General features: G+C 38.2%; 1 protein-coding gene across 1 annotated transcript; it reads left to right on the forward strand.

Annotated features, from left to right (window-relative positions):
* Window positions 1-18,692: 18,692 nt before the first annotated feature.
* Window positions 18,693-50,806, forward strand: LOC104271168 (activating signal cointegrator 1 complex subunit 3-like; the record flags this gene model as incomplete). Its single annotated transcript, XM_009865763.1, has 4 exons — window positions 18,693-18,838; window positions 19,598-19,748; window positions 23,456-24,039; window positions 50,686-50,806. Coding segments are annotated over exons 1-4 (946 nt in total), but the record flags the coding sequence as incomplete, so codon positions are not given.
* Between the last annotated feature and the right edge of the window lie 3,099 nt (window positions 50,807-53,905).

Here is a 53,905-nt window from a genome sequence, read left to right on the forward strand (position 1 = left end):
GCCTCAATAAAGGGCGGGTCCTGTTCTCCGCTCGTTCTGTTTCTGGTCTCGGCCTCGGTGTGCTCATTGGAAACGGGCGAAAGCGGGAGGGGGGCAAGGGGGGAGGAGGCGGAGAACTGTCTTACCTGGTGGGAAGCGGCGCAGGTGTTGAAGGGGCCTGAAGAGCTTCAGTACTTAGTGCTCCTCTTTCCAGATGTGTAGAACTAGAAGTGAAGAGGGAGAAGGGAGGCTGTGATCACGCAGAGTGTTTTTCCCTCTCGAGTACTACTTGCTTCCTTCTGGCTGGTAATGGGAAACTGGCGGCTTTGCTTGTAAAATGCGTGACGATCCTTATCATCCAAAAGCTTACACTTGAGGAGCTTCAGGAGAGTATATTGCTTTCGAATTCAAATAATACCTTTACTTGAAAGCTTTTCTGAGTTCTGAATTTATATTTTGTTGTTCTTAATAACGTTTCTGGAGCCGCTTTTCAATCTTCAGGCTTTTTTAATAATTGACTATGAAATAGTACTATTTGACATGGAACCAATAATCTTCACCCTTGCAGAGATCTAATAGTCAAGCTTAGGTTTATTCTTGAGGATAGACTTGAGTCTATGAGTAGAAAAAAAAATTAGAAATTCTAGAGAAGATGCAGCAAGGCTTATGTATGTCCACGTGGTAGATTTAGGAGGAAGAAAACCAAACCGACTGCCAGTTCAGGTGCAAGCTGCATTTCATCTGAAGACCCTATTAACTGTATCAGTGAGGTGCTGAGTAAGTAAACACGTGCTGCTTTTCAGGAGACATGATAATAAAATGATTTCCTTTGGATCTGACTTGCTTCTGGAATTAGGTGCGTAGGTATTTGAAGGAACTCTCTTCCTGTTTATATGGCAACACTGACCAAGTCCAAGCTAGGGCCTTTATGCACTGTATAAATTAGATCTGTTCAGTTTTCTGTAAAAGCTGTCGTGGCCTTTGGAAGAGGCGAGGTCACTAGTTGAATCAGAGAGAAAATAAATTCATTACATCACAATAGTTTGATCTAGCAGTTCTCTGTTTATGGAGCTTTCTTTGAAGCTAAACGTGAAGTGATATTTAGGTAGGCTTTCTGGTTTTAAAATTGAGGAGCACACATTGCTCACTTTCACCTGTTTGTTTTCATGTTCCTTCCTCTCTGCAGCTGACATGTATGTTTTTGAAATATATCAGTGTGTTTCTCCTCCTAATAACTATTTAACCTGAGTTTTTGCATCTTTCTTAGTAGGTAGTGTCTTCTGCATTGCTGGTCTTATTTGTTATCCTCCACTGCATCCCTCTGAGCTGGTATGTGTCCTTCCAGAGACCGGCTGCACAACAAAGACTACTCTAATGGAAGCTTTTAATACTGACTAGTGAAAGGACAACTTGGTGTATTTTAAGGCCTCACTCTTGTCCTTCTAATGTTTCCTGTCTTTCCATGTTCCCAGCACGACAGATGGCATGTTTGTCACTTGCTGCAGTCTGTAGATGTGTTTCTGTGAAATTGCAACTAATGTATTCTTTCTTGACATCCTGTTTTTACAGTTTCTTACTCTGGCATTAATGTGTTTTACTTTCCATGTTCAATATAGTTCTTTCAAGATCATTGTAATTAGGCCCCTAAAATAGTAGCAAATGCTCACACCTCAGTCTTATTTACAGATTCAGTATGTTGTCTTAATTGTATTGACAGAAAGAAAATTGAGAGTTGAAATAATATTTCCTTATGGAGTTAATAGAAAATTTGTCCTTTCTAAAGTACCAGTGTGTATTTCTGCAGATTCTTGTTAAACTACAACTCTTTCTCTGAAAAAAAGGTTATGCTCTATAAATAGGTAACTGAGTTCAATCTGGTCCATGTTCTTCCTGTGGCTTTCATTCCTCTTCTCTTACCTAGGCATAGGAGCTGCTGTTGAGGTGGGAGACTGGGTGAGGGAAGGAAAGGCACATAGTGTATTTTGTAAAGTTTAGTGGGAAACTATTAGTTGTGTGATTAATTAGCTCATCTCTGTGTTTTGAGTACTGAACAGTTTTCTTCCCCTCCCTACAAAATCTGCTCAAAGTCTTTACTCCAGTTAACACCTTAATGTTTTCCTGGTAAATTGTTTTTAGTAACAGTTGTTGAAGTTAGTGTTGAGCACCTTCCAGCCTACTGTCCTGGTTTTGTCAGGAATAGAGTTAGTTTTCTTCCTGATAGCTGATGTAGTGCCATGTTTTGGATTTAGAGTGAGAATAATGATGGTAACCCACTGATCTTTTAGTTGTTGCTAAGTAGGTTTTATGCAAAGTCAAAAGACTTTTCATTTTCTTGTGCCCAGCTAGCGAGAAGGCTGGAGGGGTACAAGAAGTTGGGAGGACTCACCCAAACTGACGAAAGGAATATTCCAAAACCATACAATATCATGGCCAGTATATAAATTGGAGGGGAAAGCTGGCTGGGGGCCACTGCTCAGGACCTGACTAAGTGTCCATTAACGAGTGGTGAGCAGTTGCATTGTGCATCACTTGTTTTATATATTCAAATTATTCTTTTATTGTGATGATTTTTATTATTTTTACTGTTATATTGCCATTTTTAATATTTTCTTCCTCTTCTGTCCTATAAACTGCCTTTATCTCTACTGACAAATTTGGGGTTTTTTTTGTTGTTGTGGTTTTTTTATTCCTCAGTTCTCTCCCTCATCCTACTGGGTTTGAGGGGGGAGTGAGCAAGTGGCTGTGTAGAGCTTCTTTGCTGGCTGGGGTTAAAGTTCACTGCCTATACATTTTTTTAAAAACTGAATTATACTGTAATATTTTGATGAAGAAGAAAAACTAAAATCTGTTCTCTAGTTTGGACAAACTTACGTCATTAAAAGCTGTTTAGCAAATAACCTACAGTGTGTAGTTGGAAGTTTGTTAGAAATACGATAATCAGTGTCTGAACTAAGAAGAGGAGGAAACAAGGGTTAGACCCTCAAACAGATTTGGAGCCATTAGGCTCCTAAACACCAAGTTGAAATCCTCAGAATCTGTTGTCACCTCACCCTGTAGCTCTGTTTTCAAACTGAATGTTTATCCAGTGTCTCTCTCCTGTAGTGGCCATTAGCAGGTATTTAAGTGTTGTACTGAAAAAGTAATGACAATAATTGGAAAACAAATACAATGACACCTTTGCTTTCATATTATCTTTCAGTAGCCAGTGATTCAAATAACTCATGATCTGTGTCTAAGCTATTGAGTTCAGTAACTACCAAGGTATCTGACTTCCATTAATTTCATTCTTTTTTGAGCATACTTGTATTTATAGTCTCTTTGACATCTTGTGTCAATGAATTCCGAGATTTAATTATGTTCTACATAAGAAAGGCATTCCTTTTGGTATTATTTTCACCCTAATATTATTCAGTTTTATCGTGTACCTCCTTATGCATACATTACAAGCAATGGTCAGTCATTCTCTATTTACCCATTCTTTATAAATGCCCCCTCTTGTTACAGAAATGAGCTATTTCATGTTTATTGCATGCACAATCTATATGGGCCTCTACAGTCAGGGCATTTTTTGTGCTCGTCTCTCTCTGAGGAGTTTGGTCACATCTGTTTACACAAAGCAATGCGAGTATGTTCTTGTGCTGCGTTTAGGAGTTAACTGTCATCATAGCCACAGTGCTTTAGATTTGCGGCTGAAATAGGGATGGTGACACACCAGTATTTTGGCTGTTGCTGAGTGGCACCTGCACAGCATCACAGCTTTCTTTTTCCCACCCTGCCTGCCCAGCAAGTGAGCAAGAGGTTGGATGGGAACACAGCTGGGACAGCTGACCCCAGCTGGCCAAAGTGATATCCCACATGTGTGTTGTCATGCTCAGAAATAAAACTGAGGTAGAGGAAGAAAGAGTTTTGTGTTGTCTTTTTTTTTTTTTTGGCATCCAGATTACCTGTTGTTTGGAGATTAGTGGAGCATGAATGAGCAGTTTTGTGGCTGTTTGACTGCTGATCTGTCAGCCCAACCCGAAACTTTGCACAGACCCGAAAACACGATGGAAAAAGTAGCAGTGCACTTTGGTTCTATTTTAACAGTGCTCGCTGAATTAACCAGCAGTATGAAAGATCCCAGTGTTCCTTGAGGTCATTCTAGTCACTTGGTGTAGAGTGTTCCTCTTGAAGTTGTGCAAAACTCTGTATGGTTTATTGAAAATCCATTAGGCTAGGGAGAAACCAAGAAGGATTTGGGCAATGGTGGCCTTGCTGGACTGCTTGAGTATTTAGCAGTTTATCCCTGCTGAAGGGGTAGTTGGTGTTTTCTGTTTTATTCAGTACGTCAGTGTGTGGACTAGAGTTCGGTAGCTGGCTTTTTAGCTGAGCACACCCCTCTCAGATGCAAATCAAAACATATTCTTTTTCTGGCATGTTAAATCTTATTGGTGCTAGAGAAGAATATGTATTGCAGGCTTACAAGGCTAGTGGGATTTGGGCAATTTGTGTTTGTGTATGGAAAACCTGTGATTGCCAGGGGAGATTGTGGAGTATCCATCTCTGGAACCCGCCGGAATGCAATCCTGTGTGCTGTGCTCTAGGCAGCCCTGCTTTAGTGGGAGGGTTGTGCTAGATGATCTCTAGAGATCTCTTCCAACTCTGATGATTCTGTGACCTTTAAAAGGAAGGTGAAGAATGTTTTGTCTTAACTAATTTTTTAGGGAGGGAAAAGTTGGTAGCTCTGCCCTTTTATTGTATGCTGAGTTTAGGGTTGTAGCTTGTAGATCGAGGTTATACACCAACCTTGTCTTTCCCGTCATCTGTTCTGTGGCATGGATTTACTCTCATTTGTTACTCTTGCTTGCCCAAAGGCATGTTGGATGTTTGGCCTGAAAAATCAACTGAATCTGATACTACAAGCCTGAATCTTAATCATAACCTGGTCGTACAGTAAGAATACATGATCTTGGAATGATGGGTTGGTGATTGAAGCATTTACTGGGTGATTTGTGGAGTAAGTTTAAGTTTTGGGGTTGTAGGTGAGATTCTGAGGAAGTGAGAGTAAGTAGATGAATTTGCACAGAGTGACTTATTTGCACATGTTCAAATATTTCTTAGAAGTGAGAAACATCTAAATCAACCCTGAACTGCTTAGTGAGTCTGTATTTGGAAAGTGGGTTTTGATTAATTTGTTCAAGAAACATGAAAGCTGCTACTCTGAGGCAGAATGATTTGTCTTCTCCTTGAAAGAATAGGGAGGAGTAAAGAGTATCTCTGAAAGTCCTCTCTTCCACTTCTTCTAAATTTGTTATTTGTGGTGAGTTGACTCCAGACACCAGGCAAATGCCCATCCAGCCTGTCCCTTCCTCCCTTGTGCTGCGAGATCAGGAGAAGATAGGAGATGTGTAACAGTTGCTTGGAAAGGCAAACACCGTAAGCACAGGTGTCCCCACTGCCCTTGCTTCTCCTTTCCCTAAGTTTTTATTGCGGCACATGACATCATATGATGTAGAGCTCTGTTGCTGCTGAAGCCTACATATAAATAAAAGGCTTGGTTATATAATTTTCTTGTTAGTGTGACATTTTTGTTTATGGGGAGTCTTTAAAAGTTGCTTCTATAAATCTGAACAGTTTGTGTTTCTGCTGTCCTAAATACTCACGGTACTTGTTCAAAGGCTTTTAATTGTTAAACAGGAGAATCTTGACTAATGTATTTCTTATCCTGCGGCACACTTTTTCTAAAACACGTTTTAGGAAGTTTTGCATGCATTCTAACAGCATATGACCACATTTCTAGAGATATAGCCGTTTAAAAAAATTGCACAACTGCGAAAAATCCTGCTTTAACTTGCTCGGATTACTTGAGACATAATGGGGCTATTTTGCTTCTCATTGTTGCAGCCAAAAATAGTAACATTATACCTTAGTTTTCTTCTCCCTGTTTTCTCATGGAATGAGCACACATTTCTGATGTTTACAGCTTTGTGAAAGGATGGTTAGGGGATTCCTTACTGTAGAAAATGATACAGATGTCTTTCTCAAAGTATCCTCTTGCATGTGTTGCCAACACTACAGGTAGTCAGCCCAGAAAGGCTGGGCAACAGCTGTTAGTTTTAATTCTAGCTTGCATGCGTTGTAATGTTATAGGAATGCAGCACTATTTTTTTTTTTAAATTCTAATTCTAAACTGTAATAATAATGATTTATCAATTAGGAAGCTGTTATTTGCTGGTTGTTAAATAGCTGATGTGCTGTATGAAGGACCTGCGTGGCATGTGTGCTCTGAAGAGAGGACCAGGCACTGTCTCTAGTTTTTTAGTCTCTTATGAGACTTATGTGTCTATTGCATAGTCAAGTGTTGTTTGAATGTATTTTTAATTAACTTTTTAATGGTAGAAGGGCCTACCTTAATAGGAAGTATGCATTTTTTCAGGTTATAGGGATATACTTAAAAAGGCACTCCTTGCAGATTTTTTTTAAAACTTGACATTTTTGCCATTTTTTTCCCCTACATCCTACCAACATTAAATAACAGATTAGAATGATTTATATTTAAGCCACATCAAAATCAGACAGTTGTCTGCCCTGGGACAGCTTCTGGCATGTCTGTTACAATTTGGGTTTCTTCATAGATCTCTTTGCGGACGAGGTAGTTGTGTTGCGTCCAAGCAGTAAAGTGAAGATCTGAAGAGGGAGACATCCCCAGAGGTACCTTGGGGTTGTTTGAGCTGTACTTTCAGCGCTTCCTCAACTGGAAAAGCTTGTCTTGATAGGCTGATTTTGGGGAATCTGTATGTGTCTTCCCTGCACTTCAGTGTTCTGGAGTACTGTGTTCAGCTCTGGAGCCCTCAACGCAAGAAGAATGTGGACTTGTTGGAGTGGATCCAGAGGAGGGCCTCGAAAATGATCCGAGGACTGGAGCACCTCTCCTATGAGGACAGGCTGAGAGAGTTGGGGCTGTTCAGGATAGAGAAGAGAAGGCTCCCAGGAGCCTTATAGCCTTCCAGTACCTGAAGGGAGCCTACAGGAAAGCTGGGAGAGACTGTTCACAAGGGTGTGTAGTGACAGAACAAGGAGCAATGGTTTTAAACTAGAACAGGGTAGATTTAGATTAGATATTACTAAGAGGGTAGTGAAGCACTGGAACAGATTACCCAGAGAGGTGGTGGAGGCCCCATCCCTGGAGACATTCAAGGTCAGGCTGGATGGGGCTCTGAGCAACCTGATCTAGTTAAAGATGTCCCTGCTCACTGCAGGGGGGTTGGACTAGGTGACCTGTAAAGGTCCGTTCCAGCCCAATGCATTCTATGATTTTATTGACTGTGTTACGTCAAACAGAGGCTCTGTTTGAATGTGGTGCTGTTTGTTTTTCTGGTAGGAAATACAAACTTTTTTAACTGCCGAGCTAGACTGAACCTTCAGTGTTCCATGCTGTGGATTCAATAAGAGAGGGCTGCTAGACCATGAGGGATACGTTCATGTGGACATACCTGTGGCAAAGTATTTAAGCAGACAGAGTATTTAAGGAGTCTGATCGGTAAGTTGTCTGACTTAAAAAACTAGCTAGAGGCCAGTTTGAAAGAGAAGGAATGTCAGGATTCCTTCCTACCTGTTTTATGCAGAAAGCATAAATATGAAAATTTAATTAATGCAATAAACTCAAATGTTGCTAAAACTAAAACTTAAAGTTGCACAATAAACTTGAATTATTTTAATGAATTGATGCATTTGTGTGAACAATGACAACTGGTTATTCTTATATTTATGTAATATGTAATTTTCTGTATAGTTCTGTATTATGTACTCATCAAAATTCTGACTCTCTCAAAAGTTACTGGAAATAGGGTGACCTTATTTATGCTAATAATTTGGGGAACTTTTTGTTTAGTGATAGCCAAAGTTGACCAGAATCTTTGTTTCTTTTGAAGGGTAGTTGCATATTTTCAGTACATGGCAATTAGTATTTCTGTATGTTAATAGAAGCACTGTAGAATCAACTACTACTAGTAGAAGCACTGTAGAATCTACTACTTCGTTCTTAAGTGATCTAAGCCACTACTTATTTTGTTCTCAAACTAAATCTGTAGTTTATTTTTAAAAACTTGCAGATTTGCTGTTTCAGATTGCCAGCATTACCTGTATTATTATCAGTTTTACCACTGATCTTGCTGAACACAAAAAAATATGTACTATTTTCTCTAAATGAGAAATCCTGCTTCAGTGCTTCCATAGAAAAATTTTTCTTTAAGATTAAATGTGAATCTTGACCAAGGTTGTACTATGCTTATACAGCTGCTGTACATCATCTGCTAGATGCAATGATTTTATTAACTGTAACTAATTGCTAAAGAAATCCTCAAGAATGAGGTAAAACAGTTAGTTCAAGCCTGACATCCTGTCTTTACAGGTGACATGAATGCTGCCAATGACTTTCCTGTGAAGGAAAGAGCTTATTTTACAGCATGCTGAATGAAGCATGAATTTTGTGATCCACCTCTGGTGACACTGATAATATCTGCCATTTTACTTAGAACTTGGTCCGATTCTTGGACACAGTTTTACAATGAATTCATCAGAGTATAAAATAGTAATGTCATATAGTACTAGAGACAGTATTGTTTAACCAGTTAATGAATCCTTGATTCTGATGTTGGCAAAACAACTCATCCAGTCAGTATTACAACTTCAAGAAGATATTTTCCCGTGATTAACCTGGATATTGTCAAGTTAATCTCAGAAATACATTTTTCGTATCTGGAAGAGTTTCACCAATGGACTTGTCCACATACATAGAAGAATTCATTTTCTTCTGAATCAGTTTCTAAAATCACTTGTGTTGCTGTACATATATATGCAACCATGCAGTTGACAAGAGGCATTACAGAATGTTTGCTGCCTCCCTTGTTCGTACAGGGGTGTGTTGGCTGCGTGGCCACGCAGTCCCTAGATCAGGGACACTTAGATTAGATATCTTGTTTATTCTCCCCTATGAATGTAGTAGTCTTAAAAATAATGGACATTGATATATAACAGATGGCTATATGCCTCTTAAAAATTGTTTTCTAGACTTTGCCATGATACTTTTTTATTTTAGCTCTACTCTCTTCCAAAAAACTTTCCCAAAATTATTTCAGGAATCTTACAAGGTGAGTTAATGAGAACTAAGAGAACCATCATACTTGTACAACCTCTCCTTTATGACTTGAGTAATACTGTACAGGTAGGGTCTTAAGAATTTTGTTTTATTGCATTTGAGATCCTTCTTAAATGCTAAAATAGGTTATGTTTTTCTCAAAAGGAATGGTTTGTGCTTCCTTCATGAGCATTTGCGGGGGAGGTGCTCTAGACTTGGAATGATTCAGTTCCAACCTTGAGGCCTATTGAAACTGTGTTTTGAAGGAAATCAGTTAACTAAGAAGGATAAAAATGGTACTGAGCAGTTAATAAGCACCCAGTTATTTAGAACTAGGAGTAAATACAGTATTTGAGGCATTTGTTTGGTTGTCTATCAATCTGGTGATTGAACACAGACCTATTGACAATTTAAAAGCCTCACAGAATTACACCTTGTATCCAGCTACTGTTTCAGGGGATGTGGACATTTCCTAGGACCTGGGTCACACATACGGATCCGTGCAGGCATCTTTGATGTTATAAAGGGTCTCAAAAGCCACTCGACACTGTGCTTAGAGACTGAAGCCCATGCAGGTGCCTACCATAAGGGAAGCTTGAGTCTTCCGGCATGAATATTTTCACCTTGTTCATTTTCTATCCAAAATCACAGCTGGTTTTGGAGATAAAAATGTCAATGTATGTGCCTAAATGTCCTGAAGGAAATGGACTCCAGGTTTTGTGTGATATTTCTCTGTCTCCAAGTGTAGTTTGTACTACATATATACTTATATGTCTGTAGGTAGTGTCTGTTTATGTGTATGTTGTAAACATAGCCACAGTAGATAGGTGAGGTACTCTCACCATGAAATTACATAGGTATGAATCTATAGATCTCTTGGGGGCAATATTAGGAAGGTGAATTTTCCTGTGCAGATTCCTGGTAACATGACTGGGATGCATGTTGGAGATCAAGATGAGAATAGTAGACCTTCTAACATAACATGTCAAAATTACTCTGTAATGGAGCTAAAGACTTTTTTTCTGCTTTCAACTTTCGTTTCCTTTACGTTAATTATTTTTTAAGGTTGATCTAGGCAAAGTAGACAAGCTTTGGAGGTATGTGTCTGTATCTCCACTTACGCTTTAGATATCAAGATGACGTGGGGAAAAGACTCTATAAATCGAGAAGTTATAAAGTAGGTATGTTTTAATAAGCGCGCTGGTGCACGTGGGATATCTCCTCAAAGACATGCACACCCTAAAAACGCAGTTACCCGAGTTAAATGCAGTAAGAGTTACATATGTATTAGATGACTATACATATTCATAAACTATCCCGAAAAGGCGTTCCGCTCCGGTGGTCGTGGGCGGGGGTCTTCTTCATAATCAGCTCTTTGTCTGTTCCCAGATGGTCTTATCAGATATCCCTTCCTGTCAGTGCCATTCCTTCAGGGGCTGGGTATGGGCGATTCTCCCTTATCTTGCATATCTTAGGCCTCTGAATGGCTGCGTTCCCTGCAGCTCCTCCTTTCACAGCTTTGCTGGGTGTGTCGCCTCGCCCTTCTCAAGGCTCAAGCACAAACATTTGTTAATTATCACAACACATAGGTCGGGCTCACGGACAATCGACTGCAATTCAAAAGCACGGTAAGGCAGGCAACACAACAGAAGTCCAGGAAAAGGCTGAATAAGCAACGCACTATAACAACTTAATAACAAGGAACAGTAAAGGACATCTAAACGCAATATTAAAACTGTTTTTCCTTGCATCAAAGATCAGAAACAAGTGGTTCCCCACCACTGCTTCCTAAGCTTCAAGGCCAGGTGTGTGTGCTGAGTTTTTGGGAATAGTTTCCTCCAGTAGGCATGGACCGATGAAGAAGCAGTTTGAAGTGGTCAAATGATCCAGACTATGCCAAGGCGTATTAGTAAGACTGAATATTTTAGTACTGTAAGGGTGGAGATGGAAGGGAAGGAGCATTGGAGAGGAAGAAAATTAGGCATATTCTGGTTTTTGAGCACAATTTGCAATCATACTCACTAGTAATGAACAGAAGCTGTTATGGTATCTTTACTATTTCTGTAGTATCTGCTGAAGGTTTATTAAAGTGAATTTACACTTGTCCCTTCTCTTAAGCAAACCCATCCTAGTCAAGCTTGATTTGAAATATATAAAAAAAAGTTAGTTATTTCCTTCTATGGCAAATTCCAAAACAATTAACTAAATTGTGTATAAGATTTAACTGGCATGAACATTATGGCTCAGGTATCGTAACCGTCATAATTGCATATATAGTTTGCTATTTTGCACTTTCAGGTGTGCATCTATTAAGTATCTCCTTTTGGTCTTATTTTATGCTGCTGGAGAAACTGAAAGGTGAGGTAGAATTGCTTTCATTCTGGTAGGCCCATTTCCCTTGAAGAGTCTTTTGGGCTTTGTTTTCTTCTGTGTACTAAACATAAGAAACATTTCTCAAAAGAAACTCAAAAGCAGAACTTGATCTTAGTTGTACACCAAACTCGTGAATGAAGCATAATTTATCTTGGCTTTTGAAAACTAATTATTCATTTGACTTTACTTGCTTCCTGAGCTTTGGATATCCCAACAGTAAACTTCTGTTATATGTGTTGGTATTTCAGTTAATTAAAGATATTTTTAATTATCCAAAAGTGACTTTCTTATTATAGCTTTATTATTAAAAAGAAGTTAATAAAATTAAGTAATATTGCTGTCCTGCCAAAGTAGACGTCCAGTTCATTACCTTCAGTGGTACTAATGTGGGTCATTACTTTTTCTCCTCATGAGTTGCCACTAGCTACTTCCAAAAAGGGTTTTAGATTTTCCCTGTATGTCATAACTGTCTATGTCCAGGCATAGCTGTGTATTAGTGATGAGAGATGCACCTGCCTACACAGTGAAGCTGATACTATTCTTGATAATTCCAAATCTTCATCTGCCTTGGTTGCATAAAGGTACTTGCATAGGTTTGCATAGACAGGATTTAACAAATCTTTCTAGAATAGCTGTGAGGTGATCATGCTTTTATCTCTTGCACAATTAAGTTACGCTTAAATGCTTCTCATCTAACATATTAGCTAAATCTTTGCAAGAATGTTTTTCAATTATTTTCTAGTTCTTGCTTTTCTTCTTGGATTGGTGAAGGATTTTGACATGTAGATATATCCATTCTTTCCCTTTGTGTATTGTAAGGTTGGTTCACCCTCTCAGATCAGTTTCACCAATGTTTTGAAGTGAAATATTACGAGAGACCGTGATCTGATGTTCTGAAAGGGCTAATTTACCTGTAAACTGTTCTCCTGGGACAACATGAGGAGGTGGATGACCAAAAAACAACTTCTTGGCATGGTTTAGAAGCAGTGCTAGAATAAGAAAGCTTGTTTTGTTAAGCTCTTCTTGTGGCCACCTTCAGACCTTTTGTGGTCTTTGGCATGGTCAACTGTGGAAGTACAATTAATTTAAGGCTGCAAGTCTACCTTGACTTCAGTGAGGCGTTTGATGCTGTTGCCCCCAGCATTCCCCTAGAGAAATTGACTGCTCTTGGCTTGGATGGACATACGCTTTGCTGGGTGCAAAACTGGTTGGATGGCCGAGTCCAGAGAGTTGTGGTCAACAGAGTTAAATCCAGTTGGTGACTGGTCACATGTGGTGTCCCCTAGGGCTCAGTACTGGGGCCACTCCTGTTTAACGTTTTTATCAATGATTTAGACAAGAGGACAGAGTGCACCCTTAGTAAGTTTGCAGACAACACCAAGCTGGCTGTAAGTGTCGATCTGCTTGAGGGTAGGGAGGCTCTGCAGAGGGACCTACACAGACTGGATCACTGGGCCAAGGCCAATTCCATGAGTTTCAATAAGGCCAAATGCCGGATCCTGCAGTTTGGCTACAACAATTCCGGCAGTGCTACAGGCTTGGGGAGGAGTGGCTGGAGAGCTGCCGGGCAGAGAGGGACCTGGGAGTGTTGATGGACAGCTGGCTGAAAATGAGCCAGCAGTGTGCCCAGGTGGCCAAGAAGGCCAACGGCATCCTGGCCTGAATCAGGAATGGTGTTGCCAGCAGCAGTAGGGAGGTGATTGTTCCCCTGTACTCAGTCTTGGTGAGGCCTCACCTTGAGTACTATGTCCAATTTGGGGCCCCTCGCTACAGGAGGGACATTGATGTGCTGGAGAAGATACAGAGGCGGGCTGCCAAGCTGGTATGTCCTATGAGGAACGGCTGACAGATCTGGGGCTGTTTAGCCTGGAGAAGAGGAGGTTGAGGAGAGACCTTATCGCTCTCTACAACTACTTGAAAGGAGGTTGTAGTGAGGCGGAGGTTGGTCTATTCTGCTTAGTGATGAGTGATAGGACGAGGGGAAATGGCCTTAAGTTGTGCCAGGGGAGGTTCAGGTTGTAAATGAGGAAGAATTTCTTTACTGAAAGGGTTGTCAGGCATGGAAGCAGCCTGTCCAGGGAGGTGGTTGAGTCGCCATCCCTGGGGTTTTTAAGAGAAGGATGGATGTTGTGTTGAAGGGCATGGTTTAGTGATTTTCGTAGGGCTAGGAAGAGGTTGGACTCGATTTTGAAGGTCTCTTCCAGCCAAAACTGTTCCATGATTCTATGATTCTGATTAAGACCTGTTGGTGGCAAGAATCTGAGTCTGCTCAGAACCGCAAAAGTGTATCCATTGAGAAGTACAGAGGTGTTGCCAGGGTGTGTAGAGATGCAGTTGGAAAAACAAAAAGCTCAGCTTGAATTGGAATTGGCCAGAGATGTGTCAAAAACCACAAGAAATGTTTCACAGTGAGAACAATCAACCATTGGAATAATCTCCCCAGGAAGTGGGGGATTCTCCAACCATTGTAAAATGCAGATGTTTCTCAGTCTAACAATTGAACTACATCTTATGTTCCAGGAAAAGAAAGATAAGTTGTTCTGAAACAAGGGTTATTTAATTTTTTTAATTTTAATTCTTTTAGAAAGAGCAGTTATCCCTAGTAATGCACTCAAAGCACATCTAAAATGAACACATTTTTGGGCAAAGCCACGTTTTTGGCATTTGCTCAAAACCAGGATTGGGCATAATCACAGGAAACACCTCTCCAGCTGATGCTAGCAAGAACAGTGCCAGGCAGCTGGTGTTTAATCCTGTGTGTGTGGCAAAGATTGTGAGAGAGAGAATCTGGGAAGGGTTAATACCCTATTGAATGCATGACTTGCAATTCCATTATTTGTATTTTTAGGGTTTGGGGTTTGTTTTTTTTTTTGGTTTAGTGACTTACACGATGTAGATCCTGAAACTGTCTGTGAAGGATGGCACAGAGAGGCACTGTTATGCCTCCTCATTATGCTGAGGCATTTGTTTGAATTCTGGTATTCACCAAGATGAATACCATGTATCAGGCAGCCACTATTTCTTCCTGAGTACATATTCCTTAATCTTGACATCTCCCTTTCAAAGATTGACCTGGACTTGACTGGAGATCAGCAATATTCGACCTAGACAAATTGAAAGAATTCCAGTGTGATATCTCAGCCTTTTGCAGAAAATTAGATGTGTGAAAATGTACAGTTTTTAGTACATCGTATAGCCCTGCTTGTAAAGGTGCCAAATATAAAGTTGGAAAATATTAATATTGTGGTATATGGCTTTGGCCTGCTGTTTATGAGTAAAGTCCTAGACATTATTAAAGCACTGTTATCCCTGGCTGTCAACTTTGATGCTGGGTGCTGTATTTGTAGTCTTTGCATGAAACACGCTTGGATAAGAAGTTTAAGTGAACTAACACCCCATTATTGTAAAATAACTTTTTCATCTAATGCTTTTATTTGTTTCTTTAATATGGCAATGAGCAATACACACCAAATAGAATGTGGGGTTTTTTAAATATTGAGACTTACTTGTAAATAAAATATAAAGTTTATCATTGTATTAATGAAGCTGATGAGGTTAATTGTAGCAATTCTAAAATGTGTTCATGTCACTACAATATAATGCTTTGGGATTAATTTATTTTTATTCCTCTTGCATAGTAGTGTAAGGGAGTAAAATATTCTTTGTGTGGATACATTTAAAATGTCTTTATGTGTCCTAATGGTCTTGCTGCTTTTGTGTTTGATTTAGATAATCCTGTGCTAACATTTATTTTAATGTGTTTAAAATATTTTTAAAGTGCAAAAGGCTGCATTTACTTCGCTGTCACTTTATTTTTTTGTATTACCTTATGGTTGGGATATCTTTTGCCTTTTTAGCTTCCTGTTCTTTGAAATGTTTCCACTTGCACAAGTGAAAGTGCAAATGCAATCTGATCAAAAGATTATGTTGTCGGTAGAAACCTGCTAGTAATTGCCAATGTCTAAAGCCTCTTTTTCTTTATAACGTTGTTTGATTAGATTAGTAATAACTTTTTCAGGTACGTAGACAGCAAGAAACTTAATAGTTTAAAGAATTATGGGCAATATAGGCAAAACCTGTTAACATGGCTTAGTATTCCTTAAATAGTTTAAACAAAGTGACTGCTGTGAGGTTTTAAGAGACTTACAAGTCAAATACTAGAGGCTGCAGAATCTGGTACTTCAGGGTAAGGTAACTGGATTTTGCCCGTGACTGTTAATGCTATGCTATTCCATCATTTGTAAGTAAAGAAAAAAATTGTATTCAACTTGAAAATTGAGGTACCAGATCTGAGCCATCCTCTTCTCTTGGCCCTTGTTGGTAGCTGTCTTTTGTTAGAGAGTATAGTAAATTTTGAAAGGGCATCTCTGTGACCATAATTTCTATAACATTTCAGTGGAGAGATGCTTTGGTTATTTGCTTATAAAAGAGATAGGAAGACCAGGAATGGGAGGAAAACTTGAGTAGTTAGTGAAATTACAAAGTGAAAAACTCCAGTAATGTTTGTTACCTTTGTAATATTGATAGTTTCTTTAAAAATATTCCAGTTTAATGAATAAAAACCTGCTAAGATTATAATCTATGTTTGCTGTTAGATTTATGTTCAAACAATAAAGTTTGAATGGTTTCATACCTGAATTCTGCTTTTATGTTTTGGTGCATCTCATAAAAAGTTTCAACATTAAAATTGCACTTGCTTTTAAAACAAGTAAGATAGGCTTTAAAAGTTACTGCCTCTCATCTTCACAAAGCTTTAGAAAGGCGGATATTGCTCTTTCTGCTTTTTTTTTTTTGGTTTGTGGTTTTTTTGGTTTTTTTTTAAGCGGCAGGAAGTCTGAGATAGATCTAAGAATTGTCAAACTTCAGTTCCTGTTCCTAAAAAACATTAGCAGAATGAGCCCAAATTGTCCTCACTTGATTGGGGGTGAAGATATTTTTGCCATGTAAAGTTGCAGTGCTCTTAAGGTTAAATACCCATTTCGTATGTTCTTCTACAAATATGGAATAAGATGGTGCCTATTCTTGCACCTTTTTCTCGAGGAGGAATAGGTGGAAGAATGGCAAAACTTTATTTTACATCTCTCTATATGGGCCCTGATAAATGGGATTTAATCACTGCTGCCTTTTAGGTCCCTTTTCCAAAACCAGCAGGTCTTAACAGGATCATTTGGTAGTATAGATGTTTCAGGTCAAGCTATGGACAAACATATATTTCTGTCAAATCAGATGTGGCTCTTTGGCCAAGCCTGCTGTCAGGGAGGTGTGCCCTTATTTGTCCTCCGAGGTTCCAGGTTTTTTATTTCAAAAAGTATTAATAAACTTGATTAATAAAGGAGGAAGAAACACTCTTAAAATTCACTGCATCTAGATTTGTTTTTATGCTGTTTTGCAAAGTTGATAGCTAAAATACAGTCACTAAATGGAGAAAAATATTAAGTATAATTGGATTAAAGCAAGGAGTTCTGTACAGCATATGACTGTTGAGGGAAAAAAAAGGTTATTTTACTAACTGTTTACAGTTATTTTTAAGCCATTAATCATTGCTAATGGCAGTACTGTTAATGGAGCAGTATGAGAGTTTGAGTTTGCTGGGTTCAGACAAAAAAGGTTGGGTTATATGTCCTCAAATTTTGGACATGTTACTTCTCTTCTGTAATGGTAGCTGTATGAATTACATGTCATGTATGAATTATGTGTCATGTATCCACTGAGCATTTCAAAAGCTGCAGAGTTGTGTGGCTCTGCTTCTTGGTTTGAATTTGAACATGTCTTCTCTATCCTCTTCGCAGGTAAAGATTTTGTTTTTTTATTTCCACATTTTGTAGCTTCATTGTTGTAACATTTGTCTCCAAAATACCAGATGTTGTGATACCCTTTCTCAAAAAGCATCTTAATGTGTGGTGGGAAAACCAGCAGACTTGACAAGTCAGTGACATTTCTCTGTGAGTGGAACACTGCATCTAGATTTGGTTTTGTGCTGTTTTGCAAAGTTGATAGCTAAAATACAATTGCTAAATGGAGAAAAATATTAAGTATAATTGGATTAAAGCTGGGAGTTCTGTACAGCATATGGCTGTCAAGAGGGGAAAAAAAGTTATTTTACTAACTGTTTGAAGTTATTTAAATTCTAGATGGCTGATGGTCTTCAGGCATGCTAAGAATGATGCAGAACATTAGTTTTGTAATGGTGTCATTAATTGTTTCAAAAAATAGTCTAAATCTGTATCTACCTGCTACCCTCTGAGACTGTAGTTGTTCATTAAACAGTTCAGCTGTGGGCACCTTTTGAAATTATACAACTTATACAAATTATACAAGTTTCAGTAAAAGCCTTGGAACCAGTGCAAGTTGAGATGGAGAACAGCTTTTTTTTGCTGTATAGATACCAGTTCAGCAGTGGGCACCTTTTGAAATTAAACAACTTTGGGAATAGTTTCAGTAAAAGCCTTGGAACCAGTGCAAGTTGAGATGGAGAACAGCTTTTTTTTGCTGTATAGATACGACCTTATTTTACAGAGGAAATAAGATTGCACTGAGATAGGTTGTAGTCCTGGAGAGAGCCCCGCGCTGTGGAAATCTGCATGTGTGCTCCCGGCTGTGAGATGAAAACATCCCGAGGCATACTTTTATTTTCTTTTTTCTTCAGTTTTCTGGCAGCCCTTTTATAATACTTCAGCACTGTGCGTATTACAATGATTTTTTCCTCTCATCATTTTCTTTGCCTGTTTTGCTGGTTAAAAATGGTTGAAGTGGTTGTCAGGAAGGATGATGCCCCCGCATCAGCACTGGGAGGCACGTTCCTGACCCAAAAGCTCCCAGTGTGGGCTGGCTCAGAGAAAATCTTCCCGTAGGTTGTAATCACTCACTGCTGTTTTGAGCCAAAGTTCAGTTACGTGGATTTCACTGTAATACTCTTGTCTTAGTGGTGCTAAAGGCATAATTGCCACCTTGCCTCATTGCTCATAACTTTTCTTTGGGGAAGAGTTGAAGGACCTGCTGAGTGACCTCTGTGTGTTACCATGTCTCGCCTGTGCTCTGTGCCTTTCACCTCCCTTCTGTCCAATCTTGATTATCAGCATTTTGAGAAAGAGATTTCTTTTTTTTTTAACTTGTTTAACCGAAGTGCCAGCCAAGCTGTGCTTGCTCAAACAGGTCTTTCAAGCTTGTGATGCGAGTTTGTATTTATAGCATTAAAAAAGCCATGTTATTTGTTTTGTTCTCATCTAGGTGCTTGAACTGGGATTTGATTTCTCATCCTATGGATCACTGAATGAGTAACAGATGGCCTTGCCTCGTCTTACAGGCGCTTTACGCTCCTTTTCAAATGTCACTAAACATGAGGATTACAGTGAAGAATTAGCTGACTTAACGGTAAACATTATTTTTTCTCTTCCAAAGAATAATTGTATATAGTAAGAATTATTTACTTTCTTTGTTTGCGTTGCTATTTTATAAGAGCAGGCAAGCAAGACTGGGAGAGTGTGTAGTTTTCTTTGCATTCCTTCATAGTGTCCTCACTCAGAGTCAAATCTACTGTAGCTCTGTGGTTTATGCCAGGCCCTTACAATCGTCCTATGTGGATGTGTTGCTTGGCTCTGTTAGCACAGCCCTGTTTTTTCATCTTTCAGGAAGTTCAGTTGAGCTGGTATGTTTTTAACTCTGAGCTTATGCAGAGCTGGCGAGCCAAACATTTCCTTTCGAATATTAAGTTCACCTCGGACTCTTGTTGAGGGAATATTTAGAATAAATCTGGTAATACTGAATTTAGGTACATTTTTTTTCCCCTCAAGAAATAATGGATTAAAGCAATAGATGCATTGTGGAAACTTGTAATGTGGAATGAATTTGGAATCTTGGGAGCAGTAAATCTCTTGAAGTTGCAGGAGTTCAGCTTTACAGATAATTCAGCCTCGGAAAGAGTATAAAGTAGTGAGAGAGCATGCTTGTGTGTATCCTTTACACTCAGAAAGAGTGTAAAGAACCGGTAATAGGGCAACCTTGCAATTGTTGCTGCATACTGACTGAATGCAGTTGGAAAGATGTGGTTTTATCTTGTGTTTAATTTTAAAGGAACATCCATATGGTAATTTGAAAGAAATAGAACAAACCCCAAATATTTTGCATTTTCAGGCTAAAAGATCAAAACTACATGAACAGTTGCTGAAGTCTGATCTTACCTGGAAGAAGATAGTAAAATTCGTTGATGACAATTTGGACAAAAAAGAACACCAAACCATAAATGGTGACTTAAAAACTATATTACAAGCTGCAAGACAAATAGGTACGTTTCCATTCTCTAGTAGTTTAATTATATACTGTACTGTAGGGATATTTTTTTCCAAACTGCCTTCTGCCTGTATACTTTGCAGACTGGTACAGTTTTAGTTCTACCATAATGTCAGACTTGCCCTGAAATATTTTTAAAGCTCCACTTAATCTGATATGTATATGCACAATTTGGTCTTCTCCTTATTTTTTTTAGTTTTTGAACTATGATCTGTTTTTATGTGGATATTGTTAATTTTTGATAGTATTGTTGTATAGTGTGTGGTATAGTTTGTGTTAGACCTTTGGTAAGCAAAAGCAACAGCTTTTTTTGAAATGGTATTACTCTGAGAAAGGAACAGTCTTGGTGTTTTCTGCTTTAATTCCACGTGATTAGTGTAATGAAAAATAAGACTGCTACAGAGGCACATAAAAATGTAAAAAGCATAATATACAAGAAGTGTTTAGTGTTGTAGACAAATAAATAATAAACCACACTCATCTGGAATTAAGCTTTTAAAACAAATGCATTATGGCAATCAAAGTATGAAAATTTGTTTTGATTGGAAACAATTTTTGATTGATAGCCTGCAAACACCACAAGCTGACTGAATTAGTTTTAGAAGTTATCTTCATCAGCTCATAAACTGAGCACATGGCTCAAGCTCTAGCCATTAAATAATTAAGAATTTTTCATTTAAATCTAAAAGGTATATTTTCTTCTTTTCTGATTGATTCAAGTATCTCCAGTAGAACTCTATGTAAAAACTCTGAAAGAATTAATACATTTGCGCTTTTTTTTTTGGCATTATTGATCAGAGATTTTCATCACAATATAAATGCAAACCCGCCTCACTTCTGATTCTGTTTCTTGACAGTTCTTTTGAAAATAACCAGCAAATTGAGAATGAAGCAAATATCTAAACAGACTTTCAAAAAAGGCTAGACAGGTTATTCATGTTCAGTATGTTGTAGTCAGTTGTACTGTACGGTTGTGCAGAAGTTGCCTGTTAAAGCTACTGATGGTGTGAATGGCTGTTGCTTTAGTGAGTCATCAGAAGAATTTTGAATATTTCTAAAATGACTGACAAAAGTGCCCTAAACTCATCTGATGATGCACGTTCTGAACTTTGCTTTGTGGTCAATTCCCTCCATATTAGTGACGTAACTGTTATTTTTACAAATTTGGTCCTATTTTTTTTTTTTTTTAAAATCTAATACAAATCATTGAGCTTTTGTGCTTTTAGCAGACTTTTAACTGCTTCAGTCCAGAAGTTAAGCATGTGGCTGCCTGTCTTTGAGACAGGTCTCTAGGAAGGGCCGCCTCTCTGCCCCAATTCGGGTACCTCTGCTTCAGGGCACAGATTTCAGCTGGCACATGCAATACGCATGGTTTGGGGGAAAGTTGTGCAAGACGGGAAGTGATTTTTGCATCAGCTGTCAGGGCCTCAAGTTGGAAAAAGGGCAGTCCATATTGATTGAGAGGATCTATGTAGTTGTTTTAAATATACACTCTGTCTAGTTTAATGCTAAGATGAATTGGAGTAAAATGTTGGCTAAGTTGAGGCTGTCAAAGATGTGATGACTGCAGAGTTTGCGATATAAAAAGTAAGACCATGTGTAGTATAGCAAGTAGGAAAAAATGGCTGGGAAAAAATGTTACAAGCAAAGGAAGTAATTGCTATTCTTAGCTGCAGGTGTTATCTGTGATAATTTGATGTATTTGTGTTTTCTGTATTAATGACGGAAATGAGTATTAGCTGTGTGATTTATTTTTTTTTTAATATTTTTAAATTTTCACTTTTTGCTGAAGATGGATGCAAAAACTGTCTTTTTTCCTATATTCCCCCCCCAAACTTTAACAGAAGGCCTACTGTGGTGAGTAGGTAAAGCAAATCAAATAACTTGAAAGTAATAGTGGTAAATTTTTGCTTGGTGGAGTGGAGAGGGGAAAACAATGAATAGGAGATGTTGGTAATAAAGGAGCATTACCACATAATAAACCAAAGAGCCTTTTATCAAATCCTTCAGTACAAGTCTTAGTAATGTGTACTTCTGTTCTGACACAAGGGACTTGAAATCATTATGTGCATTTGTATGTTAGGAATATGAGTAAGGTTCATGCAGCCAAACTTAGGTCTATTAAGTTTTTAAATGTTGAGTGGTTGTTTTTTGACCCTGTAATTCCTACAGATCTAATGCTGAGAGAGAAGCTGAACCACCTTTTCCTTTTGAGATATATGTAAATATATATTGTATGTGTGTAGCTTTCTATTACCTATCTTCCATATGTAGGTATCTATTTAACCTATAAACATCACTTCCAGTTCTCTCCGTGAACTTTCAGCATTTCAAAGTGCACAACAGGGAAATTCAAGAGAAATACTAAATTTTTAAGCAGCTCTGTTTATGTTGTGTTTCTAGCTGCTCAGCCTTGTTCCATCTGCTCATGTTGGATTTTTTTTTCCCCTTTCCTGTTACATTGTGGGGATAAAAAAAACCCCCAACCTGGGTCTTCCTTGGGTTAAACCTAACCTAAGTTGAATCAAGTTACAAATGACAATGCCAAAGTAATTAAGAGTCTTCCCACCGATTTTGGTGCTTTTAATTGACAGAAAATGAGAATAGCACCGCAAATGTATAGACCTGTAACTGAGTAACAGAAGTATGCAGAGGCAGGCGCAAGGCAGTTTGGATTACTGGAAAGAGGACAGCCACATTCGCTGTCAGAAGTGCCATTTGGAGAGTTTTGAAAGAATTGTAATATTATTCCTTTTAAAATGATTAGTTTGTTTTAATAGCTCTTTTGAATTAGCCATACCAGCGGTTCATCACAAGTGTTATCACTTAAATTGTATGGTTCTCAGCTGGAGTTCTGCCAGTTGATCTTGGTAGCTAAAACATTGAGCCAATAAAGGCATCTTGACAGTGGCAACTTGTAAATCTCCACGGTAAGCTTTTGAGATGTTTTAGAAGTTATGCAGACTTGGAAGACATGTTTATTCTACTAAAAAGATTGGAGTGAGCTACTCATATAAAACAAAACAAAAAAAATTGAGTTTCCTGGCTGGTTTTGTCTAGTAGTGACATTGTGTTTTGGTATACGGTCATTTTGCTTATGTTTTCCTTGACTACCTTAGTGAATATTTTTCTAAGAGATAAATTCTTGTTTTTCTTTAATAATGTATTTATTTGCATAACATGATATTTTGTAAATAAATTCATGCATTCATTTGCTTAATTCCTTTTAGGTAATTTTTCTAACTACTACACATTCTGTAGTAATTCTACTGGGAAGTACTGCAAAAATGTAGTAATTCCCAGCTGAGTTCAGTATGTTTAGTATATTATGAATATTCAGATTAGGCAGTGAATAAACAATGAGACAAAGTGGAAATTTGTTACCTTTAAAAAGCTCTTAAATATACTTTTGTGAGTTTAAGACCTCAGGCAAGTTTTTTCTTTAACTCGGAAGAATAAGACAGCTTTGGTAATTCTTAACATGAATTTCTATTAAGTAGAAGGATAATGAAGACAGATGCTTTATTATCATATACCTTTTATAATTCAGGACCTTGCAACAGTTACTACTTGTTATTATGGTCTTCATTTCACATCTCTATTGAGACTTGCAGTAAGAAATTGAATACAGTTATGTTATAGGCGATGAAAGAGTTAGTTTGGAGTGTGTAAAGTTACGTTTGGTTTTGGTTTTGTTAACAGTTGGAGCTGAAAATGGACAAGAAGCGATTGAAAGCGGAGCTGTTTTTCTCTTTAAGACATTTCACAGGAAAGAATGTGTTGGTCATGATGAGACAAAGGCGATCAAGCAGATGTTTGGGCCATTTCCATCGTCATCTGCTACTGCGGCTTGTAATGCCACATGTCGGATTGCTTCTCACTTCACTGAAGAACAGCTTACAGCCCTCATACAGATGGCTGAAGAGCAAAATGGTGATAACAGAGTCGTCTTTGGTAAAAATATAGTGTTTTCATTTGACATGCATGATTTGGATCACTCTGAGGAGCTGCCTGTGAATGGTGAGACTGATGCACAAAAAAATATAAGCTTAGATTATAACAAATTTCTCAATAACCAGCTGAATCACTTACAGAATTACTCTGATGAGAAATCTGATCTCAAGTCTTTGGAAAAAATAGATGATTCTTTTTTATGGTGCGAAGTTGCAAAGTATCTGAATGAATCTCAAGGAAGTACCCCTGGAGGGCCAACAACAGAAGACCTCTGCTGTACTTTGTATGAGATGCTCGCTTCTACCAAAAGCGGTGATGAACTTCAAAATGAGGTACAGTACCGTGTTAACTGCATTGTGTGCATTTGAATATTGCAGAAATAGATAATTATCTTATATTGGATTATGCCAGTAGACTTTATCCAAATGTCATCTATGCTTTTTCTTTTTTTTTTTTCCATTTGTCTTGAGAAAAATTACATGGCAGCATGTTAATTTACCAGGCTGAAGACGGCTGCAACACGAATTTGATTGTGCCCCATAACAGACAGGCTATTTTGGCTGTTTGCTCAGCTTCTCCATGTTTTGGTTTGTTTTTTGTTTTTTGGTTTGTTTTTTTTTTTAGCTGTAGCCAATTTAAGCTACCATATAAAAGTGTGAGAACTTGCAAAGCCAAACTGTCTTGCACAGGTTCCCCCTCCAGTTTCAGAGCCTTCTTGTCACTGAAAGGTGGAGGACTGGGGAAGTGCTGCTATTTTAAAACTTCATCATATCCCTTCTATTTCTTTTGGTAAGGAAAGGGGGTGGGTTTGTTGCAGGAAGGGCAGAAAAAGCTTGAAGGGGTGAGAACGGAGAGTTGCTGGGAGGTGGGAGTTGAAGGAGATAAGCAGAGTGGTAGAAAGGGGAAAGAGCATGGCCAAAGGCTGGAGAAGAGGGTTTCCACGCACATGCAAGAGAGATGATGGGATTAGTCTTAGGCAGGAGAACTGTTTTGGAATAGAGTTCAGAAAGATCTCCTTCAATTTGCTAATGGCTTCTTCCTGTGTGCTTTTCTGTTATGTTTACTTTATTTATCCTAATTTGCCCTGCTCTCCTGCCCTGAAAACATCCACTACTTAAATTCTCAAACTGACTTTTTCAAGACTTTAAGTGTTGAAAGTTTGCTGCAGAAATGCAACTGATCGTAGGAGTAGACTACCCTGTGAAAGACAGTATAATGAAAATTTGCTGGATTTTGCCACTACAATTGCAGATTTTATTCTCATTAATGAAAATGTTAAGTAATAGAGAAGAGGACATGAGTTTTTGATTGTAGGTTTAGATAACTTTCATTGATATCTATTGCATAATGGTGTAGTTGCTGAGGCCATATTCTTATTTTGTTTGGTCATCAATAGACCACATTTTGGCTGTGTTTTCAGTTATTTTCTTATAAGCTTCTAATTTGAGAACCTAAATATTAATATATAGGGAAGCTGATCTAATTTCTACTATATTAGAATATATTTGAAAAATACCACTTTTATTCATGTCTGCAAACAGTTTCATATTTTAGGTGGTTGTACTGAGGGAACATATTAAAATAAAAGACTGAACAGATCTTGGAGAAGGAGGTTGAGTAAAGAAACTTGCATGTCAAATGAAACATGAAAAAGAGTAACTTAATTTGCTATAGGGACCTGAAGTTTATTAATTGTACAGAGATAAAGACTTCAAAGTTGGGGGTTTTTTCTTACATCAGCGGAAGACTTGCAGATACAGTCACTGAGTACGAGGAAATAATTCCATGCTTCTGCACAATGGCTTCTTAATGCTGAAGATTGATTTGCAAACTGTTAAAGAAAATACTTGAAAAGTCTCCCTTGAAGCAAGAAAAGAATAGTTTTTATTTTGCGACTTTCTTATCATACTGGATTGCTAAATCAATTAATTGGCAGAAAGTTCAAGTAATGTAGAACAGCAATAAAGATTTCCTTTGTTTTTGGTTTTGTGACAAAAGCTTTCTTGCAAAATTTTCGATTTTGATGGCTTTACAGAGTTTTAATTTGATAATATGAAAAAATTGTTTACTCTGCCAATGCATACCATACATTTCTGAAGATTATTTAGCAAGACTAGATTCTTTGCATTACTGGAGAGAAAAGGAGTTATTTCGCTTGAATTTCTGAAACCTCTATCAGATTTTTAAGAACTCGGAGTAATAAAAACCCAAATTTTCTCCCCATTCTTCTTATTTTAACCCCCGTGTTGCCTTTCCTTTCATCAATCTTACTTATTCATTATTCATTGCACAAAGTGGGGGCTGAAGTGGGACTAAGGCTAATTCAAACCTGATCACCTTTTCTTAAAAGCTCACTGGCATTTCTGTTGTGCTCTCTGTAAGAGTCGTCATGACTTCAGAATTTCTCCTGGGCTTTAGATTTTACCATCACTTATGGATTAATTTTTTTTTTTTAATTTATTTTTTATCACGGCAGTTTTGCTGGTAGTATCATTACGAGCAGATGGTGCTTTTAAACCTGAAGATAACCCATTTCTAGAACCAAATCATAGATTTGCCATATGGGATGGCATAACAACTGTGTGCTTGATCATGAACATTAAAAATCTTACATTAGTTGGGGTAATGCATGCATGCTAAAGTCTCTATACTCTGTGAAATTATTTTTTTCTTTATAAACCAGAAAAAAAAAGAACTACTGATATGAAATGATAATTCTTTGTAAATAAAAATTCAGATCTGTAAGGTACATTTACATCTTATAAACCAGTGCTCATGTCTGTTCTTCTGTTTAGGAAGATACCACTTGCTGTTTATTACTAAACAAGGGAAGCCTGTGCCGGTGGTGAGGGTATTGGCACATGGACTTTAAAACATTTAATCTGATCAAAGCAAAGTTAATTAAGATTCAAGGTGGCATTAAGAACAAGAACGTTTTTAGGTCATTTCAGGGGTGAAATCCTGTTGGTTTGTTTGTTTGTTTTTTGTAGTCTATGTGTAGGCACACACGTTTACCCTATTTAGGTTTTTATTTACTTATTGAACTCTATGAGAAATTGAAATGAGCTTCATTTTCCAGCACTGTATAGCTGGTGTTTAAAGTGATTGGTGACACAGAAGATATACTTTGTTCTTCACTTTCACTATTTAAGAGCATTTCACACTTCCTTTGGGATGTGTCTCCAGTGACTCTTTATTAGAGGAAATTTGGCTCTGATGTTTGAGGGGATATGGGAGTTCTAACTTATTTCCTAAGTATTTGGAATGTGTTTTTTGTTGGGGACATTAAGTCTGGTAAAGGTAAATGACAGCTACTGGAGCATGCATTTCACTGTATGTCGGTTTTTGTTGATGAATATGAAATGTAATGGTGCAGTAACAAGACCATTATTTAAAAATAGGAAGAAAAAGCTGAGATAATCTAGAGTTTTGCCCAATAACAACTGTTAAACATTAAAACTTAATGTGTAGGATATTCCTCAATTTGAGTACTCTGTTTCAGAATGAAGACTTGAGGCATCTGAGAACATTTTAGCAACTTTACCAGCTAACCCCTGCCAGGATAAGTAGGAAAAAGTTGGAGGAGTTTAGTCCCTCTTTGCTTACACCATACTGTTCTCAAAGGGTCCATCTATCTCTTCTGTGAACTCTTGTGATTTGCAGAATTTTTCTGAATTTTATTTTGGCAATACCTATCTCTGTTTTTACACTAATGCAGAGGTACATTATTCCTTTAGCATAACAAAACAGGAAGAAATTTTCCCAAAACAATATAACTAGAAAAAAGAGAGGAGGATGAAAATTCTGTTAAGATCACAGATTATTAAAAATTGAACAATTTATGCACCTCAGGCAAAGAACTTTGCCCAAATAAAATTAAGAAACTTCAGTGTAACTTAGTGTATTATATTAAATGGTGTTTCTCACACAAAATCATGTTAAATGCTGTATAAATGACTGGAATAACACTAGGCCGTGATGTGAAACAGCAGAGCTGTTTCAAGAAAATTACATTCTAAATAGTAGTTTGCATAATATGTGAGGAGTGCATACATTTACTTACCTCTCTATACAATAGATTTATTTGCTTATAAAATAAGACACAAGAAATTTCCTGCTTAGACTTCTTTTTTCTGCATTATAGTTGTGACTGTCTCCATCTCTGTGCATTGAAAGGTAACATATACATGTGCTTGGACTTAAAGCATCCAAGGCTCCCATCAGTTAAATACAATTCAGCTGTATTGCAAACTGTTACAGTGGGAAACAAGAGTTCCTTTTTGTTTAATTTCTAAGAATAATTCATTATTAATGATTTCCACTAAAAAAGTAATACATAGCTTCTTCCTTGTTGTCATAAGCTCCTGAGAACATTCAGGTAATCAAAACTACAGTTAGAGACCAAAGGGTAGTAATGTATTGTTTGAAAGTGCCAAATACTTCCTTCGGAGGTCAAAAACATTCCTTTCAAATCAAAGTAGACCTGAAATCAGAAAAATACAAGTTGTAGATTATAGGTTTTTTAGAGGGGAAAAAAAAACCAAAAATGAGAGGTTAAGACTTGGGCAGCACCTTTCCCTCTATGTGTTCCTTAATAGATCCATCCTGTGATATGCTCATCATTAGAGCCAGAAGGTTACAACTTTGTTACTGAAATTCAGTTCTTTGTATGCTTATTTCAGAATGGAAGTTAATAGATTATTTTGTGGGTTTATTAAGCAGATTTTTTTTTTCAGTGTAGTGTTTGTGTGTCTCCAAATGCTTGATGTAACAACAGGCTTCTAGACGGTTTTCCTCAGGCTGTGCAGTGCAGAGCTCTTGTCTTTCAGGCTTCTGCCTGTAACTTTACTTTAGCTGCCTTTGTCATTGGTGGCAACATAATGATTTTTTTTTTTTTTCCACTTGAATTCACCTACTTTGTTTCTGTTGCCCTGTCCTAATATCAGCACAAATGTCTGCCAATATGCTTTGTTGGTCAAACCTGTTAGTGCTCTTGGGATCAAGAGCAAGGCATACTTCACTAATTTGTCAATTCAACGAACTGGCAGGAAGTTTCTCTGTGTCTGCCACCAGGCTTTCTGCAAAGGAAGTACAGAAGAATAAAGGAAAAGAAAATCTTATTTAAACTTTCACAGAATCTGTAAGGGACCTTTTCTCTCAGTGGTACGATATCTTAAACTAAGCAAGACTCATTAATAAAAGAATGTGGAAAAGTTTGTCCCAACTTCTCCCTTGAAGATTGCTCCAGAGTCTTGTTGCCTGTGTGGTTAAAATGAACCCTTGTTATCTGCTTTTTGGCGTTATTCAGGGCTAGTTTTATGATCACTTTTTCTGTGCTACAGTTGTCCTCTTTTTTTATTAAACCAATTTAAAAAATGAGCATCAAAGAACTGTGCTTGTAACTTTTTCTTCCAGATGATGCTCCAGCTTTTCAGCATTGCCTTCCCTTTCATTTACCCTCAGACAGTTCTTTGCCAATTTTTAATTCTTCTATTAACGCTCATCTTCATGAATTTAACAAGTCCTCATGTGGAAAATTGCAATATTTTAAATGAAGTCCAGATGTGAGACAACCGCTATTTATTCATTTTCTAGATTAATGAAGTGTTAGATGAAGTGATGTATCATTAGTAACCCCATGCTATGTTTATGCCATTTTCCAGTTACCTGCATGTCTTCTTAATTTTTCTTCCATAATCTGTCTTTTTAACTTTTCTCCAATTATATTTATATTTTTCTTATTCTTGGTGTTATTGCACTTGTAGATGTGTGCTCCTTGACCTGCAATTTCGTGTGTCAGTTTTGGAAGATTTAAGAAAGATTATCTTGCACTGAGGCTGCAAGAACAGTGAGCTCTGAATTTTATTCTTAGCTTAGATATGATCATTTTTTATATGCATACTCTGTTCTTATTAACCACCTTATTGTTACATGAAAAATAATTTTTTTAACCACAGACAAATTTTAATTTCAAAATTGAAACTAATTAAATTAACAGGTCAGTAATTAAGACTAAATAATATGGAGTTGGAATTTCCCTTTCCAAAGGGGAACTTGTGGTACAGCAGGGTACCTTGTTAGGTAAGTCAGCTGGTCTGTGTAACTCAGAATGGAAAACATACCTGGATGCTTTCAAAGCAAAACATACTAAAATTATTCACTGATGTGGGAATATAAGGTAAATAAAGAGAATAGTAGCCTGCCAGGTTGGAAGGGACCTCAAGGATCACCTGGTCTAACCTATCTTGAGAAAGGCACAATCTAGCCAAGACGGCCTAGAACCCTGTGCAGCCAAATCTTAAATATGTCCAGTGTTGGGGAATCCACCACTTTCCTCGTGAGATTATTCCAATGGCCAGTTGTTCTCATTATGAAAAATTTTCCTCTTGTGTCCAGTTGGAATCTCTCTAGGAAAACTTGTACCCCTTACCTCTTGTCTTTTCTACATGATTCCTTATAAAAAGGGAGTCTTCATCTTCAAAGCCACCCTTTAAGTACTGGAACATGGTGATAAGGTCTCCCCTCTCTCCCCTTCTTTTCTCAAGGCTGAACAAAGCCGGTTCTCCCAGTCTTTGCTTGTATAGCAGGCTTCCCAGCCCTTTCTTCATCTCTTTGGCCTTTTTCTGGAGCCTCTCCAGTCTGCCCACATCTGGGCACAGCGGGGACCAAAGCTGAACACAGTATTCCAAGTGTGCTCTGACAAGCTGCTCTTGTTGATGCAGCCCATCAGCCTGTTGGCTTTTTGTCGCAAAGCAGCCCACTGTTCTCTCATGTTGTTGTGCACCAGCATCCCCAGGTCCCTTTCCACAGAGCTGCTCTCCATCTGGGTAAATCCTGGCCTGTGCTGCACTCCTGGATTATGTTTTCCCAGGTGCAAGACTTTACACTTGTCCTTGTTGAACTTCATAAGGTTGTTAGCCCACTCTTTCAGCCTTTTCAGATCTCCTGCAGGGTAGCTCTCCCTTCCAAACTGTCCATTTCCTCACTCAGTTTGATGTCATTTGCAAAATTCATCAGGGTACATGTGATCCTATCATCCAGATTACTTACGAACATATTAAACAGTGTTGGGCCCAATATGTATCCCTGAGTGACCCCACTTGTGACAGGTTGCCAGATGGAAAAGGAGCTGTTGACCACCACCCTCTGGGTGTCAGCCAGTTCCCCACCCGCTGCAAGGACCACTTGTCTAGACTGTAAGGTACCAGTTTCTCTAGGAGGAGACTGTGGGGAATGGCATCAAAAGCTTTGGAGGCATCCAGGAAGGCAATGTCCACCACTCTCCCCACATGAACCAAACAGATTACTTTGTCATCAAGTTTGTCAAGTAGAATTTGTCCTTGATGAATTCATGGTAGCTTTTCCCAATCACATGCTTCATTTGACTTGTTAGAGCCCCCCAGAGGATTTTTCCATAATTTCCCAGGGACTGATCATTTCCTGGGTCCTCCTTTAAGTCCTTCTTGGAGATGGGGGTGACATTAGCCTTCTTACAGTCTTCTGGGGCCTCTCTCAATCTCCACAATTTCTTTAAGACTGGGGAGAGCAGCCTTGCAACAACATCAGCCAGCTTTCCTAACACCCTTGGGTGGATAACATCTGGGCCCATCTGTTTGTAGCGGGTCACACTCCTCTAGTAGTTTGCATGCCAGCTCTTCTGGATCTGTGTTTGCATCGAGCTGGATTTTTGTTCCAAATGCCTGGGGCCCATCTGTGCTTTTAAAGACAAATAAAAGAAACACCTAGCAGGAGATGAGCTAGTTTGGTTTTGTTTGGTTTTTTTCCCCTCTGTATTCATCTTCTAAGAAGTCATTCCAGTCTACTAAGTATAGTGTCACCACCTTCTGGAAGCATACATGGTTCTTTGTAAGTAGGAAATTAACATATAAAACTCTTCTGAAATGATAGCTGCATTTCAATAAGGAAAAGATAAGATATTCACATATTATAAAGTCTTTTCCTGAGTTAGACAAATTTGGGTTTCAATATGTTTTCTTGATACTTGGTAACTAAGTTATTGTATCCTTCAGCTTACAGCAATTACTGCTTTGGGGTTTTTTGTTTTTGTTTTTTTTTATTTTCTTCTTTTTTTGCTACATGTCTAAACCAAAGCATAATGGACAGATTTGGCAATAGAAGTAGCAGCTTTATACTGCAGCGTGCAAGTCACAGGGCACATCATTCACAGTAAACCAAGACTGGTCACTTGTTAATTCTAATCTGAATGGAAACTATAGAGCTCAGCAGTCAACAGGTTATATGTTTTTTCCCTAGCCATTTAGTTACAGTTGATTTTTTTTCTTATTTCTTTTTTACAGAAAGCTTTTTGTCATGTTTCTCATGGATGCTATAGAAAGATGCGTTTTTTTGTTGTTTCGTAATGCTGACTGCTGAATTAATTTTTTGTATGTATATGTATGATGAGTAGTATGGAGTTACTCTGTGAACTCATGGGTTGGTAAAGGAGGTAAGACCCCTTAAATTTTCCTGGATAATATTCCTTCTTGTGTTTGGATTTTTTGAGGGGAAAACTCCACTCAGTGTTTTGCAGTGCTGGAAGGAGAAAGTATGTTGTGAGGCTGGGTAAATATCACTTTCATCTATCATGATTATCTTCCTAAAAGCCCCACAGTTCTTGGATACCATCACTGACTTTATCTAATGAACATCCCCTCTTATTTGAACAAAGCCTTCCTTTCTTACATCCCCCCACCAAATCTGACAAAAAATATGGTAAAAAAATAGTAATATTATATTTCACATACTAATATGATTGTGAGAAAAAGTTTGTCTAGGCTGATTTTGGTCAGTAGTTGCCTCTTATTCTGATGACATGAGTCATAGAATCATAGAATCATAGAATGGCATAGGCTGGAAGGGACCTTAGAGATCATCTAGTCCAACCTCCCTATCATGGGCAGGGACGCCACCTCTCGACTAGACCAGGCAACACATGAGGACCGAGCGGGAATCGAACCCGCGATATCAGTGTTGTCTTTGTTGTCAGCACCGTGCTCAAACCACTGAGCTAACCGGCCCCCTGAGTCATCATTTCTTTAAACTTTACTGTTAGTATTTTACTGATAGATGTACTTGTTTCATTTTGCATACAAAATAGAGAGGAAGGCAAGCTGCACAGAGCAGAAGTTGTGAAAACTATCTTTAGTTATTAAATGTTAGACTTTCTTAATGTAGGTCGCACTCTTATGCATTTTATTGCCTTGCTTTGAGCAGTAAGCTGAACAAAGGAAATCTGAAAAGTGTAGGTGTGGGCGTACTAGGCCGACTCCAGCGAAGGACCACAGGAATTATGAGGGGACTTGAGAGACTGAGAGTTGGGGTTGTTCAGCCTGGAAAAGGGAAGGCTCAGGGGAATCTGATCTGATATCTTGGTGAGGAAGTGAAGAAGATGGAGCCAGACTCCTCTCAGTGATATCCAATGGCAGGACAAGAGGCAGTGGGTGTAACCTGAAATACAAGGTGTTCCATGTAAACATAAAAATTTTTGTCACTGTGAGGGTGGTCAGACACAGGAGCAGTTTGCTTGAGCAGTTTTCTGGGGACTAGCCCTGGGGACTAGATCATCTCTATAGGTTCCTTCCAACCTCAACCATTCTGTGATTCTGTATTTTGAATTGAATAGATAGAAGAAATCCGAAAAAATTCTTCTGTTCATATTTACTCCTAGGTCTGTATTAAGTCTTAATTTTTCCCGATGTATTTCTTTATTTAAAATAAAGTGTAAACTATCCCTTACGCTAATATACTCTTTTAAGTTAAAAAACTTCTTGGTTTGTAACTTGTTAGCAGAACCTCATAATGGAGTGAGCCTTTTGTTTTAATCTTATAATGAATTATGATATAGAGGAAATAAATAGATCTTGTGTTGCAAGTAATCTCAATTACGTTTTAAAGTGACCTTGATTTCAAACGTGTTAAAGTGGTCTCCTTAAGTGTCTATAAATAATGGACATTTGTTGTTCAGAGAAATCATTCATTTAGTTTCCTGCTTTAAATGGGAATCTGTAACGGTCATTATTCTTTGAAGAGAAAATACATACACTCTTAATTTACATCACCAAATTTCTAATGCCCTTTAAAAGCCTGACATTATTTATGTGAACATTTTAATTTTTTCAGTGTGTAAGCTAAGACAAGTGTAACATTGTGAAATGACATTGAAGTACAGCTCTACCAGAAATTGTGTGCTTTAGAGCTCATAATGCAAACCAGCTACAAAAGGATTTTTGAATTCCTACAGACTGCACACACTTATTCACTCCTTTGAGTGAATGAACAGAAGAGCCAATACTGCATTGCCCATTACCACGTTATTTCAGAGTAAGACTACGCAAATATGTGTGGATTTTGTTTCCTACTAGTGACTTAGTGTGCTGTTTCAGTAGCACTCACTGCAGGTGCTGTTCTCTCTATTTACTTGTTGCTCGTTGCTTTCATGAGCAGTCAGTGTTATACTTTAGTGTTAGATTTTACAGTTTTTATATGTATCTGTGGTTCTGTATGTTCTAACTAAATATCTGATGACCTGAAAACACTTAGCTCACATTGCTAAACCTGGATTAATTTTAGTAATTCTCGGGTCTGGATTGAGAGTGATTCACCAAGCAGTCTGAATATATAATTACATACTATAAAAGAGCTCTGAACTCTTCAGAGTTCACATTATAACAACTGACTGTGAGAAGTGCTTTAGCATTTAATTTTTCGCAGACTTGCGTGGCGCTCAGGTGCTAGTTTTGAGATCCTTCTTCTGACATACTGTTCAGGCTCCAGCAGAACAGGCTGCGCTCTCTGTGCATGGAGCAGTCGGCTCTGGCTCGGTATTTGCCTACTGCTTCCGCTTGGCTCAGAGGACAAGCGGAGCGTGTTTGCATGTGCTGCCGAGCCATTCCCCTAGTTACAACCTGACCTTCACCATCCAAGAAGTGCAGCGTGCAGGTGTGAAATTAAATGTGTACTTTTCTTTCCTTAAGCAAAATACGGTGTGAGGCCTCAGCTTTTTGCTGCTTTGTTAGAAAGCCAGATATTGGACTTGACAAATGCTTAGCTCCTCCAAATATCAAACACGAAGATTCCACTGTCAGAAACTCAGTTTTACTTGTCCCTAGCTCAGCACATCAGTCTGGCTGCATGTGATTCTTTGCTCTCAGAAGATTCTCTGTTCCTGCTAAACCCAAGGCTTCGCCTTTTTGTATAAGCTGCTGCTCCTCCTTGAGACTTAGAAAAGCTACAGCTGGGAGTTTTAACTCATCTGAAGCAGAACCAAAGATGCTTCAAGAGCCATAGTGCAAGGCTGCTGTTTTCCTTGCGCAGTTTTCATCAAGCTGTTATTAGGTGGAAAAGGACAACTTTGGTGTCAGAACACGATTTTGGTCTTTCGGTGAAGTCATTTGGTGAAGTTTGGTCATAGGAAGTTCCACCTCAACATGAGGAGAAACTGCTTAACTCTGAGGGTGACAGAGCACTGGCACAGGCTGCCCAGGGAGGTTGTGGAGTCTCCTTCTCTGGAGACTTTCAAAACCCACCTGGACGTGTTCCTGTGTGACCTACTGTAGGTGATCCTGCTGTGGCAGGGGGGGTGGACTAGATGATCTTTTGAGGTCCCTTTCAACCCCTGACAGTCTGTGATTCTATGATTTGGCAGAATTTGAAGCCACTAGAACTAGTTTTAGTATGTGATCTTCAGAAGACGTAGTGGGAAACACTTTTCTGAACTATAATAAATAGCATATTGTACTGAGGCATAAGTAAACAGTGCAGCTTGTTAGTGACTGAGAAAATTAAATTGGCCAGAAACTGAAGTCACTGGTGAAATGGCTGATGAGGTAGTTCAAAGCGAAAGAAGTAGGAAGACTGAATATATTTTGAAATAATAATTAAGCATGCGTAAGTACAAAGACAAAACTTCTACAATGAAATATGAGCATTAGAAAAATCAGTTGGACATTTGTCTTTGATTTCAAAAGGGTTTTGATTTTACTACTTGTCTTAGTCTGGGCTTATGTTTTAAAATTATTCTACAGATGTGATTTCTGAACTATGGATACGTATGCACAGCTAGCAAAATAACTCTGTTAAAAATAGGATTACACTGACATATATTTCTACAGCTTGCAAAATTTTTGCCACTTAGAAGAGCTTCAGCTGTATGGTGCCATTGTGTTTTTGTGATGCTTTGCCGTAGAGGAATATGGTTACACACTCGCCAAGTAATTGCTCTTTACTGATTTTTCACTGGTTTAAATCAATGAATTTTATACCGTTTGTACGTGGACAACTAATATAAAGAGATATGGTAATATATACATGAAACATTTAGCGAAAATGCTTTGGGGAACAGACGGCAGTCATACTGCAAGTTTTTTGTTCAAAAAGGAAAATAGATCACTTTTTTATGATAAAAACTTTGACTAAACAGCTTGATTTAGAACATGAACTATTTTTTTCTATCGTATTTATTACTTTAGCTATTATGAGACACAAAAGATATCGTGAAACAACTTTCAAAAATGCATAGGTACGTGGAAAATCTGAACTATTTGATGCCAAAACTGACTGTTTCAGGAGTATATTTTTGTCATGCTGCAGTAGCTTTCCAGACCTCTAAACTTGGCGTGTTAATGCTGTGCTGGAGCTAGGCATGGACTCTGCAGAAAATCAACGAAAACATTCTGTGTTTCAACATCTTGTGTTACAGTATATTATATATACTATAAATATATGGAGAGTTATATATAATTATTTTATACTACTTGGAAATGCTTACTGAAGCCCTAAGTTTGTGGAGATTAGGTTTGTGGAGGCTATGTGTAAGAATAACAAAGAATTGTGATATTTCTTTTTGTTATGTAGAAGTCATTATTAAACCTTGCCTTATTAATGTGGAGTACATTAAAGACCAAAGCAAAACTGTATAAGTTTTAGTTGAGTGAAAAAATATGCAAGTGGAATTTTGGAACAAGGAGACTACTGAATCTCCTTACTCAAAGTAATCGAATTAAATGCTTATATATCTTGCCTTACTACTTAAAATGTCACTCTTTAAAAAAAATGCAGGTGCTGAAAACATAAAAGTATTCATCCAGGAACATAGATATTTAAATAAAAACCAAAAAAAAGCCACAGACAGAAAATTTTACTTTGACTGAACATATGTTAAAGACATCAACATCTGTATGTTTGTATCCATTTTTAAAGACCTTGAAGACCTTCATTGTAAGCACTGCCAGATACTTTCAGCGTTAAGGCTGCATTTCATAGTTGCCCCTAAGCAGGGAATGTGTTAATACAGACTGTCTCCTGGTATGGAAAGCAGTTTCAGAAGGTGACTTCCTCATTACTGTATATAGGAGGTGCTAAAAAATAATTGGAAAAGTATTCACAGGAGGTCTGTCATCTAGAAGGTAGCATGTGAAATCAAGCATGGAAAACTGAGGAAATCAAATATGAAAAAATAGTTGCCAGCCCAGCTTGATGTGAAGAAGTAGCAGTAGTACAAACATGTATAGCGTGGGAGTAATGCATGAACGGACCATACGGCTGGCGGGAAAAAGCACCCAGAGGGAGGGAAGGGATAGCAATAGGCTGGCAGCATAAACCAGAAAGGTTTTAGACATGTAGGCTGTTGTTCTTAAAACTCTTGGTGAGATTTTTTTCTTTATTATTTGACTTTCGGATTCTAAGCAAGTTTGTTTCCAGTGCTAGCATAACTTTTGCAGCAACTGAGCCATTTTCACTGCTGAACAAAATGTACATGAGCATCAACTCTCAGAACTGTAAGACAGAGCAATTGTCTGCTCCTCGTGAGATGTTCTTCAGGATGCTCTAAGCTACCTGCTTGCTCCATTGGACATGGAAATTCTGTTGCCTGTAGGGCTTTAAGCAGACATGGAGAAACAGGTGATGATGATTATTTCAATAAATATTCTATATCCATTTTTATATAGGGCATAGCTAGACTATGCTGCTCTTTAGTAATGGCAATTGTTACAGACTGTATCAATATACCCCTGTACCTCTTACATGCTTTCTGTTATTGGTGCTAGTTTTTCATTATTGCTGAACCACTGTTCATTTGGCATCCATTTTTGCAATTTTGAACAATGTCTGAAGTGATAAAATGTTATCTAAAAACCATATTAAGCACATCAAAAGTTCTGAATGGCTTATTTTGCATGACAGAGGGAAATGCAAGTACTTCACAGAATCACACAGAATCACAGAATGTTAGGGACTGGAAGGGACCTCAGAAGATCATCTAGTCCAATCCCTCCGCCGGAGCAGGAACACCTAGACGATGTTACACAGGAAGGCATCCAGGCAGGTTTTGAATGTCTCCAGAGAAGGAGAGTCCACCACCTCCCTGGGCAGCCTGTTCCAGTGTTCTGTTACCCTTACTGAGAAGAAGTTTCTTCTCAAATTTAGGTGGAACCTCTTGTGTTCCAGTTTAAACCTATTACCCCTCATCCTACCATTGGTTGTCACCGAGAAGAGCCTTGCTCCATCCTCGTGACACTCACCCCTTACATATTTATAAACATTAATTAGGTCACCCCTCAGTCTCCTCTTCTCCAGACTAAAGAGACCCAGCTCCCTCAGCCTTTCCTCATAAGGGAGATGCTCCACTCCCCGCATCATCTTGGTTGCTCTACGCTGGACTCTCTCCAGCAGTTCCTTATCCTTCTTAAACTGAGGGGCCCAGAACTGGACACAATATTCCAGATGTGGTCTCACCAGTGCAGAGTAGAGAGGAAGGAGAACCTCTCGTGACCTACTAACCACCCCCCTTCTAATACACTCCAGGATGCCATTGGCCTTCCTGGCCACAAGGGTGCAGTGCTGGCTCATGGTCATCCAGGATCCCCAGGTCGCTTTCCCCTCCACTGCTCTCTAATAAGTCATTCCCCAACCTATACTGAAACCTGGGGTTGTTCCTACCCAGATGCAAGACCCTACACTTTCCCTTGTTATATACCATTAAATTTTTCCCCGCTCCACTCTCCAGCCTGTCCAGGTCTCGCTGGATGGCAGCACAGCCTTCTAGCGTGTCAGCCACTCCCCCCAGCTTGGTGTCATCAGCAAACTTGCTGATAGTACACTCAATTCCCTCATCTAAGTCATTGATGAATATATTGAATAATACTGGTCCCAGCACCGACCCCTGAGGCAACTTACCTAACTTCAAGAAATATTCATCTTTTGCTCCTGGAGAATTTGCCAACCAGACGTACTGGTGATTGTTACTAAGATGCTAGTGATCATAAAGTTAACTGTAAGTTTAGGAAACCTATCTGGGATCCTCGTCTGAAGGTTTACAAATGATTAGGAATCCCAAACTTCTCATAGTTACAAGTTTTCTTAGAAAATAGAGAAGAGTATATCTAGTAGTTTTTCCAAATATCTGGGGCATAATAAAGAAGAGGAAGGACTCACAGCCAGAGTAATTCTATATATAGTTCACATTCCTCTTATTTTTTTATTCTGTCATTATTTGCTCATGTTTCCCCTGAATTCACTCCAAAATTTTGTCTCTAAACCTCTCTGAATGCAGAATGTCTCTTCTTTTGTCTTTGGACATTTTAGGAGACTTTTGCCAGGGAACTTTCCTGAAGAAAATAAAAAACTTGAGTAGCTCTTGTTATTAGTCTTCTTTAAGAGAACAGTTCAGAAAGCTACTGTTTAATATCCATTTTGACTTAAAACCAGCTTATTTAAATGTTTATTGCTATGTATATGCAATACCACATGAAAAATTTTTTTATGATAATATGTTGATGTAACTTAATTTGCATTTTTCTTAAGGTATCATGAAATTACAGCATTACCTTTCAGTTTTTTGTGTGTGTCTGTACCCTTGCATCACAGATATTTTCATGTCACAGCAACTTGTCTCAAAAAACATGCTGGGTTTTAAGCGTCAAAGTGGCTCTTCCATCTGTTTGCTGAAAGAGTTTTCTAGCCCTAACAAATTAACATATCACAAAACTTATTCCCCATTACCTAGTTCATAAAAGCAATATCCATTTTGGGAAAGTACAGGCATATGTGGATCACCCCTGTGGTGTTTTATCTTTATCTTATCATCAAAGCTTCTAACTTGGCATGAGACTGGCTTTTCAAGCTCATATTCTTCTCTTTGTAATTTTATTAAAATTGCTAAGAATTTTGTCTTCAGACAGTACAAAGCTTAGGTCTCATTATTCTTGACCATGAGGCTTATCTTCTCCCCTTTCATATAGGGAAAATAATCTGGTTATTTTTGATGCAGTTTTCTTCTTTTTTATTTGTGGCCTTTATTTAAATCAGAAGTATACAGCTCTGTTGATGTCCAAGGACTGTTGAAACCCCACGGGTGACAGGAACCTTTGTCTTTTTGTGAAAACTGAGCCATGCTGTCTCCCTTCATCAGAAAACGGATTGAATGGCATTTGAGTGCTGGATTTTGAGGACAGAACTTAAGAAATGATGAAAGAGCCACAGTAAGAGCCAAGAGATGCTGGGCTTCATCCTGGTGCTATGAGCTGGCCACTCTCCTTCCTGTCAGTAACGCTTCCCCTTTCCTGTCAACTCCTTTACTTCAATTTTGTAATGAGAGAAGGCTTGTTGTATCTTTGAGGTGATATGAGGCTTGATCTATTCATGCTAACTTTTGAGTTGGCTTCAGTATATCATTAAACTTAATGAGATCTTTTTATAGAGCAAGTCAGCCTGTAGCTGATAGAACTTTTCCCTTTTGATTTTCTTTGATGCTAAGATCTTTTCACACCTGTGTGCAAACATAAGGAACTACAGGTTCTTCCAGAAATGCTTTCAAATGGCCTGAAAGATTAAGACTCACTCATTACTGAGACACAAAATCACCTTCCTCCAAGTCATTTTTAGGGAAAGTGAGAAGAAGGGAAAGCCCACAAACAAAGCACAAACCCAGAGCTGCTTGAGCTGGCAGGGCTGGGTTTCCTTCAGCTCTCAGTGCTGTGTAGCTTCCGTTAACCTGTGTCTTCTGCTGGTGGACAAAGAGTTCGTACTGGGACTTTACTGGTGGGTCACTGGTGGGTGCTGCTGTGTAGCAGCCACAAAAACTCACCTTGTTTCAGGCAAAAACTGGCCTTATTTTATCCTCGTCCACTTGGGTGTATGGCAGCCTGGTGTGCTGGAGCAGCCCAGGGCTGGTCAGCGTTAGCAAAGGCGTGGGGCCTTTCCGCCTGCTGCCCTGGGGGAGCCTGCAGGCCCTGGCAGCCTTACACGGAGGATATAAAAATTCTCACTTTACTATCCTAACTGAGGTAAAAATTGCTTTAAATATTGGAGCCCCTCAATGCTCTTCAATGTCTATCTCTGTTAAGAAACATGAACTTGCTCCTTAGCTTGCTGGTATTTTCTTTTATGCTGTCAGTAGGCGGTGGGATGGCAGAAACATTGACTGAGAGGTGAACGGCTGCTCAGCCAAGTCCTCCTCCTGAAATGGTTGCGTTTGGGAATTGCTGTCCTTTCAGAAAAAACTTCTCTTTTGCAGGAAAGAATTATATGGCCACTACTGCCATTTTATAGGAGTCTTAAATCCTCAGCCCTTAAAAAAAAAATAAAATAATGGTTTTATTCTGACACATAAACTAGTTTTCTAAATGTGTGGTTTCTGGTGGGTGTAGTCAGAATTTCTTAGCCTTGTATCTACAGGTAAAAAAAAGTGGTAAGTGCAGTGATTAGATAATTTTAGGATTTATTTATTTTCTTCAAAATTCATTAACAGCTGATGCCAGAATAGTCCTGAAAATAAATACTAGTTTAAGGAATCATGTAGCAGCAAGTTCTTCTATGTTTAAATGGGTCTTCAGGGCTTCCTTTTTGTAAAGCAGATCAGTAGTCTGCTGTTTGTAGCCGCCGTTTGATATTATTTCTAATTGCCTAAGTCTTCAGGATAAATAAGCTGGTGGAAGTTGCCTTGTAGCTATGTGTTTGAAATTTTTGAAATTGGTGCATCTGTGTAAGTCTCTTATTAGGCAGTGTCAGTCTCCAATCTACTTACTTTTACTTAAAAATATTAAGGAAACTTGCTAAGGTGCTTTGTGATTTTTTTGTGCTTGTCTCTTTGGCAAGTGTGGTAGGCAGTTTTAGTATGGATTTGCAGAAGAACCTGGAGAAGGGTTTGCAGCAAATATTTTAGAATTATGCTGTGACAGAGTATTTTTTTATAATATAAAGAGAATATTAAAGAGTGATCTATAACAAAACTGATGCAAAATTAGGTAAGATGACTGGTTTAGGGCTACTAAGCAGTATTTACTTTTACGCTATTTTACATACACTTTCAGTCTGGGGTTTGAGTCTGATGAGAAAAATATTTTATTTTTTTTTCCCGTAACTGATAAATTTCAGTGTTTTAATTTTAGATTTGAGTTTGATTTAAAAGATGTCTTGCCTGGTACCTGTAAGCTGGATCTTCTAAGAAATTAGTTATCATGTTTTAGTACAAATTCTGAAGTTTTTCTCGCTATGATTTGTGTATTTCTGCTAGTGTGTAGTTGAAGTAAAATTGTATAATGATGTGTGGATACACAAGTACAAAAAAATAGAAGGTAGTGCTGATGTGCTGAGGAGAGATGGTATGAAAAAGAGTAATTGGCTGTGTCTTTATTTGCACCTTGTACTTATACTCCTAGACTAAAAAAGTGTTCCATGCTGAAGACCAGACTTCCAGCATTTCTTGTTGTAAATGGAGTAATGAGAAAAGCCACCAGAAGTTGCACGTTGAGTAAGAATTTATCATGAATGCATTGTGCTTATGGAAATAACTTTACAGAAGACAATGTTACAGGAAAACTTTTCCTTCAGCTTCCTCTCAGCTTTCTGTCTTCTAAGTAAAATTCAACTTTGCTGCTTTTCTGTAATCTGCCTGTTTCTAACTTTGTATTTAGTTCATTTTTTTCTTCTGATTGCTCTCTGAAAGTAAAATCCAAGAATTCAAAGCTAACTGATTTCACAGACAGACCTTTAAGACCTCTCTGATGGCAAGTAGTAACATCTCATTTATCCATATGAAGCTGCTACTTGATTCTGCTGGAGGCTGCCTGAGAGCCGTGTGCTTCTTGTCCTGTTAGAATGTGTGCCTGTGGGCATGTAGTTCTAGTCCTGGGGATCAAGGAGGTAAAAATATGAGAGTCCTCCAGCCCCTGTACTGAGAAATAGCCATCAGAGGTGCATTCTGCATATGCATAATTTATAAGAGGCTTGCCTTCAATGGGCTTGAAGTGTCCAGCCACTGTTCTGTTTTGTGAGGAAGGTGAAGTTAAGCTGAGCTTGCTAAGACTCCATGCAAGTCTCTGAGGTGGAAGTGGCCCTTAGGATTACTGGAAGATTGTTTCTTTATAGGTGGCCTTAATGTGATGGGCTGGATATTCAAAAATGCTAGACTTGAAAAAAGAAAAGCAGGTGCAAGAGCTGAACGACTTTCTCACACACCTAATACCTCTTTTCAAGAACAATGGTAAGAAATTATGCTTTGTCTGACTTGACTTAGTCAACCTGTAAGAAACATGAAAATAAAAAACGTTCGAGATCTGTTTTTAAACCAGGTGTTCTAAAATTGGTAGATGTTAGTGGTGGTGATAGTCCATTACTTTCCAGCACAGTAGTAATTAGCAATGGATATATATTATATCCATGAAGTTTGTGTTGAATTTGCTTGTGCAATCAAAACCCTCTATCTTCAATGTCTGTGTTTCTTTTACTGAGTCTTTTCAGCAATAGCTAATAAAAATTTTAGTCTGGTATTCTTTGGGTACTATATACAGACAGGTTGTGTAGTAAACTTGCAGCCCAAGAAACATGACATACTTTCCCTATGGTTTTTGAAATGAAGCAGTCATTTAGTTACTTGAACAGCTAGGACAGAAGAGGCTTGAGATCGTGCTGTGGGGATGATTCTTCTATGGCTGGCTGAAAACTCTGTCTTGTAAAGCAGTATCATCTACAAACAAGCCAGTAAAGGCAGGCGTAGGCATTAATTGTGTCGGCGGTGCTCTATAATCTAGGCCAACTGTTAGGTTGTAAAGGTAGAGAGATGCCAGGAACAACCACTATTGGCTGAATTTGGGGGTTTGTGTCATTCATTGCTATAGAGCAGTACTTGCTACTGAGACAAGCAAGGTACAAGGACTGTTGCTAGACTATTTTTGTTCCCATTTGAAAAACAAAGTATTTTCTGAGATTTATAAGATCTCTTCCACCTCACAGAAGATGCAGAAGTCAAGAAAATGCCCTTGCAAGGACAGATAGTTTATTATGTCGAAATAATGCTCACAGTTCTCTCTCTCATGTTTGAGGTCACACTAAGGACCTTCAAGGCTCCTTGTAAATTGTGCGTTAGAGAATTGAAAAGTGAACATTAGCTATTTAACATTCAGAGTAAAATCTCGTTTCAGTCTTGAACCGTGAGTTCAACCATAAAGATGTACTTCTTATGGCTGAGCCCTACTTGAAAAAATGTACTGTGTCATGCGTCTCACTGAGGTTCAGCTTTCTTGTTACCTGCTCTGGCAGATAGACTGCTGCCTGTGTCTCCTTGGGTTTTCCATCTAACTAGCATGTGTTCAGTAGAAATTGTTAGGATGGGGACCTTGCCTCACCTTTCTAATGTAGTATGACACATCTCGTCCTTTTGTTCCTACGTCGGTTACTCATTACGCTTTCTTCCAGATATTAAGGCTGTGCACATAAAATGAAATATAAAAATCATTCAGACAAATATTAGTCAGCATCTATCACACTCATCTATGCCTTTATGGTCACTGAGTAGTAGCTGAAGTCATCTGGGACCTTTGTTATTGAAAGCACTCAGGGTTGCCTTTTGGGCACAAGCTGTTACTGACTTCAAGGAATGCAATAGTTTGGCTGGTGTTCAAGAAACTGCTGATTGACAAACAGCCTCTCCAAATGTTGTCTGCTGTCTAGTTTATCTCATTATAACTTAATAAAAAGGCAGCTATGTACATTCACCAGATTCCTTTGCTTGCTCCCTGAGTCTTGGACGTTGACCTTTCAGGCCAGAATACACAATGTATGTATCAAATCTGAAATGCTAGCACCTGCACTGAACACAGAATCATGCCCCTCTGCCACCTTCTGTGTCACAACCCTCAGATTTTTGTGAACAAGATTGCATAGATTTTTTTATTTCTAAAAGGCTGTCCTGAAAGAGTCGTGATCTGGGTACCTGTTGGTCTGAGAACCTGTTTTGTTGGGGGTTTTTATGTGTTTGTTTAGATTTTTTTATATGTGCAATGTTACACATTGTTTAATATTTTTCCATTGACCTGTGGAGTCATTAAAAACATTCAGGTTACAGACTCGGGTGTCGGGAGCATATGTCTGCCATTCAAATCTGCACCATCTTTATCTCAAGCATAAATTTCCTTCTTGACCCCTTGCTGGAATGAGCTCGAGATGAGTGGTAGAAGCTCGGTATGTTAGAAATAAATATGATGCTAGCTAAGTGTTGAAAATATTTCCAAGAACTGTTACTCTGGTGGCTTCTTCGTTAAAACTTCCCATTACGCTGTCGTGAATGTGGTCCCCAGCTTCACTGTCCTTCTAAGACTCGTTGCTTCTGGTTGGCATTTGAATGCAGGAAATTTAATCCCGTGGGTGATTGGGTTGGATATGACCCTGCTAACTTCTGGATTTGATTAATGGAAAGCATTTAATTTGGAATGAAATATAGTAGTTTGCCTCCTAAGCTACGTAAATTGCTAGGAGTGCAATTTTTTTCAGTTTCTCTAGAATAGAAAGCAACGTGTTTAGAAGCAAAATGTTGCATCCAATTTTTTTTTTTTTTAACAGCATAAAGCCTCTGGAGAAGTTCTTTTCTGTAGCAAATATTAAGTGTTTCTGTGCAATTTACACTAGACTTGTCCAAAGGAGCAGTGCAGCTCATTGGGGGTTAGTGCTTCATCACTTGAAGAGGCTTAAGAGTAGAGAGGATTGACAACCTGCCTCATAAATTTCTTAGGCTTTCCATTTTACATAAATTGTTACTTTGTTTTTCTTTGACTACTGTTTGTGAAGTTTGACTCTTTATGGACCCATTCTGTGAAGTAGTAGTGCCATCACTTTATTAGACGTCATCATGAGGAAGCCTGTTCTGTGCATTAGAAAAAGAAAAGTCATTTTTTTCATGTCATATTGTCATGTGACAAGTCATATTTTGTAAGTATTTTGTGAATCGATGTGCAAAGCAACTTCAGTAAGCATTCACTTCAACATTGTGTCTCCCACTGAACATCCAGGCATGAGACTGAGCTGCAGCAGTCAGGACTACATCAGCATTTTCAGCATTTAGTAGGTCCTAGAGGATGTTGTGTGTTTTGCTCTTTTACAGCTGGTTCAGCCACCCCAGCCTATGTTGATAACATAAATTTATACCATCAAAGAAATGGAGCTGGTACAGGAAAGATATGTCCTGGCAAAAGAAGGAAGCTTTATTTCTTGGTCGGATGTTTTCTGTGCCTTGGGGCTTTGTTAGGCATAAAGTGCTTCAACACAGCTCCTAATTTTCTCTTTCCTGTTCTTTGATTTATACGGTCAATCTGTCACTATAAGGTGTAAATGCTTTCCAGTGTGAGATTGATAACAGTAGTGAGGCTGTTATTTTGCACAGACTTTGGCACCTCTTTCTCTTTTGAATAAATTAAATTGTGTGGAGCTTTAACTTGTGTTTGTTCTCTAAATTTTGTTAAAGATTATTTGATAGTATGATTATTACTATTAAAAATATACTAACTACAGTGGAAAGTTTTTTGGGGTTGTTTTGTAAGACAGCAAATTTTGTGCCATTTCTGTAGATGTCAAACTCAGCATTCACTTTATTGAAGTCAGATCCCAGCAAATGATGTTTTCTCTCCAACTCATACTGGTTTTTATGAGTTACCATAGCATGCAGTTGGCGCTTAGATCTTTAATGAAATTAATGAAAGTTCAGGTTGTTTGATTTGTTGATTACTTTGAAAATTAGGCATAAAAACTCCAACAAATGTCAAAGTTTTTCTGAAGTGGTACAAAGCCTTCTGAATGGACCCTGACATATTTTTGGAAGACTTAACAAATGAGAAGATTAAGCATTGCACTTTGAAACAGCAGCATTCCGTGCTAGTTCTTAATACCTTAATGAGGAAGCAGTGGGTGACTCCTACAGTATGAACAAATCTGATGATTAATAATATATGGGTCTTACAATCCTCTAGTTTATTCTACTCTTTGCAAACCTTTTTTGCTGTTGTCACCATTTCTAACATCAGTGGTAGGAGATGACAGATCTTGCTCTTTAACTTACTTTCTGTCTGTCTCAGCACTTCTATCTTGGTTTTGTTCTCGTTGGTTGTTCTCCACCCATGATTTCTGGCAGGCTTCTAGTGAGTGTGGGAGACATCTACTCCCTAAGAAAAGGTCATTACTTCTAACCTTCTGTATTCTTTAGCTTTTTCTCCTCAGTGTTGATCAATGAGCTCAGTCTGTCTTAGCTGTTTAAAATGTTCTGAAAGCCTCCTTCCTTTTCAGACAGCAGCAAGATTATTCAGGTGCGACAGACAGTTAAAAAACTGCTAGCAGCAGAAGACTACCACACTGTGTCCACCTAACAAGAAGGCAAAATAGCAGGGGGTTTGGACTAGATGACCATTAAAGGTTCCTTCCAGCCCAACACATTCTATGATTCTATGACTTCTACCATATGAGCATTGCAGGGTCATTTAATACTGTATTGATTTGGTTCTCCTTGGCTAGTATGCTCCCTGGAGAAGCAGGATATGCAGTTTCACCATGATACCCTTATCTTGAGCCCCTAGCTCACTGGGGATGGTGTAAGAGATTCTGGTTTTGCTTCATGACCTCTGACCATGAAGTAGAATGCACCGTTGTTTTCATTTAGCCAGTTGTTCTGCCACTCAGTGACACTCCCCACCCCACAAGTGGGAATTGGGAAAAGGAAAGGAGACTCGTGGGTTGAAACGGAGGTGGATTGAATAATATTAGGATTTTTTTATTACTATTTTAATGCTATTAGAAATTACACAGAGATATACTTGCCCCATGTAGTGGTGGTGAGCTGCACACTCCCAGCAGCGAATGCTGGATGTCCAGCACTGTGAGCACCACAGCTCCAGCGAAAGCACGATGGTCATAGCAAACGGGAGGGTGGCCTTGGGAGCAGAGTGATGGGCAAGACCCTCCAGGGTTGGCAGCCATCAGGAGAAGAAACTGTCCCCAGTAAAATTCCTATTTTATAGTTAGCGTGACATTTATGGGCTGGAACACTTTTGTTGGCCAGCTTGGGTCAGCTGCCCTGGCTTTTGCACCTGGCTAACTCAAAACTGCTGAAGACCTTGATCACTGTGGAGACTTGTGGCTGGCCACAAGCAAAACTGAAGCGTCTTAGCAACTTTGTTATCACAGAATCGGGTGTGACAGTCTTCTCAAAAATGCAGCTTTCCCGAATAGGAAACTGATTCTCTGCTAGCAAAACCAGGTCAGCCGTGTAACAGTACTACTTCTTTGTACAGCTCTGCTGTTCTAAGTGGTTGAAATAATTTTGATATGGATGGTTTCTGTTTCAGAATATATTGGAAAAATCTCATCCTGTTCAAAAAAATGGTATGATCTGTTTCCCTGGCAAAACCCATCTTTTCTGATGGATGCTTTTCTAGCTTGTTCTCACAGCTTCCAGTGATAGAGATGCTTTGGAGCCCAGTGCAGAGCTGAAAGTCTGCACTGGATGTTTTAGGGCTCTAGTGTCTTTTTTGCCTTCTAGGGCTGTTGGGGTGATGGTGTGTGTTTTGTTTGGGGCAGGCAATGTGGCAAATCTGAATACTCTTACATTGTCTGTGCTGCGTTGATGAGAAGCTAGTGTTTAAGCCCAGATCTGGTTGAACTGAGAGCATTTCATTTCCCCATCTTGCTGGTATTCCACAGTCAATAGGACATAGCAAATTTGAGACAAGCTTGTATTCAGTTCTTTATGCAATTAAACTATTTCCAATACACTTCCTTTCCTGTTGCTTTTGTCATTATTTTTCCCTCCCTGCCTCAAGCACTTACTCTTGAAAAATACCTACTCCCCTCATTTATCAGGACTAACCTGCCACTGTCTTTTGAAATATAAAAACAAGGTTATTTTATGTCTTTAGATAATATTAACTAAAATGTGGCAGTAAGACGACAGTGAATAGCTATGTAAAAGACAAGAATTAATGACTGCTGTTAGTGAAGGCTGGGTAAAAAAAAAATCCATCATAGCCTGAGAACCTTGACAGCAGAATTGACGTCTAGCCGACAGTTTCCTGTCCTGTATTTTTGTATTTTGTACCTTCTTTCTTCCAACTATTTATCCCCATTTACTGCCCTTTTTTCGCTTTTTTTTTGAGACTGCTTTCCCAATTTGTCCTCGCTGGTAACTCTAATGAAAGAAATATAAGACTTCATACATTTCAGAGCTGTTATTTCATGGTCCGTGCAAACTCTGCTGTCACTGTATTAATTTGCACAAACCTTATGTTTTTCATAGAAACCTTGAGGGCCAGGAGTAACACTTTTTTTTAATTTCTTTTTTTAAAATTATTTTTATATGATAGATTACATTATGAAGTACGGATTGGCCTGAGAAAAAGAGATCATTGATCTGATGCCATTGGCACTGTTCAAATTTTTGCAAATATATAAAAAGCCAGCATAAAGTTATTTCAAGGTTTTCCCAGAGGGCAGTGCTCAGAGACAGCCACAGAAAAACACTCTGTTAAGTAGTTGGCAAATTAAATACGGGATAGTAAGAGACCTCTTTCTCCTTTTCATGGTTAAAATACAAGTACTTGAATCCTACAGTGTCAACGTCTTATTCTTTCATAGAACGTCACATCAATGTACATCATAAGTTTTATTCTTACCTGATTGCTGGAGTTATGTGAATAATATTAGCAGCAAACTTAAAGAGTACTAAGGAGAAACTGCCCTGATTTCTTCTTTGGAAATTGAAAAAAAGGTGGAGAGAATTTGTTTTAAGCAGTATTGGAGATCAAGAATGGGTTCTGCGTAACGTACTACTGTACTGTAATGCTTGAATTTTTGACAAAATAATTATAGATAAGGTGGACAGACAAGTACTCATAATGTTTTATGTGAGGTTTTTTCCATTATGTGGAAGAAGGAACTTTAAATAGGGAACTCTTTCTATATAACCTGCTACAAGAGAATCAGATGATTAAGAGACTTGTGGAGCCAAATTCATGGGTTTTGGCACAAAATTCTGTTCTCGTGAACATCACCCATGTCATGTATTGAAATTGCACGTACTCACACACCTCACAGCATTATATGTGCAAGTAGTATAGACTGAAGTTGATACTAGTGTTATCTTAATTGTTTCTTCAACTTCCTGCTGTATTCCACATCTGTGCATGCTTTTTTCTTCTTTTCTTTCTTTTTTTTTTTGCAGGATATGACTGTGAAAATGCAATAGGCTGTGTCACCTGTTCACTGGAATGGGAATGACTTCCTCTTTATATGACTTTTATGAGAAAGAGCTGATTCTCTTGATTTGTCTGCTTAGACTGTGAAGAAATAGATTTACAGCATAATTTATGTAAATAACCACAAAGGAAGATACATAAAGTTTAGTCTTGAGAAGAGTTAAATTTTATACAAGAATCTCTATGAGAAAAGCAGTTTTACTTAACAGACAAAATTTACGGATTTTAAATATTTCCAACTGAAAATTTTCTGTAATTTTCCCCTTTTGTAGTAGACAATCTGGCTCAATAGCAGCAAGGATACCTTCTGGATTGAATTACTTGGAGTTCATTCGTTTGTTTAAACTCATTGTCAACAGATATGAAGCTGCCAGGGATGGAATTATTGCACTCCTATGTATAATTTTATGTTAATTTGCATAATGACTTATGACTTTGTTTTCTTTGTAGTTATTTGAACTGCTAGGCCCTGAGGGTTTTGAACTCATAGAGAAACTCCTGCAGAACAGATCTCTGATTCTGGAAAGATCGGTGACTTGTCCAAATGATAACAAGTTCCAAACTCTGCAAGGTAAGTGGCTACAAAATTTTTATTCCAACCAGATAAGTAACAGTTTTCTAGCTATTCAGTTTTATTTCAAACAATGGTACTATTTATGTGTATTTAAAAAGCAAGCCAAAACAATCAAACAAACAAACAAAAAAAACCCCAGGATGTGTGAGTAGGATATTTATATGAACTTAAAGAAACTGTGGTCTGATTATACAAAGGAAACAAATATATATTGCATATATTTGTTTACTTTTCAGCTGTCTATGGGCACATGTAATTTTTATATGTATTAACTGTTGCGCTTTTTCTATTTTAATGGAATACTCAGGACATAAGTTCATCTTTGTTTTTTATTTATCTGCTTTCCCACTTACTCTCTACTTCCGTACAATCATCTAATGTGAGTCTTGGGATGAGGGGGTGGAAGCACAGTAATAACCACTTGTGAAATAAATAAAGTTAAGCTTAAGGATGAATAAGTGAGAAGAAAAAAAACAGAGTTCAAGTTTTATATTGTGATTTTTAGTTTTGTAAGGTAAAATTCCCACACAGACTAATTTTTTTTAAATCCATTGTGCAAATTGCTGTTTAAAAACAAATCTCACTTTCTCCTCTGATAAAAATAAATCTGATTATGAATAGGTTGTAACTTGTGTTAAATATTACGTGGACATAACACTGTGCAGCCTGTTGCTTGTTGACAACATATGGAGTTAAAAAAAGGGGAATAAGACTAGTAATGGTGGACTATATATTCTCACAATGATTTTAAAATGGAAATAACTCCTTCTTAATACATTTGTCTTGAATGAAATGTTATATAAGCAAGTGTTTACAGGTTCACCTCTTATTGTGCTGATAGTCTAAACTTATCAGAACTGTTAATTTTACCTGTCATTTCAAAGTGGAATGTCTTGCTATCAGTATAACAAGATTTTGTGTCTTTTTTTTTTTTTTCCATTCTCAAATAATCACACAATTAAAATTCAGAAATATAACAGTTTAGTTGCTACTGATTGTAGGTTTTCTCCTACATGCAAATTTTAGTTACACAAGTAGTTTCTTCTCACTTAACAGAAGTAGTATTTTGGAGGCTATTATGAATTTGGTTTCATTATGCCATCAGTCACTAATCTATCAGTAAAGCCATCTATCGCTAATTTCTGCTAGAATAAGGAGAAATAATATTTTCAAAATTGTACTTTTGAGACAATGGGAAAGCATTACTGATTGTATGCTTTTTTCACTGATGAGAGAACCCTTTTTTTGCTATTGTAAAGAAGTCACATTTGAGTGTCTTCTCTGAGATTGAAGATGCTCTGCCTGAAGTTCAGTTTATTAATTTTAATAAAGCTTTTTCTCTTTGAAGTTGATTGGAATGGTATTTCTAATAGGACTTGAAGTTTTATCTTTCCAGAATTGCATTTGGGGAAGGGAATCATTTCTGACTTCAGAAATTTAGTCAACTTTGAGTAATTTGTTTCTTAAGAAAATAAGCACAAGTCAAGGATTTGTATGTGTACTGCATTTTTGTAGTATGCTATATTATTTAACTATTTCTTATGTAATTTATTTCCATGGCAGTAAAGGTGATTGTTGTGCTTATCAGACAAACCAAGTAACAGTTCTTTGTCCTGGTGTGTTCAATCTGAATTAATTTTAGTCAGGGAATTCATCCATTGTTGTCCCATTTTAATGCAAGAGAGAGGGAGTTAAAGCCACAGACATGATGGTATTAATGTGGATATTTTGACAGTTTACTAGATTTTTATTTTCAATGCTATTTCACATGTTATGGTCATTTTATCCAGTATCCATGCTGTGAGATGTTGGAGTATCATGATTATTGTAGGTGAAAACTAAGCAGCACAAACTGTTCAAAATATCAGTCAAGTGAGGTTTTGGATGAAAAAAGATTTTCAGGTTTTTGGCTTCAGAGTTTGACTGCAAAAGTACATATGAAACATAATTGAATTAAGTATATAATATTTAGGCAAACTTACATAAACTATTTTTAGAATTCTGCAAATAGATCATTAGAAGTTTAAAAACACTGATATAGTTAAAACCAAAACAAACCTCTCCACCTCTCCGCTTTGCTGAGTCTTTGGCTTGACTTTGGCCAATGGCCTCAAAAGAGTGAATGTGAATGGCTTTTTTGGGGTTCCCTGCTCCCCTAGATTTATTGTTTACTGTAATCATATGGTTGTGACTCTTCTTGATTCTATCCTGCTGCTTATGCACATAAAGAAAAAGAGTCCTTGTGGTTGTATAGAATGGGATTTTTTTTCTCACTTGTTTAGGGAAATGACATTGTGAGTATGCTTTCAATACAGTAATGTTATGTAGTAAGAATACACTAACTGTTATGTGAAGAGGCTGTTTAAAAACACCTGCCTGTTTAATCTGTTCTCACACCATTCTGCTCATCAGTGTATACATGTAAGAAGAGAGATAAGTGGTATTTCCACTGCTGACGAAGTTATCATTAATACAAAAAAGTATTTTTCTATGACGTGTTTTCCTTTTCGCAGAATCACAGAATGTTGGGGGTTGGAGGGAACCCCAAAAGGTCATAGAGTCCAACTCTCCTGCCAAAGCAGGGTCACCTAGATCACACAGGAACACATGAATGTCTCCAGAGAAGGAGACTCCACAACCTCCCTGGGCAGCCTGTGCCAGTGCTCTGTCATCCTCACAGTGAAAAAGGTTTTCCTAACATTTTTGTGGAACCTCCTATGCTCCACCTTGCACCTGTTGCCCCTTGTCCTATCATTGAATATCACTGAGAAGAGCCTGGCTCCATCCTCCTGACACTCACCCTTGACTTATTTATAAATAATATTTATGAGGTCACCCCTCAGGCTCCTCTTCTCCAAGCTAAAGAGACCCAGCTCCTTCAGCCTTTCCTCCTAAGGGAGATGTTCCACTCCCTTCATCACCTTTGTGGCTCTGTGCTTGACCCTTCCAAGCAGTTTCCTGTGTGTGTCCAGAACTGGACACAATATTCCAGATGTGGCCTCACCAGGGCAGAGTAGAAGGGGAGGAGAACCTCTCTCTATCTACCAGCCACCCCCCGTCTAATACACCCCAGGATGCCATTGGCCTTCTTGGCCA

This window comes from Apaloderma vittatum, unplaced genomic scaffold (genome assembly GCF_000703405.1).
Source record: "Apaloderma vittatum isolate BGI_N311 unplaced genomic scaffold, ASM70340v1 scaffold8013, whole genome shotgun sequence".
NCBI classification, from domain to species: domain Eukaryota; kingdom Metazoa; phylum Chordata; class Aves; order Trogoniformes; family Trogonidae; genus Apaloderma; species Apaloderma vittatum.